Source organism: Blennius ocellaris (genome assembly GCF_963422515.1).
Source record: "Blennius ocellaris genome assembly, chromosome: 14".
NCBI lineage: Eukaryota > Metazoa > Chordata > Actinopteri > Blenniiformes > Blenniidae > Blennius > Blennius ocellaris.
Genome location: NC_137663.1, coordinates 22,236,210 through 22,307,582, shown reverse-complemented (window position 1 = coordinate 22,307,582; position 71,373 = coordinate 22,236,210). Strand labels below are relative to the sequence as shown.

General features: G+C 42.9%; 4 protein-coding genes across 4 annotated transcripts in view; 1 reads left to right on the top strand and 3 right to left on the bottom strand.

The window, feature by feature from the left end:
* Positions 1–4,997, bottom strand: part of adssl (adenylosuccinate synthase, like) — an 8,738-nt gene extending 3,741 nt beyond the window's left edge. Inside the window, exons 1-9 of the mRNA XM_080509509.1 lie at positions 4,721–4,997; positions 2,863–2,965; positions 2,225–2,293; positions 2,106–2,156; positions 1,960–2,026; positions 1,764–1,871; positions 1,355–1,436; positions 573–699; positions 345–499 (exon numbers count right to left, since the gene is read on the bottom strand). Of these exons, the coding sequence (XP_080365635.1) occupies positions 345–499; positions 573–699; positions 1,355–1,436; positions 1,764–1,871; positions 1,960–2,026; positions 2,106–2,156; positions 2,225–2,293; positions 2,863–2,965; positions 4,721–4,954 (996 nt within the window). The 5' untranslated portion in view covers positions 4,955–4,997. The remainder of the gene's footprint in view (positions 1–344; positions 500–572; positions 700–1,354; positions 1,437–1,763; positions 1,872–1,959; positions 2,027–2,105; positions 2,157–2,224; positions 2,294–2,862; positions 2,966–4,720) is intronic.
* A 9,813-nt stretch (positions 4,998–14,810) lies between these two features.
* On the bottom strand, positions 14,811–26,735 carry kif4 (kinesin family member 4; the record flags this gene model as incomplete). Its single annotated transcript, XM_080509037.1, has 30 exons — positions 14,811–15,133; positions 16,210–16,326; positions 16,470–16,595; positions 17,199–17,363; positions 17,533–17,637; positions 17,738–17,815; positions 17,921–18,037; positions 18,123–18,293; positions 18,390–18,519; positions 18,700–18,797; positions 18,917–19,072; positions 19,182–19,295; positions 19,394–19,477; positions 19,590–19,700; positions 21,028–21,172; positions 21,253–21,356; positions 21,486–21,659; positions 21,957–22,055; positions 22,211–22,316; positions 22,498–22,556; positions 22,717–22,849; positions 22,985–23,046; positions 23,207–23,382; positions 24,108–24,227; positions 24,366–24,460; positions 24,994–25,160; positions 25,246–25,335; positions 25,887–26,077; positions 26,244–26,358; positions 26,622–26,735. 30 exons carry the CDS (start codon positions 26,733–26,735, stop codon positions 14,921–14,923), a joined length of 3,735 nt encoding a protein of 1,244 aa, XP_080365163.1. The 3' UTR covers positions 14,811–14,920.
* Positions 26,736–33,735: 7,000 nt separating this feature from the next.
* Positions 33,736–45,656, top strand: ammecr1 (AMMECR nuclear protein 1). Its single transcript, XM_080509505.1, has 6 exons — positions 33,736–35,353; positions 38,869–38,979; positions 40,931–41,045; positions 41,325–41,415; positions 41,536–41,632; positions 42,771–45,656. Exons 1-6 carry the CDS (start codon positions 34,881–34,883, stop codon positions 42,883–42,885), a joined length of 1,002 nt encoding a protein of 333 aa, XP_080365631.1. The 5' UTR covers positions 33,736–34,880; the 3' UTR covers positions 42,886–45,656.
* Positions 45,657–50,631: 4,975 nt separating this feature from the next.
* Positions 50,632–70,774, bottom strand: tmem164 (transmembrane protein 164). Its single transcript, XM_080508256.1, has 6 exons — positions 70,049–70,774; positions 59,435–59,484; positions 56,952–57,018; positions 54,354–54,432; positions 53,277–53,377; positions 50,632–52,028 (listed from the first exon to the last, which is right to left on the bottom strand). Exons 1-6 carry the CDS (start codon positions 70,484–70,486, stop codon positions 51,822–51,824), a joined length of 942 nt encoding a protein of 313 aa, XP_080364382.1. The 5' UTR covers positions 70,487–70,774; the 3' UTR covers positions 50,632–51,821.
* Between the last annotated feature and the right edge of the window lie 599 nt (positions 70,775–71,373).

The following is a 71,373-nucleotide window of genomic DNA, read 5'->3' as shown; positions in this document are numbered from 1 at the left end:
CCACCGCAAATTGGCGCATTCCATTATTAAAATGTGATTATTTCATCAAATTGCACATCGGTTTGGTATTATCACAATGTTTCCAGGATGATACAGCCACAGAAGGCTGGTCGTTTTCCAGGAACACCCAGCAGCTCAGCGCCTTGATCGGCGCTGATCTCTAGTGAGGATTTCCCTGCAATCAGATCTAACCTGCAGCTCCACAACGACCGAGGAGGGGAGGGACTAGTACACGTTTGCATCACCATAAAAAGTACAAAACGAACATACATATGAAGGTGGGATGCCATTAGAAAAACAGTGATCCTTCTGAGGAGGAGCATTCGTCTTCAGGTTCTACTCACGTTGTTTTGCTCGGTGGGAAAGGCCCCCACCCCCACCCGGGTGGTGTACGCTTTAACCACGCCGTAGACGCGGCCCACGTAAGACGGCGGCACACCGAGCCCGGTGCACACGCCGCCCACGGTGCAGTTGGACGACGTCACGAAAGGATACGTCCCTGAGGACAGACACTCCGGTTAGAGCAGAGGCAGAAAACAAACAAACAAACAAAAAAAACCCCGGTGGCTCACCGAAGTCGATGTCCAGCAGGGCGGCGTTGGCTCCCTCCACCAGGATTTTCTTGCTGGGTCCAGTCAGAGCTTTGTGCATGAAGTACACACCATCGGTCACAAGAGGGCGCAGTCGCTCAGCGTATCCCTGAGGAAACGGGCAACAAATTCAAAATGTGTGTGGAAGTGTTGATAGTCATTAAGTTAACACTGTTAAAAGTTATGTGAAGATTTTTTTAAAACTCGAGTGGGCCAGACCGGTAAAATAGTGCTATAATTAGCTTTACATTTTTAATTTAAAGGTTTTCTTTCTTCTGGCACAGAGTATGGGTGATGAAAATGTCTTGCATTTTCACAAAAAAAGAAACAATAATTATGACTCAACCAATTATAATGAAACATTTGTACGTAAAACTGTGAAATTTATAATATATAATGAAACAACAAAATGTCTCCTACGACTGTAGGTATGCCTTTTTTTTAATGTTAAACAAGAAATGCATCCTAAAAAATAAAATCTGGGCTGGATTGGAGCCTCTTGCAGGCTAAATTTGGCCCACAAGCTTTATGTTTGACACCCCTGTCCTAAATGCGTCTCAGATTTACTTGAAGAATATGAAACATGAAGATGACCGAAGTCCCCAGGAAGAGGTTCAGTGTTTCAGAGCAAAAAGGGGAAAAAAGGCAAAGCAGCTTTTTGCTCCACAGCATTCTGATTCTTTGGAAGTATTTCGTTTAATAGGAAGTCCTGCGTTATACTCAAAAGGGGAAACTCTGTAGCTCCAAAATGCGACTGTTCCTACCTTCAGCTGCTCCAGCTCACTGTCGATGTCCACGTTGAGGTTGGGATACATCGTCAGGAAATGTTCGGCCAACATTCGAAACCTGCAGAGGCGGGAGAGGAAGAGTGAGAGCAGGTCTGGGCAAACAAAGCTCCACACAAGGCTGTGCTTTTCAGAGAGGTGGCGCCATCTGCTGGCAAGCTGAAGGCACAGACTGACCAATACAATGTTGACACTGACAAAGTCATACATTTGTAGAACCTTGATCTAATGTTGCACGAAATTACCACCTGGCTTAAACACTTAATCATAATAGAAAATGAGTACAGAAGATTACAGACTGTCAGAAACAAACGCACCCCGATCTAAAAACCCCGGCTGCTCTGCTCACATCACAGATGACCAGTCCACGTCAAAAGTACATTCTTACTTGTCCTCAAAAACCTTGAAATCTGAGACGAGGTCACAGACCCGCAGGCCGTTTCGAGCGGCTTTGGAGGAGTAGGCGGGCCCGATGCCTTTCTTGGTGGTTCCCAAACTGCACGAAAACAAAAAAAACCAAACTTAACAGCCAATCGAACGATAAACGAAGGCGCAGCTTCTAAAGACACATCGAGCGCGTTTACTTTTTTCCTTCTTGCTGCTGTCGCTGCTGCTCCTGGATTCCATCCACAGCCTGGTGGAAGTTGAAGACTGGGGGCGGACAAAAGGGGGGGTACGTCATTGGGGGGAGCACATATTTACAAACAACAACAGGGAGGAGCTTACTCACCGATGTGAGCGCGGTCGGAAATCTTTAATCTCTCCTCCCATCCTTGCAATCCTGCGTGAAACAACAATCAGCAACGTGGTGATGAAGCCTGTGGCGGCTTGTGTCGGGAGAGACCTCACCTTTCCCTTTGTGCAGGTTCTTTTCAGCCTCTTCGAACAGCCCTGGAAGGTGTATCACTACTCCATTTCCTGCAACGCAACACAAAACCGTTAAAAACACTGACCTAAGATTTGCCTTTATGCCTTTTTATGCCTGAAGAGGACAGGGCATCTTAAACCTCTTTCTCTAATCGAACAGAGCAAGAAAACTGTCCTGTGTGTGTTTGCAGCGTTTGTCTTCACTATTGTGTTTTAACGGCTCAGAGATTGGAGTCCAAACATGTAGAAATGACGTGTCTGGAGCATGATTTCCCAATTATTTATATAACATCTGAGTTTCCGCTCTGCTCACTTCCTGCTTCTTTACTGACAAAAAAGAGGAAATAGGAAGACGTGCACAATAGAAGGGATTTAAACAGAAATACAAGAGGAAAGTCACGGTTTTAAATTGCAACAAACTTCTGTCCTCACTGAAACCAGCCGGTGAATGGATCAACTGTTCTAACTAAACAATCAGGGTCACTTCCTCTACTGTACATAAAAAGCTGATAAGAACGTCTGTGGTAGTTCAGATGTTCAAACCCAGAGGTTTTATTACAGGATTTATCATCCCGCCATCTCTGAGCCGTTCCAGATGAAACCGCAGCTCCGCATCGTACCGATGAAAGAGACGGCCTTCTTATTGAGCACCCCGCTGGGCAGCAGGTGGAAGTCGTACTCCACCGAGTCCACCACCACCGTGTGACCGGCATTGTTTCCTCCCTGCGGACAGTAGACACAAGAGAAACGAGGCGGCTTAACTCAAGAAAAACTATGCAGGAAGCAAAGGGCACAAAGCATCTGCAGTGAGGACAGCGACAATGTGGTGCTCTTGTGTGCGCGGACAAAGAGCCAAATGATCCAGCAGCAACACAGCAACACAGCAAAACATCAAAGAGGAATGGAGTCAAATCAACGATTCATCCGACTTTCATACTGAAAGTCGCAAAGGTGAAGGGTCTCATCCCAGCGCACAAGCTGCCAGAGGGTTAATCGTCAAACACAAGCTCACAACTACAGGCATTTTAGACTGATCGATTGACCTTGTATGAAGTGTGTGAGGAAAGCAAAGCACTCCACACTGCCGCGTGCAATGAGGAGTTCAGTTCACTCAGTGTGATATTTCATTCATATTTACACATCTGTGGCACTGGACTAACAGTGAATGTGTTAAATGTTAGCAACAGAATTCAAGAAGGGGAGAGTTTCTATTAAACACACAGCGTACATGCCTTTGCTTGTACAACTAGACATTAAACAAATCAAAGAGAAAGAGTGGAAATTTGATACAAAAGCACCCCTTAAGATATGTAGTTCAGTTTCTGCATCAGTCACATTTAGTGCACTGGTGAGATAATGAACACAGACAGCCAAATGCTGGTGACGTGCCCAAAACAAGCGTCACCGCTCGGTTTGGAAAAGTAGGTCTCAGACCTTCCAAATGCAAATGCTAATGTGGCTTTACTGAGGGCTGAGTGCAGCACGAAACAAGAGGCTCTTAATGGACCCAACAGGTCGCAGCAGGCAACAGAAGCAGGATGATCTTTGTTGGTGCATCGGATGATTTTCCACAATTAAGCCGATTTCTAAGCTTTTGTTAAATGGGTATTACACCACTGTTATAATCCATATAATCACATTGTTAGATGACAACTTTAATATATTTATAACACCATGGATCATTGGGGCATTGTGAAACATAAAAGTTGCATAAAGGTAAATGCTTTATATGAGCAGACTCTCCGGGGTTGGATTGTGAGTTAAAGCTCTATTTTCTCTTCCTTGCTTACATTAGGAGACATAAACAAGACGTGTTATTAAAGCACAATCACACATTCACATTGGAATATCACATTGTTTACAGGAGCAGCCTCACAGGTACAAACAGCTGCTGGCTTCAGGTGTTATTTCTACAACTCTATTAAAATAACAAGTCCTCTGCTTGAAGCTCTTAATGTCTTATCTTTACAATCTCCGTGTGACGCAAGGACTAAACAAATGTAGTTTATGAATACCGATTAAACAAATAAATGCCAATATTTGTCTGCTGACGAGCAGGTGAGTTGGTGTGTGTAATCTGGATCGATTTAGAGGAGCCAAAGTCACATTTTGGACAAATGTGAGGAGCAACAGCTGCAGGCGGCGGGCGGTCCGGGTTATGTAACCCGGCATAGGCTGGCTGTGATCGGCTGGGAATCCACCCGGCTCTATTGGGGAGGGGGTTAAGGGGGCCCACCATCCCGGAATCCACAACAAACCAACCCCCCCAGTTAGCTCAGCGTGCTAGCACCGCTGTAACCGTCCAACATCCGGGAGGTCGCACAAGGTTGTTGACGCGCGCTCCGGGTCATGAATATTTAACGGCGGCTAATCTGCCACCATTTTCACCAAAACTGCCGCGTCTCGAGGGGGAAAAAAAGCTCGGTGCGGCTGTGTAAGGTGACACCCCCCCCTTTATTTTTCATTAATTATCATTACCTGGCACCTGCAGACGATATCTGCATCCATGGCGAGCAAGTCCACAACTTTCCCCTTCCCCTCGTCGCCCCACTGCGCCCCGAGCACCACGGTCACTTTGTTCTGCGGCTCCTTCGGGATGCGGAGCGACGTGTCCTGCGGGCCGCTCTCCCGCTGCCGCTTCACGACCGGCTCGCCGTTCAGGGACGCGGGCTCCTGGCCGTTAACGTGAGCCACGCCGCTATTCGATGCCATGCTGCTGCTTGCTTTCTGCTGGGTACCTACACCGGAACCTCGTTTTACCGCGTTCTCCGCCGCACGGAAGTGTTAATCCGCAGCACCGCCGCTCGGGGGCGGTGTGTCCGCTTGTCGCTTGTACTTCCTTTCAACGTAAAAATACACATAATGTTACGGGGTTTAAAAACCATTTTCTAAAAATAAAAAAAATCAATTTCCTTGTACACAATTAATCAAACTATATACACACAAAGTAAAGACGTAATTTTAAAAAAAAGCTAATCAAACTGAATTAACACGTTTCGAAGAGGTCACAAACAAAATAAATCCCTGCTCTGGACTTCCGGTTTCGCTTTAAATCTCGATAGACTTTAATACAGTTTTGTTGGTTTTTTTTAACAAAGGAAAGTATCAAAATGTAGTTTTTGTTTTGTTTCTTTACTTGACAGATTGTATTGCACTTCAAGCATTTGCATAGCATTTTTTCTTCATAACCACTGACTCTTGTGTTGCTGGAGGTTATTGTGGGTTATTGTTGGGGTTGGTGTTTGTGTTGATTGCGCTTATGCTGTGTTTTTGTTCCTCGGTTCAGGGAGTAATTATTTCATCTAGTTTATTTTGGTTTGTTAGACGTTAGTTTGCAACCATGAGTGCCGAAGGTTTTGTGTGGAGCGTCATCCGCTATGAAGTTCCGGTTGCGGTGTTCTTGTCAAAATAAAAGCCTCTGGTTGATCAGTTGGCAGAAAGAGAATCTCTAGTCAGTAATTCTTCCACGGCGTTCGCCACAATAATAACAATAATAAATGATTGTCAATCAGACTAAAGGTCAAAACTTGACTTCTGACTATTTGTACAATATAAAGGGCCATATATTGAGTAATTTCTTTCTGCATAGGCCAGGACTCCCAACTTGCAACTCTGCCATTGTGTCAGACATTTCACTGCATGATAGATGATTGATATAAATACACACATTTACTCTTTGTAATGTCCTTTATTAAAGATTTCAACAAGTCACAAATGGCCTTTTATTGTACTGCCTCAACATGTGACTGCCATGTGTCACTCTGTAGTGTAACAATAGAGTAAATCATCTGCTAGATGGCAGCAAAGACAGCTTTTTCAACCTGTGTGTGTCTATAATATAGCTGTTACTTCAGGTCATCCGCCATAAAATCCCCTGAGGATCACAGACTGTCGATTAACATGAGGCTAAAACAGTAATGTGACCAGACAATATGGCGATGATTGTTTATTTTCTGTGTGTCAGTCATGGTAACGGTGTCAAATCATATCAAAGTGCTGCATAATTGGGGACGCGGCGCCATTTATATTGGCTTTCAGCGTTGTTTTGGAGCCATCGAGGCAAAAGCACTGATAAATGTCAGCATACACACTTACTGGTAATATTTAGTCATCATCAAATCTCACTGACTTCAACAATTCCCAGAACATGTGACAATTGTAAAATGGAGAATTATTAATGAAACATAAAATAAAAAGTGAACGTTGAACCACAGTTATCAGTATATAACAGTAAATGGTGTTTAATGATCTCAGATCTTTTATTGGAATTTAAAATATTCTTATCTTTGTTATCAGACCGATTTGTTTGAACATAAATCTGATTTCTTATGAGAAGAGGCATGAGACAGTTTGCTTTGTTTTAGCAAAGCCAACAGACCTGTCTTTTCTGATGTACCGTCATGTTTTCCATGTCTTAATGATCCTCTAATATTCAGTGACTCATAACTATGTTTGCACAACATCATGGCGTCTCTGCCACTGATTTTACTCACACACTTCTAAAGGAAACTTATCAGAGTCCTTTTCTAGTTTGAAAAGAAAAATGCTTTAATTTGTACAAGAGGCATACAGTATACACACACACACGCACACATATTCAGGCTTTAATTGCTGCATAAAATACATTTTAATACACAAGACAAGAAATAGTCACAGTTGAGTCAGTAATGTCGCAGGTCTCAGCGGCCAAAAGCTTCCTGTGTGTATCTGCACTGGTTCAGAGGGACAAACGAAGCAGTGGCCTACAGAACTGACAGGCAGATGCAGGAAACGACTGGCTGTCAATTCATAGGTCATCACCTCGTGTCCCATCACAACGCCACACGTTCACAGCAGGGACACGTTAAACACGTCCATGTTCATACATTAAAGCTTTCAAAATGAAATGGGCAGAAGCGAAGCGTCGCGTCGGGGGTGTCTCTCTGCGAGTAACAGCACCTCCACTGGAACGGACACAACTTCCACATGGAGTTGCTGTTACATCCAGCGAGCACCTGAAGGCCGACCGATCGGGAACCAGCAGCTCGCCGCAGAACAAACCTATCGGATGAGACGCTTCCAGGAAGAGGTGAGCCCAGGATGTGGACTCAGACGCAGCCTGCTTCAGTCATATGAACAGTCCCCGTCTTGACTTTGACCTGGCAATGTCCTCCTCCCAGTTTTTATGGCCCCGGAGCAAACGGCATCATTGCTCGCGCTCCTCCAACAGCGCGGCCAAAGGGCCAAGGCCTGTAGAGATAACACAGATTTTATGGGAGCTGTCAACACGAGGGTGCTTTTCAATATGTGAGTATATGGGTGTGTCCGACCTCTGTACCTGCCAGCCCTTGTGTTTCCTGCTTACTCTGACATTCGTCTTCATTATTGCTAAAAGACTGTGGCCTCACGCTTGATTGATCTCTATCCTATTGGTTCACACACGATTGGCTTCTTCGCAAGTCCTGCAACAAGTTTCTCTCTTTTTAAAATTCTTGTCCTGTTTAAACTGAAACGCCTCAGTAGAGTTTGCCTTGCAATAAAACTGCATAGAGAGATAAAAAACAAACAACTGAATAATAAAGCCATTAAATGATTCGCTGGTCTCATTGGCTGCTGAGTGTTTTTTTTTTTATTGAATAAACCAACCAGATGAAATTCATTGCTTTGAAGATGATATTTCATTTGAAAAAAATTATATAACTATTTAATGGTTTATCACAATCGTGACAATAAAGATAAACTTAATGAAAAAGACAATAACGTTTGAAGATGCGCTACTTAAAACAGAAGGATGCTGATGAGTTTTACCCAACTATCATCTAATTTAGTCTTTTTCTTTTTCTTTCTCTTACAAGGCTCCACTTACCTTTATGCCCAACGAGGCCCGTTGGATTTCGAAGGAGAGGCCAAAGGTTGGAGGACCGGCAGTGCGCCGTGACACAGGAGGCAGGCGAGAGGAAGAACGGCGCCACGGAGAAGAAAGAGAACGAGACAGGTGAAGGCGCAGAGACGGAGAAACAGGCGCGGATCTCGGGACGAGTGCCGATCTCTTGATGCAAATGTCGGCAGTGACAGCGGAGCAATGGCAGCGGGGCAGAGCAGCCAGTTTAAGAGATCAGGGGTTGGTGGAAGTTAATTATTATACTTGCGGTCAATATTTAACAGCCCCGTGGCCCTGCCCCTCGGCCCTACATCCTGATTCCACAACGAATGACACCGAGGGTAGGGCCTGTGTCAAGTACATCTCTTTTGTCCCGTTGTTAAAGTTACGCGTTCTACCAATAACCCAATTCCGCGGGAAGGAAGAACGCAGCACACCCTCAGAAAAAGAGTGAAAAACAACCTTAAATCTTTATAAATGTACTCGTTGATTCACCGTTTATTTTGGCACTCTTCGTAATTGTTGTAAACAGTTTTAATCCCGAGATAATGTAAACATTTGTGTGCAAATATAATGTGTTGAGTAACCGGACGGAACAAAATCACCTCTATTTTACAAATTCAAGCTCAAACAACCCTTTGTTTTACTGGATTTTTCAAAAAGATGGTCGGCGTACTATTAAGCTGTATTACTGCATAAAATATTCTACACATGACTTCAAAGGTCATGCAGTCACTTCCTATCTCAGTCTCGAGTGTGACTTTATAATCGCACATTCTGATGACTTTCGTCAAGTTCAAATTTTGGAAGAAACAGGAAGTTACCAAATATGGTCATCTGCCTGATAAAAGGTGAAGATTTTTTTTATTTTTTATGATACTGATAAAAGATGCTAATTCCAGGAAAGCTGGTCTGATATATACTTGCTGCATCAAATTACTTGATCGCATATCAGCCCCACATACACACACACACACACACACACAAATACCCACGTAGCACAGCCACAGCTACCTGGTTTGATACTCATGAGGTGTGAGGCAATAACACACAAGGAAGCATAAGAACGAGGGCTGCCATAATGGAGCCAGACTGAACGGCAGCGCGATAAAAATAAAAAAGGTGGACTGAATAGCGTGTTAAAGATTGATAGAGAGGCATACACCTTAATAAAAATGTAGTCAATAGCGATCACAGCAACAAATTCTGACATTTATGTAGAAGAAATGAAGAAAACAGCATGACACAAGCCACAGCATGCATTTCCTTCTACTACTACTATCTACTTTTATTTTCAATCCATGTTTTTGTGCATGACGGTGCATTCATACATCTTCCACCATAAGACGGCGAAACTATTTATTTGAATTATTATGACACCGCGGAAAAGGCCGTCCGTCCTTTAACGTACTCAATATGCAAGAAAGTCCTTGAATGTTGTGAACGGCAGTGGAACAAAAAAAAGACATTTTTCCTTGAAGTAAAGGCATTTTACACCTCTTTTATTCATGCTCTTGGCCTATCTTATCTCAGCAGTTCAAGGGTTTGGTGCAAATGAGTGCAGAGTCCAGCGTCTCGGCGCGAGGGAGCCTATGTGCACAGCATTAATCCGACACGCAGATAAAGTCGCCTCTCCCTCCCTTTGAATTGACGTCGCCTGAGGTCGTAATCATTCCGGGCCGCAATTTAGGTCCGATAAGCAGCATCAATTTGGCGAACATAAAACGGTCCTGCGCGCAAGGTCACACGCGGCCCTCGAATCTTCGCTGAGGTCGACATTCGTCGCTCGGTGAGCTCATTTCAGAAATGATTGACTCCATCAGGGCCGTTGATGTCGAGTTCAAGGGGCCATTTTTCTGAAGCCGTGCCGCTAATTTGAGTAGAAAACAACTTTTAACGTCGACTCTGTGTGTGTACGTGTGCTCACTTCTGAACGTTTCCTCAGTTCTCCTCAAATATCTCTCTCTCTGGCTTCACTGGACTTTGGTCGACTTCAGCGGAATCTGAGTAGGAGTAGGTGAGATGTGAAAAGACACATTTGAAATGCACGCAGCAGCTTAATCTACTCCTCCATGCATGTGTGCAAACAGCTTCCCCTCAGAGAGGAAACATCAGCAGATGTCCTGCAGAGTAACTGAGATTTTCCACATTCAGACATATTCCTTCATGAACAATGTGGATGAATGGATGAATCATATCTCGTCTATAACTGGAGACTTGGCTTTAGAGGCTGATGTGTTTGGAGAGTATCATCCTGACTAAAGGCGGTATACCTCCATAGTTTTTGCTCTTTTTGTCTGCGTCCACCGCTTCCTGTTTGTAGTTGATGGAGTTTAGAAGGAAAAAGGTCAAACTTGTTCGTCTGCGTTTAAAACAACATTCGAATCCGAGGGATTATCACAGTCAATCTGAAACTGAAACCTAACAGATTATTATTATTTTTTTTTTTAGAAAAGAAAGCACTTGCTGGTATTTTCGTAATCTTTTTTTTGTTTGTTTGTTTGTTTTTTAACAATAAAAGTCCTGTTGCCGGGAGTTCATGATATCCAATATGAAGGTCCGAAAAAAGCAAAATCTAATAAAGTTACATCTGAATATTAACAACAAAAAATGCTTTTGTTGCTACATTCACAACAAACACAGGGCCCGTGTGTGGTCGTCATTGAGCTCTGGTTCTCCATGACCCTGTTACTGTTTGTTTTTTTCCTTCATTTGACCACTTTTGATACTGAGCAGACTGAGAAAACACTTCACAAGTGCTGCAGGTTGTAGATCGCTGTCACAATTCACGCATTTTAAACCCTCGACAATGACATCTGATTTGTCCTGCAAACTAACATTTTCCCAAATAAAGAGATGATCAGCATCATATGCTCCGTATGTCAGTGGTCATGATGTTATGGCTGATCCAGTTGTAAACTTTCATTTTCTTAAAATGACCAATTACCGTGGCAAGAATTGAATTTGAAAAAATTGGAATGAAATTGGATAAACATTGCAGAGCACATTTTGTTCTATTGTAATACCATTGTAATAAAAATACATTCAAGAATGAAGGCGACTGGGAAATTTTGAGGAAAACACAAAAGTTTGGGTAAAAAAAAGAAAGTAAGTTCCTATCTATAAGTGCAGTTGCAGTGCAACGTTGTTTCTGCTCTGTTAGCTTTTCCAATCAAAATCACGGGGCTCGTTGAAGAAACACATTACTGTTATTCATGGTATCGTAAAGGAAAGAATCTAAGAAAGAAACTTGTATGCTCACTTTCCTCCCGCTCTGACTGAGACGAGGAAAAAACAAGGACAAGTTAAGATCTATCAAACTACTGCTGCAGTGGAAACAGATACAGAACATAACGTCTCGCCTCCATACTTTGCTGCTGTCTTTATTATTACGACCACTAGAGGGTGCTATAAAAGCTTATTCTGCGAGTCCACGAAGACATGAACGATTTAAAATCTAAATGTGCATAATAAAAATCTTTATATTGAGTCACTGGACGTGTTAAATGTTGCTTGTTTTATTTAACTCACCTTGGTTAAAATCTCTCCAACCCCCGGCTGGTTTTGTCACATGTTGCACCTTCATTTATTTCCAGAGAGCCTCAATGTTGTTTGTGCTTCTCTGCTTTATATGTCTCCCACTTATTATCGCACACATTAGTATTCAAAGACAACTCTCCCTCTCTCTCATTCTCTCTCTCCGGAATCTTCAGACCCTTTCTCGCCTCTTCATGCAAAAGTAAATCCCTTTGAATACATTTTCTGCGGTCAAATGGAGTCATTTGCAGTCCAGGAGAGAATCAGATTAAATTATGAATTTGAAAACTATTTAAATAAAAACCTTGGAGCTCTTTCCTCTTCTTTACATGCAAATGAGTCTGTGTTTCTGCAGTGAAAATGTCTTCTGGTTGAATCCAGACATACAAACGCAATCAGAAGAGATTCAGATATATGATCGTTTCTTATTTCTGAGGAAGAGATGTTTTATACATACATGTTATTTAATTAAAAACCAGTTTTCGGTTTGTCAACACCCACTGACTGAGGTGAAACCGATTCGTCCAAATCCCTTGTTCAGCAACATCCCCACATTTAGCTCCCCCATGTGGTGAGCAGCGTGTACTGCAGGCACAGCCCAAATCAGAAAGTTATTTCGATAGAAACAAGTTTAATGAGAGCAAAGATCCTTCCGCATGAATAACACTGCGTGCTGAGCTGCTGTCTGGGAAACAATTTACATTTTCCTTAATCTGCTTCTCACTGTTCGAGTTTCTTTTTTTTTTTTCTCCACCCAAAAAACCCCCCACATTTCTGCAAACATCCTCGGCCCTCCTGTCTGACTGAAATATTCTCATTTCCTTTTCATCCCACAGTCTGAGATCTGATGCCGTTATCTTCACTCAACAAATTCAGTCTGTATTCACAAAGGGAGCCATCATAACACATCTCCCCCCCAAACACGTTCTGTTTGGTGAAAATAAGAATTGGAAGAAAAGTGGAAAGAAAAACTGGAAGAGAAGGCTTTTTAGGGTTTACAAATAATTTACTGATTGATTTTTTTTTTTTTTTTTTACTTTTAAAGCGCTGTAAAACCTCTGCAGCTTCCATTACGCAGCGCACATGTCAATGTTTCACACGATTATATTACTCAAGTAAAGCATTATATCTTATCAAGTTTTAATGTTTAACCCTTTAGCAGGCAAACACTAAAAATACTTGAACATGGAGGTGCTGAAGACTTTCTGAACAATGTTCCACAGGAAGGCTTGTTAAAGGGGGGGGGGGGGGGGGGTATGGGAATTGTGTAAAACTGACCAAAACTGCTCATACGCAATTTAAAAATGTGTGTAAATGGGATGCTTTTCTCACTTTGTTTGTTTTCGAGGTAATAAAATCTCATTCTGTGCCACTTTCTTACATTGCTCAACAGGGACACTGTCAGTAAATGCGTGTTCATAATTTTACAGATTCCATAAAAAAAAAAAAGGCATGAATCATGTGGCCTGGGGCACGAAAAGAGAGAAAGACGAGCTTTTCCAAGACACACGGGGCAAAATACATCGACGCTTATGTCAGGTTTAATGTCAGTGTGTCATGGCTTGACTTTATTTAAGTAAATTCTACAAACTCAACACACGTAGCTCAGGTTTGTTTCACAAGAAACAGGAAAAAATAAGGAAGTTGCCAAATGTGATTTATTTTTATTTTTTTACCAGATAAAAGAAAAAGGTTAAAGTTCTTGTTTGTTCTTTACTTTTATGACCTTTGCTGTTGTCTTGGATTGCCCTTCTTGGAAAAAAAAGACCTTTGACCTCAACAGGAAGTCTTTGAAAGTATGAAGATTTTTTTTTTTGACAAATATAAATTGTTTTATCCGAGTTGAGAAGTAGAAAATTACAGCTCGGCCAGGTTTTAATATCTTTAAAACAAGCTTCTAGTTTGACAAATTGACAAGTATAATCTGAGATTAATAGAGTTGTGTATCGTCGTGTAATAATTGTTATCCATCATTATGATTTAAAAAGGATCACGTTTTGTCGCCATAGTAACCCTGCAGTCCAAAAACACACCTCAGAGGTGAATTGATGACTGAATTACCCACTTGTGTGAAGTCTTGCTAGTTTTCCATGTTTTGCTAGTTTGATCATTATTAATTCATCTCAAATTAACTTTTTGGCTACATATTAAATGTACTTAAGTAGAATTACAGGTCAGAAGATATATTTGTAAACGTAGCTTCAGTTTCTCAGATGTGATTAGAGTACCGTGAGTATTTGTAATGAGCTACTTGACCGGCAGCGACGTCAAAATGCCAGGTTGCACAAACACACTCACTCAATGCGATCATACAGTGTCAGGCCATAATTTCATATTTTTAACTGCAAACAATACACATTAACATACAACAGGTCACAAGCAACTGACTGCCACTCGGGTAGTTTAAAGTTTATAAAAGAGATGCACAATATATCTGTGAGCATTTTGGTATCGGCCAATAGTAGTAATTAAAAAAAAATATATCAGTATTGGTCCGAGGAACAAAACCGTTGACGTTATATCAGCAAAATACTAAAACTAACGCTGGAAGTTTTATTTTTTTATGGTGGCTGTAAACAATTGAGCTTTTTCAGGATTTATGGGCTTAAATTATTAAAAAAATATAGAAAGACATTACTTTTGAAATACAGCATTCACATGTGATTTTCAGGAAGTACAAAGAATAGAACTTTGTGCAGATCATAATCGATATCGGCCATAACGGAGCCATTATCCGTTATCGATAATAGCCCAGTTTGCATCCATAGTTTATAAGTCAACTCTTTATTGAACACAGTGCATGTATAGTAGAAGTGAAGCCAAATTGCAAAAAAGATTTATGGCTGTATTTTATTTTCTGCCTTTTGTTAAATACACATAATAGGAAATCGGATAAAGGCTCGTTTTCCTAATTTCCAAACGAGAAACGAGCCGTCTCCAGTTTTTTGTCTACCGATATCAAATCGAAAACCAAAAATGGGGTTATTTCCCAACATCAAAAGTAAAATCTACCCTGAAGGACTCAAAGGCGTTACAAAGCATTCAGGTAAAAACAGAAACCCAATTTGTTGATTTAAGACTTTATTCTATTTTAATACTAAAAGCTCAGGTCGACCTGCCCAGACGTGTGCGAAAGGAAATTAAACTTTGATGCTATTCACAGTCCTGTTACCCACAACTAAAAAGTGTTTTAGAATCAACAACGACTTACAGTACACTTAAATCACATGGACAAAAAAAAATACACAAACACTAGACACCTAAGATAAAAGAGCTCTCCTTCAGTCTCCATTATCAGGTTCCTCTCTGACCGGAGTGCAGCCGGAGAAAAAACTGTTCTGGAAACTCGTCAGGATTCGTTTCTTCTTCTTGAGGAAGCTGACCGTCGTTTTGTCCTCCTCTTCTTCCCGTTCTTCGTCCTCGTCCAGGATGGGCGTCCTGACCAGGTTCAGTTCGGCGCCGGAGTGTCCCATGTCCCCGATCTCCTGCAACACCTGTCGTCACACGTGAGCAACGTGTCAAGTTCTCCCTCTTTAAGTTTCAACACTTTTGAGACGTGAATGAGAGAAACGGGATTCATGTTTCAGCTCCAAAAATACGAGAAAATTTTTTTTACCAATTAAATTCAACAAACTATAAAACCCATTTCTTTTGATGCTTTTTCACATTTTCACACTGACATTTTTGCTCAGGGATCAGTATTGGATCCAAAACACATTTTTCTAGATACCAATATATCATAAATTTGTTCTTTTCACTTGACATTAATATTTTCTGTTCAGGGGGTGATTTACAGACACTACGGAAATCAGCTCCACATTTTCTAATGTTAATCGGTGTTACCGTATCTAAACTACTGTGCAGAGGTTTGGGGAAACACTTAAATAAATGTGCACTACTAATAAGAATAATTCATAAAACTGGGTGTGGAGATCATACAAAATCACTCTTTAAAATCAAAAATACAAAAATTCACTGACCTGGTATATTTTTAAACACCACAAACGATGCATAAAGCAATAAACAACCAACTTCCTACAATTACTGAGAAGTTGTCTTTTTAAAAGAGCGAGTTCATATAACTGGAGAGAGGATTTGGAGCTAAAAACACAAGATTTCGCACAACTTTAAAGTCGTTTTGTTTGTGAGATGTTGGAACGGAGTGGAGGCGGAGCTTAGGCAGTGTCCATGAAGAACTCGGGTTAAAAAAAACAAAAACAATAGCGTTTACAAATTACAGGGAGGACGGTCTGTATAATGATGCATTATTTATATTATTTACTATTTATCTGGTATATATATTACATAACTACAGTGGTGTTGAGTGACTGGCGGTCAAGGTGGAGACGGAGTAGGAGCAAATAAGCTTCTTTTATATGTCGTTTCATTATTTACTCATTTGTTACTCTTATTTTTCTTGCTCCATTATGTTTGTTTTGTTGCGTTTTAATTTCTTGCTCCAGCGTGTCTGGAATAAACGTTTTCAACTCGATTAAAAAGAAATATTCGTAAATGATAAAAGGCTCTTTCTCATCCTTCTAAACAGCTCCAACTCCGGCGGGGGCTTCACCTTCGACGTGGGTGTGCAAGAAGGCGGCTTAAAGAAGGTGGAGTTCTCCGGGCTGACGACCGAGGGCTCCTGAGGGCCCATCGAGTCCAGGGAAGCGCCGTCTGCGCTCCTCACTTCCTGTAATGGAGAGGGAGAGAAAACGTTGAGAATTTGAACGCCCGGCAAAGCAAAATTAAAGACTCGACCCGACGGGAAAAGAAAACGTGGAACTGAAAATACAAAAACGGATCGGGTGAACGAGGACTTGCGGAGGATCTCACCTCGATGGTCGCCGTCGTGTCCAGGTTGCGACATTTGTCGTGGTCGCACTGGCAGTTCTCGCCACACGCCAGCCGGCCTTTGCGGCACCTGCAGTGCTTGTTGCTGCAGCGACCTTTACAGGAACACTGAGGACAGACGAGCCGCAACACATTAATAAATGAGCACACCGGGACGTCTGATCGACATTTACCGAACGCCGACGAACACGTGACGGTTGAGGGAAATGTGAGTGGTTTACGAAATCGCTCTCTCAATTTACAAATCATCATCCTCGTGCAAAAAATAGAACGTTATCACGGCGTCTGCTGGACATCAAGCTACGATGATTTACTCAAACGAGCTTAAACCACAACGACTTAGCCGTGAAGCAATTCTTTATTTATGGCCTCTTCATGTTAATCCACATTATAAATGATTAAAAGCTGCGAGGATCTATTTGAAAAACAGGAACTTCTCTTGTGGTAGTTATCTGCTTTTAATACAAATCTTCTGATTAAAATAGGCCGTCAAATCAGATACATTTCACTTGATTTAGTTGGTTTTTTTTAAGTTTCTGAAGTACTTTTAACAGCTAAATGTAGCCGAATTAGAAGATCAGAGCGGGATATGATGTAATCTCACCTTTAACCATTCTTATTAATTCACATCATAACCCGTTTCAATGTCACGTTTCCATCAGTGTTTCTATAAACGGGTTCAGGGGAGACATTTAAAAGTGAGCCGCTCACCCCCGTTGCTCTTGGTTTCTTGGACACCCGGCGTCCCTTCTCCAAGTTCCCGGGTTTCCAGTCTTCATCCATGTCCTCCTCGTCCTCACTGGGCGAGATCAGCTCTTCCACGTTGATGGTGGTGTTCAGCAGCACTTTGGCTGCGGTGGAACGCTTCAGCTTGGGCTTTTTATGAGACGAGATCACAAGGGGAGGACGGTCAATGCGCGTGGCTTCACATACCTTTTTTGCAAAAAAACACACGGATTCTTGTTTCACGCAGGTTTGTATAAACTGCATTTTGGTTCAAATAATCGTTCACTCTTTCTTTGGAGGCAAACACACACAAACTTACTTTTGGAGGAACATATTCAAATGAGTCATCAGGGCGGCTCTGTTCGTTGGTGCTTGGCGGCAAAGAGATTTTCTTCCCACTCGCCAGGTGGAGCAAAGACAGTTTCTAAAAAAAGGAATCATTAAAAAAAAATATTTAATTGACACGACCGGTTTCATCTGCTCTGAAGGGAAGCGCTCATCAAAGGGCACGAGAGGCAAGTCACCTGTCTGTACTGCTCATTCTGCTCCACCAGTGTCTTATTCTGCTCACTTAGCTTCCGCAGCTTTTCCAGTTCCTCCTCCTGTCATGTTAAAAAACATTTTTTTTTAAATAAATAAACCTATCGAACAATTCGCACTGAAAGAGGCAGGAAGGTGACGTTGTGTGGATGCGGCGGGAGACCAACTTGGGCTTCGAGACGCCGAAGAAGCTCCTCCCTGGAGCTCCTCTCGTCCCTCTGCGCGGCTTCACTGCTCTCGTCACACGTTGCTTTGCTGTTGAGCTGGTTCAGGAGGTAATGGACCTGAAGAACGGGCGCAGAGGAAGGTCAGAGGGGGCACAAACAAGAGGCGAGAATTCAGCGCAGCCCGTCGTTAGCGGCGACGTACATTCTCTTGGTGTCTCTGCTCGAGTTCCACCAGCTGCTGCTGGTGCTCCATGTCCATGGTCGACATGACGCTCCTTTCCTCCGTCAGCGTCTTGCGTAAATCTTGAACGTTGCCTCGCTCCTGTTTCACTTCGCTCTCCAGCTTGGAGCTCGCCGTTTTGGTCGACAGCAGCTGAAGAGATGAACAGAAAGCGTTTTGACGGGCTTTAGAAACGGGGATGGGGGGGGATTTATTGTACGAGACCCATAGTGGAAGTTCGCAGCTCACGTCGGACACGAGGAGCCTGATGGCGCACTTCGCTTCCACTATGCTTGTGAGGCCGTCGACGCGCTGCTTCAGACGGGACTCGCTGTCGGCAACGAGAACCTTCTGCTGGAGATCAGCGATCTGGGCGTTCCTGGAGAAGTTTGCATCATCAAAATGAAACACAGAAGCTTAGTGAGGGTGAGCTGGTGGGTATGAAATCACAGAGCGCAATCCTTTTTTAAAATTGAAACTCCCGGAATGCTGAAATCGGCTTCTTCCAAAAGAAGTACTGCGATTCGTTCCGGCACCGAGGAAGGAAAACACAACTCACCTGAGTCCCATCTCCGTCTCCAGGTTCTCCACCTGCTTGGTCAGAGGCGTCTCCAGCGCCCCCTGGCTCTCCAGCTCGGAGATGGTCATCGTCCGACGCTGCGTGGAGAGAGTCACCACAGACACAATGATTCGAAATCTTTCCTCTACCGGTGCCGCCGGACGTCTTCTCGGTTGATCAAGTGCGTGAGCTCGGCGTTGCCGATCGCTCGGCTCACCCGGATTTTTTGAGCAGGTTTCTCCCCGGCCTCCATCTGCTCTTTGAGGTGACTGATGTCTTGAGCCAAGACCTTTCTGTCCTCCAGCAGGTCGTTGAGGTGGCGCCGGGCCTCCTCGGTGCTGACCATCACCTCCACTTCATTGAGAAGCCAAGACTGAAGGAAAAAAAAAAAAAAAACATTTCAAGTTTGAGACTATTTAGTGACAAATGGCTGCCATCGCGCTCAAAACCAGATTTTCAAAATCTGCTAAATGCCTTAGTACCTTAACCCTCGCGGCAGTTCCCTCCATGCCTCTGCCATGGCCGTCTTTACGTTTATCCACCACCTCGCTTCTCTTCAGCAAGGCGTCCTTCAGCCTCTTGTTTGCAGCTGCAGCCTGCAAGATCAGTTCCCCGTCATCCGAGCCCCTCTGCCCCTTCACACAACGCCATCATGGATATCATTGTCAGGGACACAACATAGGAAACCTCCCACCTCCTCGGTCTTGCGGCGCAGGACGTTGGCCTGTTTCTGGAAATCCCTCTCAAGTTTGAGCATCTCGTACTGGCGTTTCCGATCCTGGAAGGCAAAAATAAATTTAAAAAAAGAATGGAAAAAACAATGGAGTTCAAAAAAGCCCCAAAACTCTGCTGTGGAGTGATTCTTAATTCCCCACCGAGTCTCCACATACCTTCTCCTTCAGCTGCAGCACCTCTCGGTCCTTCTTGCTTTTCCATTGTCTGAACTTCTCGGAGTCGTCCCTCATCTGCCGCATTAACTGTGTTCGCTGGGTTTTCATGGCCTGAGAAAGAACAGTAGGACTTGGATTCGGCCTCAATTGCCCACACATGAAGGGGCTTCCACTGAGGTTGGAAGGATCACTCTGTATACGTATATCTTTACACCGAATGAGAGTGGAATTTATTACAACAGCTAAAGTCTGCAGAAACTATCCTCATCATGCCAAATTGACAATATCTCCTGGAAACTAAAAGTGACGGCTACGACAAGCCTTCTCCACAGATTATGTTGTCAATTACTCAAACTAATGTGGTTTGGCAACTTTCTAAGTAACAAGAAAAATCAATATTACTTTTATTATTATTAAAATTTTTGTTTTTTGGAAAAGTGACTTCATTTTTTTAACTTCGACAACATATTGAAGGAAATATGAAATAAAAAATAAAAGAAAAAATTGTTGCACTATAATTAGGAAAATGCCATTTCTCTAGGAATCATTAGAATTGTATGAAGATTTTTGTGTTTGCCTACTTTGCTTCGGGGGAAGCATCCATTAGCCTCAGCCAATACAACTGAACAATACATTTTTCTTGAAAAAAGGAGAAAATTTGGAAAAATTGTCCTTGATAAAACAGAAAACTACGAAACGTTGCATTTTGTTGTGAGGCCAACATTTAATCTTTAAAGAAGAGGTAAAGTCTGTTGACTAAAACTAGAAAGGGTCATTTATTCCATATTCCAATTTCACCACTTTGCCAGAAATGTGACTGTATAATCGTCATGTCTCATTATTATCCTGACTTTCAAGTCCAAATGTCTATAAATATCTTTCAACAGCACCTTAAGTTTAAACGACTCAAAACAAATTAATCACCTGTAAAGATTTTAATTATTCATTTTACAAAGACAGCCACAAATCCTCTTTATTTTTTATTGGATTAAATTCATAAGATGGTATAAAATGTTGTCAAAATAGCAGAACGATTCAAGTAGCTCTTAAACCAGACAATAATAATAATATAATATATATATATATAAAATATAATAATAATAATCATATTTTTGTTCTACTATCAGCCAGTTAGTCCAATCAGCTGAAGGGAAGCCATGAGTGGCTTCAACAGGTTGTTTTTTTGTTTGTTTGTTTGTGGGGGAAATTCAGTTCATATAATTACAGGTTTCTGCCACAAGCCTTGATTTTTGTTCATGTGTGAAAGGAGATTCATCTCTTCACATGGTTTCCTCTTCTTTCATGAATCTCACGAGTGACGATCGGCAAATGTTTTCTGTCCATTTCTTTACCTTCCGTCGTGCTTTGTTTGTTTTTGCAGGCGGCACTGTCTCTACGTTGCACAACAAAGGTGAAGACGACGACGACGGTTGCTTACCTGTATCTCCTGCATGAGATGATTAACTTTCTGAACGGAGGTCTCCTTGAGCTTGAGCAGCTTGGACTGCTCCAGAAGCTTCTTCTTCATGTCTCCCAGCTGGCCCTCCAGCTCCTGCAGCCTCTTCCTCCGCTGCTCACTCAGCCTGGATAGAGCGATGCATCAGATGAGAACGGCAACGTGGGGAGGGAGTGTGAATTATTAACAGCCAAGTATTGTTCATACTTGGCCTGGTTGGAACCTTTCTTAGCAGACTGAAGAGCCAAGATGAGGTCCTCTTTCTCCTTCTGCAGCGAATCCAGCGAAGACTGAAGAGTTTGGACATTTTTCTGCAGGACGACACAAACCGAGGCGGAATAATCATCATCGATGTGATCGACCCAAGAGTTGCAAGACTCGTTACTCGCGCATGCAGAATAGTATTATGGTTCTGCCGACTTTAAAGCCAATCCTCTTACCTGATGCTCGGACTGCATCGGCTCCAGCTGGCTGTCATTCTGGCACATTTTCTTGACAAACGCCTCCTTCAGACTCAACACTTTGTTGAGCTCGATCAGCTCTTTCGAGAGCTGGGCCTGGCGTAGCGCGTGATGGGCCGTGAAGGCCTCCGGGGAGTCCTTGGCGGCGGCATCCTGCGAGGAGACGTGTTCAGAGATTGGAACATTTTGATCCATGTTCGATTTTGGAAAAAAAGAGAGAGAGATTTTTGTCCATCTCTGTGGGCGACGGATGGGAAGCATGCTGCTACTTTATATTTTGCAGTGATCATATTTGAAAACTTCGGGTTCTTCTTCCAAGAACGACGACACGGGAGTTGAAGTGTTGAATGTACAGAAGATGCTTGATTTTGGGAAACTATTCTAATGAGCCGCCCTGAAAGAGTTAAAGAGGTACGCGTGCTCATTAAAAGAAGAAAAGTGACGACATACCGATGGAGCTTCATTTGCACTGCCGTTTCCAGACGTCTCAGCGGCGTCACCCCCTGCAGCTATGGCGTCGATGGAGGCGGCGATGCCTGCACTCTCACTCTAAGGAAGCAAACGAATGTTAAAGCTAGCAAATTATATTCACAATATTCAGAGACAAATGTAAACCGCTGATCTGATAAATATTAAAATAAATTCAAACAATTAATTTGCATTATTGGACACGCTGGTTTTACAAATCCATTACGTTTACTCACCTTGAGCTCCAAGATGATCTCCTGCAGGTTCCTCATCACCTCAACATTCTCCTTCAACTCCTGGTCCTCCAGAGTCTCCAGCACTTTCTGTAGATTGACTGTACACCTGCAAATAAAACAAGTGCCCTTTTCAACACCTCCTTTCAAAAACATCCCATGCAAAGCCGTCGAAAGGCGCAGAAAAACCAATTAAGCACCCAACAAGAAGACCTGGTTTGTTCACCGCATTTAAAGCTCTGCGAGATCGGTTCTAAAGCCCCCGTGGATTTGTGCTTCGGCAAACTTACGCTGCATGATGCTGCAGCTGCTCCAGCTTGCTTTGCAGCTTCTCATTCGCTTGTTCCGTCTAGAAGATAAAGCAAACGCAACACGAGCGTGACGCAAAAGAATGACACATTAAAGAGGTGCAACGCCAGACTTGTCAAATAAGTGTTTTCCACCTGGGACTATTTTTTTTTTTTAATGATAGAGAGAGATTATTAAACGCTCACTGCGGTCCTCCTCACCATGATGATCTTTTCAAACATGAGCGCCGTCTGTCCAGCCGTCTCGCTCAGCTCCCTGCTCAGCTTGCTGTTCTCGTCCTGCAGAGCGCGGTTCCTTTCCACCAGCTTGGTCACTTTCTCTGCCGACTCTGGCCTGTAACAGAGCCACAGATTGACCGTCCCAACCTGCTCAGTTCTGCAGACACAATGAAAACCCTGTGTGTGTGTGTGTGTGTGTGCTTATCTGATGTCCCGGTGGGACCCTGGCTAACTGCAAAGTATATCTCACCCTGAGAGCACCGGCGCCACACCTCCACGCGCATGAAGCAGCATCACCTGCAGCTCTTGAACCTGCACAAGCATAGGAATCAGATCACGGGTGTTTAAATGCATTTTAAATGAAAGAAATGCAATTTCTTTGCATAACAAAGCAATTTTTATCTCCGAGATACAATAATGAGAGAATCCGCATAGATAAAGACAACCCCCCCCAACCCCCCCACGTCTGTACCTGCTTTTTCAGATGGTTCATTTCTGCCGCTATTGGATCAACGTTCACCACGGGTTTGTTTTTGATCTTCCGAGCTCTGTCTGCGTATCGCAGCGTGTTGATGGTTTCTTCCATGTTTGAGTCGGCAGGGCTCACGCAGGCGATCATCAGCGTGTGGCTGTTGCCTCCCAACGAATCTAAACCCCAACGGTACAATCGGGTTATTTACTCGGACGTGCCCGTTTGGCGACAAAGTTCCTGCATATTTGGACGAGCACAAACCAATAAAGCTCCTGTTACATCTGTCCAAAATCAAACCTTTGTCAGTAAATGGAGGGTATTCAGTTCGGCCCTGTTTCTTCCACACCCAACTACAATGAATTTACAGCAGCCAAATAAAATCTTATATGGTGAATCTATACATTGTGAGAGAGGCTGCTCATGTCCAGACTGTGCATCAGATAAAGTGGCAATATGAAAAAATATACAATTAGTCACACAAAAATAGATCCTATGCAGCATTCACAGATCTGTTGTGGGAAAATGTGTGTGTGTAATATATATATATATAATTATATAATATTTTTAAACATATTACTAATGTGTCCTTTAGTCATATTTGGGGAATATTTTAAGTTGTACATCGTGAATAAGTGTGGTTTGGACATTTTAACAAGTTCAGAATTATTCCATTGTATTTAATGTTGATGCATTAAAGTTAGCAAACTTTCAAAGTCTCCTTTACAGATTTGAACAAGTTAATATACGCTCTGTGATTAGATTATCAGGCCATAAACAATTTTAAAAAACCAACAACAACAAACAAACAAAACTATTTCCGATATAAGTTTTAAGATCTTCAAAGCGAGTGTGGTTTCTAATGACCACTGTGTGACTTTTGAACGTGTGAATCAAAGCCAACCTTGTAGCAGCCGGGTGACTTTGGAGTCTCTGTAAGGAACAAATGGGTTTTTCTTGCTCTCATCGCCCAAAGCGCTTATCACATTCCCCAAAGCTAACAGGCCTCGATTTATACTGATCCCTGTAGAAAAAAGAAGAAAAAAAGATCACTAAAGCCAGAAGGCCTGGTTATAAAGACACGTTTTCACAGCAAGATGGAGAATGATACATTTATAAACTTGTGACAGTTCAGCTTTAAATGAAGACCAACTCCGATTACCTTCCTTCAAGCGATCGCCCTCTGCTTTGGTTTTTTTTTGTCTTTCAGAACCAGCCAGGTCAACGAGGTGGAACTTTGAAACAACCAGGTCGACTCTGCAACAGGAGATTCCAGAAACACTCGGCACATGAAAACAGTGTTTTGAAAGTGAACAGAAGGTAAATCGGCACTCAATCAAATTTCAGAGAGCGATATTAGACGGTACATTTACAGAAGCAATTTCTTTCTAAATTAGTTCCCCCCCCCCCTTTTTTTTTTCTTTCTGGCCAAGCAAAAGCAAAGCTTCTTTTTACTGCAAGACGCACGTGACGGTACATCCACCTGGGATGACCTCAGAAAACCTGGAAGCCTTTTCTCTATGAAAATGAAGATGGTTAACATATTTCAAGGTAAGCGGCAGAAACTAAAATTTACATAACAACAGCCCGAGGCAGAAAACTATTCTTCCAGAACGAGAGTTGAATTTTGTCAAGAAAGCCACACACAAACACACAAACGATGAAACATTACGCAAGAATTAATAGAAACTCTTTTATGACAGATTCTATTGTCGCTTTATGGCCGGCTTGTCAACACTTCCGGTGCGTACAAGTCACGTAGAAAAGTGATGCTGAAAACAACAACTAACTTTTCTGGCCCTCTGCGTTGCTCCAGCGTGATGGTAAAGATGGCGTGAGAGCGCGACGACGCGGCGTTCATGGCTGTGGAGCCCACAGTGCGAGCAGAGTTTCCCAGCTCCAGACAACTGACCATCTCTTGGGCGGTAAAGACTTTCCTCTCGGTCAAGCCGACGATCTGAAACGTACAAGAAACATTTGAACAAAAGCCGAGAGGCTGAAAATGTAGGTTATTTTTCAAATGAGATAAGGCCGTCGCTCACCTTAATCCCTTCTTTTGGGTCTTCCCGAATACTGATGGCAGGTTTGTCTTTAGATGAAGACAACAAGTCCAAAATATCTTCATTATAGATCTGCAATCACAAGAATAATAATAAAAAAAAAAAAAAAAAAAATGTACAATGACATACAGTTGGAAAATGACTCAGCAAGTCAAGTTCAAGTCTCTTCATCACCCCTCAGTTTCAAATTCTCACCACAGAACATTACACAGACAATTAACATTTTATATATCCGAACTGACCAGCCTTATTCTTCTGCTCACCCTCTTATATCCAACAACAAATTTGCAATCAGCCCCACACATTTGCGCCAAGACCTGTGGTGATGAAGCGTTCGCATTTAAATTAATCTAATATTATAGACTCATTAAAAAAAATCACTTTTAGACTTGCAAGGGAAGCGGTGTTGGGGGACTTGTAGCTTATATTTCTAGTGCTTTTCGTTTACATTTACATGGCAGATTGTCTCTTTTTCATTGTATTTTGTTCCAATATGTTTTTAATTGTGTAAAGTGCTTTGTCACTCACGTCTATTAGAAGCACTACATACATCTTTCCTTTTCACTGCATCCCAGAGATCGCAATTTATACTGTAAAACAAAAATCAGCATTTGTCCACCAACCTCCAGGTAAGACACCGCCAGACGGAATTCACATTCTGTCCTCTTCTCTTTTTCACTGAAGATCCGTGCAATGACTCTGGGAATGACCCCAACCGACGGCTCATTCTCCTGGGATGATGTGTATGCCCCACCCATAGAGAACGTTTTTCCCGAGCCTGTCTGTCCATAAGCCAGCACAGTGGCATGGTAGCCTGAAAAAAATTAATAATGAAAAGACAAACCAGTTCATTCAGCCATGATATCAATTTCTAATTGTGTACAGCCATTAAACAGACTGATGTTGCAGCAAAATGCCAAGTGTCCACACAGAAAATGGCAAAATTACAAACAAAAGATCACACTGAAATAAAGGGCTACCTTTGAAAAGCCCTTTCAATAACGGGGCCACGGCCGTGGTGAAGACTTCCTCTTGTTCGGCCGTAGGGTCAAAGACATAATCGTAAGTGAAGGCCTTTTCTGTCCCTACAACCACCTGGAAACAAAAACAACTTTTACACATGTAACAGAAGTGCATAGGATGAATCTATAATTTCCCATCTGTTTAATGACTGCTTGCCTGTCAGTTTGATTGCTCCTCTCCTGTGTCTCACCTGACCTTTTTGTTTGCGTTTTCACTGTAAAGCACTTTGTGCAACATGTGTTCTGCAATTTGCTATGTAAATAAAGTCATTATTATTATTACTCCGACACAACGGGGAGCGCAGGGGAACATTCATAAACTGTGAGAAAGCAGACCTGTTGCTCTCCCGGAACAAAGGTGAGACAGCTCTGACATCCCTCATTGACTTCTTTGGTTACGAGCGGTCGACATCGCAAGGCAACCCGCACTGGGATCACCTTTGTGTCCATGATGCAAGACTCCAATAAATATCTGTTTAAAAAAAAAAATGTACATGAACAAAATGAGGTAAGATCATGAAACACATTAACACATATGTGAAATGGACATATGACATCTCTAATGACATGGTTGCAGCAGAGCATTTTATATGATTTTCTTTCTTTATCCATAACTAATTTCCTCACTTCAAAGCATCAGGCATATTCACAGAGGATGATAGTCAGACCAACTATTTTGTGTGGTTTAAAGATGGTAGCGTTGGCCAAAAGATATTAGAAATATGATCCAGAATGAGCATGAGAGAAGATGGTAAAGTTAAAGAAGCATTGTTAATACTATGAGACTTTGAGAGATTGTAGCTATGTAGGTGGTTAGGGTGTTAAGGATGGAGATGTCAGGTAACAGAACAGCAAGTCCTGTGGGAGGGCGTAAGGAATAAGGATACAGGAGACAGAGGATACTGGGATAAAAACGATCCCCTGTGTTGGACCACAACATTTGGTCGGAATAGCTTCAATGCTTCTTAAGACTAAAGTTTCTAGAAATCAACTGGATGGATAAAAGCCTCTCACATAAAAGATAGTCCATCTTTTTGTTTTATGATATTGGTGGGGAAAGACATCGACCACTGCACACAAGTCACAGAATTTCAAATTCACAATGATGACATTGTCTTCCTGGAGGAAACCACTCCCATTAGGATGAAAGTGTTTACAGAGAGGATAAAAGAGATACGTGTGGAAAAAAATGCACAGTGTAGCAGTGAATTCTTGCTGATAAGGAGATGAAAACTCACAGATCTCATGAATGAGTCAGATATTCAATGACCTTTAATGGTAAGATAATACTCCAGGTATTGACAACAACATTTTCGTGTTTAGATTATTACCATTGAATGACTTCTCCCAGTCATTAAGGTTCTGTTTTGTGTCATTAGTTGTAAATCAGAAAATCTCGTGCCTCAGTGAGGCCAGTAGGAATGTCGTCGTATTCTTATTTTGATATTACTCTGAGGAAATTATGGAAATTATCATCATTATGCCACAGAGCTTTCCATAACGATCAGCTGATGCGTCCACGCATCACAACTAGCAGCTAACCAATTCAATTCAGCGAAACAAAAGATCCATCCTTGTGTTTAAAGCTGTGCAGTATCTCCTCGATTCAAAAGCAACACGATAAACCACACTGGGCCTAGTTGACGAACAACTCGCTGCGATTGGCGTCACATTTTACAGTTTGTTAGCAGGACATGCACGTTACCTTTTCACATCCCCCGTCAGTTTTAGCGTCCAGCTGCCAACAAACCTGAATTCAGAAGATTTCAACCGGCGGACAAAGTGTACCGACACGAACTCCCGATAGTCATAATAACTGGAAATAGCCTTACTTGCTGTTTAATGATGCGCCTGATCGGTGTTGTGGATGCTTTCTCAGTGAGTTTACAGCCCGCCACTTTTGAACATTCAGCTCCGCCTCCGACCTCTTCTTCTACGCCGGTTACCTCTGCTCGGCGCCACTGTTGCCCTCATCAGGACAAAGAGGGAACTGCAGCATTTGATTAAAACCTCATACGTTTCCTTTGACCATAGAGCTGCAACTTTTTTAAGCACATAGACCATTTTTTGACACTATTACTATACTTTGTCACTCATAAACATGTGTAAAGATAGAGATGATTATATTGCATTGCTATTATATGCCAATTAATCAAATCACTTGGAAAGTGGTGTAGCATTCTCTATCCACATTTCAGCATTTTCAGTCCAAATTGTTTTCTCTATCCCCTTCCAGATACTACCGTTCTATAAAACAATGTGCCATTTGAAGAAAATATACACTGATGTTAGAGTGATCCCTATGATCTCCAGGTAACATCTTTCTCATAAAGTGGCATAACTGCATTCTAGTATTTCTTGCAATGGAAAAATCAATAAAAACAAAACATAAAATAACTTAATAGTTACCAAACAATTGTAAGATGCACTGTGAAAATAAACTGAAATCAATATTAAACTCATCTCATGGCACCAAACACAGTCAAGCTGAGATCTGATACTGTATCAGATCTGATACAGATGCTGTATCAGATCTCAGTTTGGTGTTTGGTGTCTTTTTGTATACTTTAGTATCAGTGATACTAAAGTAGAGTATACAAAAAGTATACAAAAATACATTTGGTGCACTGTAAGGTTTGTCTCGGTGTCTGCAACCTGTGGCACTGAAGTCACGTAAGGCTATTTTTCTTTGTGGCAGCTCCCTGTAGCTTCACAAAAGGACATGTCAGTGAGCTTATTATCTCTTTTGCTCAGCAGGTCATCTTTCAAGAGGACCCTCATCTTGTAGTTTGAGGTTACAAATAAAAGACCGCTGCGAGATGTCATCAACTAACACATTTTGCCACCTGTCTGAAGCCTTATGCTGTATTGGTTGATGTTGAGTTTCTCACCCCAGTTCCAGGTAAGCAATCCCTGTATGAATGTGAGAAAAACTATTAGAAGAAATGAAAGGGTTTAACATAATGTGGACAGACTCATTAGCTTTCAGTACACATGGTACTGGCTTACCTAAATATTTGGTGAGAATAGTAATATAACATGTGCTATTACTAGAGCTCATCCAGGTGTTTACGCCCTTAAGCTATTGTTATGGAAATCTTGTTTTTGCTCATAAACACTGTATGATTTTGGAAGTCTGCATTTCGAGGATAACCTGTGTCAGCGCTTTTGTAACCTTCAATGTCTGGCGTGCCAGGAAGCACGTGGATCTTTCTCAAATCAATTCAACCTTTAAGAATGTGATCTCCACCTTCATTGTCAGACAAACTCCTGGACAGCCACTAAAGGTTGTACTGTGACACTGTCTCTTCTTGCAAGAATAATGTAATAAAACTCTCTTAAACTTTTTAATCGCTTTCAGTCGAATTCCTTATGTATTGTGTCACCTGAAGGTTTACTCATAAATCCTCCTGACCCATATACTTAAAGTTTGACTAACTCATTGCTATAGTCTGTTGTGTTGTAGATAGGTGTGTCAATCCTGCACGTGGAAAGCAAAATGTTGTCAGACAAAGGCATGTGGTACTTCACGTCTAACTTTAGACTGTGCAAAAGAAACATTGTTGACAGAAATTAATCCTAAAACCATTTCCATACATTCATCACGTTTCAGTCTCTGTCATAAAATGTTATGATCAATAGTTCCTCCAGATCTTAGCACTGACATCTAACAAAACCAGTTCGTTCATGAGTGATATTAAATATTTTTTCTTGGAGGTAATGTTAGTGTCCTATTGTTTGTGAAGTTCCCAAGACTTTTCCCACAGAAGTGGACGACAGGGTGGAGGGAAAGCTGAGTTTGTGACATGACATCCTTCTCGATGAGATGAGATTTTACCCCACAATGTAAAACAGGGAGTGACTCCTCTCTTCTGTTCTGGCTGGAGGAGAAAGGTCATTGCACTGGCAGCCAGATGGGAAAAACTGCTGAGTCCAGAGAAAGTTCTGACAAGGTTTCTACAGAGAAGAGAGAACTCAGCAGGTAATAATACAGTGACATGAAATCAGATTATTTGTGTATGTTTGACAAGAGTTTCATATTCTCTAAACTTTCATATTCATGCAAAATGACTTACCTGAGGCCGTGTTTTGCAATCATAAATGCATCATTGCAAATGAGCATACAGAGCCCAGTTTAATTGGGTCCAATGAGATCCCTGACCTTTAACAACCTTAAGATCCCTGAGAAACATAATAAAGCTGCCAGAGCTTATCCTCCCAACCCAGTTCAGAAGTCTGGCTCTGCCTGTTTAACATCTTGACATGAGGAAATAAGCAAAAATCTGAATATTTGGATAGAAGGACTCACCGGGGCTGTTTTGAAAGGAATAATAAATAATCACAAAATCACCATAAATACTTCTACTGACTTGCACATTATCCCAAGCTTTCAGTTTCGTTGAATCATCACCGTCACCATGACTCCCTGTCTTCATTCGGCCGTTGTCTCAGAGGTGAGTTACTCCTTACTGCTGTGGGAAATTCCACCTCAAGGCCCAATAACAACATGCCAGATTGTCTCTGTCCCCAGGAATAGAACAGACAGTTAATGAATGGAACAAGCCCATCATATTCTCTCCATGTACACTCACTGAATTATCATTATAGATGGTAGGATATGTCTTTTTAAGGAGAAAATGGCTCTGCTACAGATAAATGCTCTCAGCTGAGTGGACTGATTCAAAGTTATCTTGACCTTGACCACATGCACACACACACACACACACACACACACACACACACACACACACACACACACACACACACCTGCATAAACACACACTGCAGCTGGAAACAGTAGGAAATTCAGCCTTCCTTCAAACTTTCCCATTGTAGCATCTCACAATAATAACAATAATCTGGATGTGCTGGATTGCATTGCAGTGACATCACCCTAAAATTCGACGGTTGCATGAATGGGGTTTGGAGACAAATAGCCTCTGCTCAGCCATGCAAAGCCCCGTGTACATACCAGCTCCATGCTCTGCTAAGCTCAGGGCGTTATACATGTAACTGGCCACTAAGTGTGAAAGGTTTAAAATGTGATTAAAACTCTTTCAGTATATGAAGGGGGAGGAATTGAAAGAGTATTCTATGGCACGTGAAGTCACTTGAAACAAACCTGATCAATACTGTCATTGAAAATCAAATTTCATCCATCATAAATACTATCGAAAAGGAAATTTTCCACAATATTCCTATTCATACAGCAGAATAGAATAAAATCCATTGTAGTTTATGTTCTCACAACTTTTAATTATTAAATATTGTATCAATAATGTTTTTGTTAAAGGTTCAGATTTTGTCTCAATCAATTCATCCATCTTTTTTTCTGCTTTATATCCCAGTGGACATTGGCAGCCCATCTCGTCATCAAGTATCCTAAATGCATATAAGTACATCCATGCACAGTGAAGACAGTCAAACCCGCAGAAAGGTCTCTAAACATGCAGTACATCGAGAGTGCGAATCAATTGATAGTACCTAGAAATATTGTTCATTTCATTTATATAGTTTTTTTTTTTTTTCGAATGAAAGACATGCATGTTGAGCAGAAAACAATCCAAAAGAAGTAAGACATGAGTCATGTGGGAGAATTGTGACCACCTTGGTCTGTAATGCTTGTTACCAGGCAAACACAAGCAAAACGACAGCCAACAGTAATTAGTTGTCCATTTTAAAACACACTGGAAGCCTTTTGCTGAGTCAGCGGTGAGGCACCTTTTGGGAGGAGAAGTCTGTGGCTTGCTGTTCTCCTCTGGAACTGATGATAAACTCATGTGTCTGAATCTGACAGCGAGCGGTTGTGAAGACAAAGCAGGCGAACACTGATCGCACATCCATCTTCAGAGAAATTTAAATGCCCAGCGCTTTTGGGCAGTGCAACATTTCAGACGATTTATCGGCTTCTGTCCTGTTATGAAGATCAAAACGATACATTAGGAAAACAGAACAGAGGATATTTCTGGGCATTCTTGACTTTATCACTCTGATCTCGAATGGCAGCAGCACGGGGAGAACACACAAGTGTGAGGCTCTGATGGTCTGCATGGAGAAGGTATATCATCAAATATCAAATGATAAAATATATTTCAATTCAACACAAAAGTAAATGAAAAGTACAAATCATGAGTTTTTAAATAAGAGAGGATGAACTTCCATTTGTGCTTTCTGGATTCATGAATAGTTTGCAAATGATAAGATTTTTTAAAATACTGTTGGAATTCATAATTAATAAAGGGCATACTGTACCTCTACAGATTTGTTGCATCTTTATATATAATCTGTAACTGTCGGAACTGTTACACTTCAATTACGCATCATTTTCACAAGTGTCTGTCACCCTTTTACAATTAATTCAATTTCTGTGCATTAAGAGTGAATGTCTTTTTCTGCACGTTTCCTTTTTATGACACTTTTTTTTTCAAAAGAATTCAATGAAAAACATCAAGCTTTGTAAAAATTATTTTCCTGACTCTCAAATTGTCCACAATCTCCCACTTCCGAGATATTTCTTCTTTTTTTAAATGTACGGTATGATAAATGATCAGAGAGACTTCACTGTCTATGAACTGATACTCTGCATACCGTTGGGACGTTTCCCTGGTTATTTCTGATTTTGCAAGGCCTCCACTGGTGAGGAACACTACAGGATTATCATATGACTATCCACCCGAATGCCTGGCCAGGAACTGTGTCCCCGTTTGACCCTGGGAGCGTTTCTGTAGCTGTGGAGCTGCTGTGTTATAAATGCACGAGAGCGAAGGAAAACACACCCTTAAATAAATATGACTATTTCAGTGCCTTGATGTTTTATTCAGAGATCAAGATCTAAAACTGCCGTGCCAACCACCTGAGCAACGCTTCTCTCAGTGTTTCTCATTTCCCAGCACAGTCAACCTCATGAGTCAGGCGGGTATCATGTACACATCAGCTGATCCTGCAAAGTATTAATCACTGAAATTCAAGCTATTATGTTCACGTGGCCGATTTAAGCTCTGTAAGACTCAGGGTATAAAATCAGTAGTACATTTTCATCACATTTACTGTGCGTCCTCCCAAAGAAAAACTTTAAAACCTGAACACAGCCATGCTTGACATACCCCGATTTATAGGTTAAGAGAAGGGGAAAGTGTTTTTTTGTTGTTGTTGTTGCCAGAATTCAGATATTCGAGTGGCTCTCTTGTAGAGGACTGATTTATTACTCAGTCCTAATAAGGATCGGAGTTGCCCATCCCCTGTCCTGGATCCTGACATGGTGACATAATAATATCTATGTCGCCTTTTGTCTTGGAAAATCACTGGAAAAACGCACTCTGGTTTTAACTGAGGTGGGGGGGGGGGGGGGGGGGGTTAACATCGATACCTTTTCATGCGCGCACGGGCGTCATGAGCGCACGCTCCTCCTGGATTGTACGTGATACCCCGAGAAGCTACGCAGTCTGTGCAAGCGACCGGGCGCAACGCCGCTTTCTGAATCCGGTTCCGGCGTGCCGACGACACCGATGCCCGTGCCCACAGAGCGATCACAGGGCTTTTTACCCGAACAGCACTGAACTGTAGCAGCCGAGAGACGGATGCGGAACCGAGCCCGGAGGATTACGACAATGCGCCTCTGTATGTCTCCTCATGAGCGGATGACAACCTCCGAGCAGAGCTCCACTGAAAACTTTGAGCTCTCCGTTTGACGCGGGGGTGTTATTGAGATATTTTGGGGATTTTTTTTTTTTTTTAGGTGCGCGAGAGAGAGAGAGGAGGGGGGGTTTTCCAACAACAGACATGATGCAGGTGCAAACTGTGTGCCAACGTTTACTGAAATGACTCGCTCGGCGCTGACGCGTTTCACTGTGCCATGCCAGCCCCGCATTGTCAGATGCCATTTTACTCTGCGTTCATCCCAGCGCGTGGAATTCCAGCATACCGGGCCTGTTGTGTAATTAGAAGTTCGTGAAGAGGCAGTAGCAAAAAAAAAAAAAAAAAAAAGAAGAAGAAGAAGAAGAAGAAAAAAAAGAAAAGAAACCCAGCTGGTTTGCAATGACAGGCTACGCTGCCCAAGACACTGTGCGCAATTCGTGCTGAATCTTTATGGGTCCTGCGTACTCGGGCTCCCGGCTTCTTCCACTCGGAGAGCTGCGCTCGCTGCGCTGCGGGGCTGAGGGCTTCACATCTGGACCTGCCTGCGGTCCTCTGCTGCGGCCTGTTCGGACCGGACACTCTGGACCTGTGTGTCTGAGCTCGCGTTAGGGACAGCGGGGGGGAAGCAGCTTATTAGGCCTGGACTTATTGGTGATCCACGGGAACACCAAAAGCTAAGACTACTTAAGGAGTTAAGAAAAACCGCTGATCCAGAAATGCTTTTTGCGTAGCGAAGTCACGCATTTCTAAAGGCAGCGCGAGGGTGACATTGCAGTCTTCCCTCCCCTACACACACACACACACACATACATTGGTTATTTCGTCGTCTGAGGAAAAAAATAAATAAATACAAAAAAAAAAAGCGTGAAAGTGGAGTATCGTCCGTCGTACGTCGTCTCAGCGCAGTGGGATTTCTACGTCTGGCCGGCGTTCCCCCCCACCCTTCCCGCGGTGACGGTTATGGGTCGGAAGCGGTGTGTCGGTGCAGATTGTTCCAAGATGGCGGCCGGGTGCTGCGGGGTGAAGAAGCAGAAACTGTCGGGATCACCCGGGTCGGGGGGTCCCGGCGGGGTGGGGGCGGGAAGCGGGGTGGCAGGAACCGGACATTGTGGCTCGGAGTTGGGGATTGGCTCCTCCGCGACGGTTGCGGCGGCGGCGAACGTGAGCAGAGCCAACGGCCTGGGGGGACCCGGGGGTAACGTTAGCGGCGGTAGTAGTAGCGGTAGCAGCGGCACGAACGCTCTGTCCCCAGCCCCGGCCGGGTACTCCACATCCGGCCTCTCCCCGAATCTCAGCCCGGGACCTGGTTCGGGAAGTGGAGGCAGAAAAATGGTCGTCTCAGCGGAGATGTGCTGCTTCTGTTTTGACGTGCTTTATTGCCATCTGTACGGATACCAACCTCCGAGAACACCCAGGTTTACAAACGATCCCTAGTGAGTATTTTTTTTCTTCTTCCTCGCCTTTCTTTTGTTGTTCTGCTGCATGTCAAAGCTCACTGTTGTAACCACTCATTTTGATGCTCACGGCTGTGGCTCCGGTTCCCGCTTAAGTGTCCGAATCACAAACTGTCACGTCGAAACGATTTTTAGTTCTTTGCGAATTTTAACCCGAAAAGTGGTCGATCTCGGCTTTAAATTGGCCAAGTTGGAATCCGGGCCTTGCTCAGAGAGACTGGCCCGCAAGCTAAACTAGCCGACCACTGAACGTGACAGTGAATTTAATGAGCTGTCAATCGACTCGTGTTGTATATGAATGAATGATATGCCTTGTCACTTTTGGATTCCCGGTTTGTAGTTGGAGAAAAAAACATTTTTACGATCCTGCGGGTTCGTTTCGAGCAGCACTGGCGAGCGTAAGCTGAGGGTGCTCGCTGCTAGCGGCTGCTATTATCAGCTAGCCTCCAACAGTAGAAAAAGAAAGGGTGTAACGGAGATAACATCGGTTGTTTTTTCCATTTAACAGCACCACATCCACCGGTGATGAGCGGCACTTAAAACCCGCTGCGTTTGAAATCATTAAAAGTTTGTGTTGGCATTTAAATTTATTCAAGATATCATCAATGAGCTCCGGACAGACAAGGGCTAGCTTTGTTAGCTTCGAGCTACATTAGCCTAGTATTAACGAGGCATTAACGAGCTTTTGGTAAATTAATTAAAAAGGGAAATTTGTCCAAACTCTGTGTAACACCATAAAATTAACCCTGGAGAAACTGTTCATGTATTTCACTGCATGTTTTCTTTCACATGGATGGCTTTACTGTCGAATTGGGGGGGGGGGGGGGGGGGATGTTTAGCTTCAGCCAACAAAGAAAAAAAAAAGGTGGTTCTTGCTAAGTACTTAACAGAACTAAGCTTTTGCTAATTCAGCTGGCTGGATATAAAGTGACACCTTTGGTCGAGTTGGAACAAAACAACGTTTAAAAAACATGAGTTTTTTTATGTGATCTGGGAGACTCGAACAATGAGATGTATGTTTCCTGTCCGTCCTGCTCTCCACAGAAACATTCTGTTCCCACCTTACATGATCCCTGTAACGGGATCCATGTGACTTCACGGCCGTTTTACACGCATGTTCAGGCTGTTAAAGGATTTGCAAACGTTGCTGTCGGGTCCTGTGTTGACCTGGAACAGGTTGAGGTACTTAGAGCTGAGGTTCATGGGTTGTTTAAGGAAATATAAACACTCTCAGGACTTTGTGTGTTGTGTTTTTGTTTGCTGCAGCCATGTGACTCATTAAAGCGACAGACGGTCTCCTCCATAAAGTACAAATGCTGTGTATGTCAAATGCATATGGCTTCGTTTTAAGTGGTCAGTATTTATAGAAGCAGCTCCAGCAATTCCTAAGGCCTTTGATGGGAAGCGGCTTTTTATACAGAGTCCATATGTAAAACTGCACTCTGGCATCAAAGAGCTCTTTTGCATTCAGGCCATGGACTTATCTAATGTCTGCTTTTGGCAGGTTGACCTTTTACAAAGGAAATCAAGCACTTTAGAGTGTTGATTTACATGTGTATCCTCAAAATCTATATCAAAACCACAGTAACATTTTCATCTAAAGTCTTGGCTTCACCTTCCCTCAGGAAACTCCAGTGAAAAGGCGTCAAATACACAAACACAGCAGCTGATCAGAAGTCACTGTGATGAACGGCAAATTGATTGATGTGTCCTTGACAGGGTGGATACTGCTCATCATGCTGTGCCCTTACTTATCTAGGCTAACTTAATACTTTCGAGATATCGGAGTCCTACATTTTTCAGTGTATAATCTAAGCAAATATTTATTTTACTGCCTTGAGATTCCCTAACTCCGCATGTTCATAAATCCTGAAATGCATTCTCCTGATGTTGTGCTGTATAAAACTCTTACAAAGCAAATCGGGGTTTCCCAGTGACGAGACACACAAATGCAGTGTCTGTTTACAGAAGACAAATCGAGTGTGTCCCAATCGGCGCGTTCATTTAAAAATGCCCCATCTGACCCGTCCAAGGCCCAGTCCCAGCGTCCGCGCTGAACACTAAACCCTCATAAACATTAACCAACATTGTCTGGGTAATCAGGATAAGTGCTTGGTTGCAAGAGTGTGCAGGGACTTAAAATGCTTTATCAGCAGCGGGAGCAGGGATTTCGTCAAATCCTACCTGGGTGTTTTTTTTTTTTTAATTTATGAGCGTTGTAGTTTGGATGTAGTTTTAATAAAAGCAAGTGTTTGCTGCTGACTTTCTGAATTATGCAGTGAGTTTATATTTTCCACGGCTGGACAAATTTAGTGATGCGAGCATGCAATATTTAAACTTCCCAGGCGCCCCCTTCCCGAGAGATGCAAATCAAATCCGAATTTAGCTTAAGGCTGTCAAAATTAAAGGGCAAACGGCCAAACTTTCACCGCGTGAAGCCGTGGTGCAAAACCGACCAATGGCGAGATGCGAGGAACATGGAGAGCGAATGCCCGGTGAATATGAAAACTCCCACAGGTTTGAGAAAGTCATACTTGTGGTCTGCGGTGTCCTCGACATGTCCTTCACTTGAGGGCATTGTCAGATTGAATCATTGAAATGCTCTGTACAACTGCAGCATCTGACACAGATGGCGCTCGACAAAGATCATCAGTAAACAACACAAGACATCAGATCATGATGGACTGTCTCCAAAAGTAGCTCCATTTCTCCATTCTGAACAATCATGGCCAATATTGCCTTTACAAATTAGAATTTCCTCCATTATGTCTGTTTTAAGATTAAATGAATATTGTGTTCTCGATGAAATCCCTATTTTGTTCCATTTTTTGATACTCGACAATCCATCCCAGTGACCAACTATAAAAATCTACAAATGTTGAAATGCCAAATGGCAACAGAAATTCAGTTATAGTGCATCCCCACATACAACATATTCACTATTGTGCTCATCATTGTACTCAATTGATTGAACAACTGTCATTATTGTGTACTCCACATAGCCACTGCTGGCTCCAGTTATTCAGCATTTAATTTGCTCATTCACACCCTTCTTTATGAATCAGATGAGTGATAAAAGGCCGAATGCGAGGACACTCTTTGTGTGCTTGATTTCTTTCTGAAGCTCATGGTTTTTTTGGGGTTTGTTTTTTTTTTTTTTTTTTTTACTGGAAGCTATTTTGCTATAAAAGGGAATGGATATCCCATAAAGACATAAAAGGGGAGAGAATGTTTAAGGAAAAAAAAAAAAAGGATTTGGTTCGGCTGTCACGAGTGGACAGATGGCCCAGCGCTTTGAACAAAAGTCTGCAGTCTTTGATGGAAACTGATCCATCATGATGTGACACTTCCACCCAGTGTGAAGAACAACTCTGGCAAACTGTCCGATGTAACTCAGCAGTGTGCGCTGGGAGCCGACTTTTACTCACTACAGAAATGTACATCTGCAGTGCGCCTCACTAAAAGATACTCTCCTGATCTCTCCTGTTTTTCAGCCCGCTGTTTGTCACATGGAAAATAGGCAGAGACAAGCGGTTGAGGGGTTGTATAGGTACATTTTCTGCCATGAATCTGCACTCAGGACTCAGGGAGTACACCCTTACCAGGTAAGCAGCTACAGCCATTTGTCTTTGTCTCCGAGTTGTGGACCGAGTGCAGTGATAGAGCAAGGTCGTAGAGGGAACAGCAGAAAAGTTTTAGAGGAGAAAGTGAACAGAGCAAATTGGAATCAAGAGCATCCACACGGGCAGATTAGCACAAACAGCAGGTCAATGGCGGCGATAAATCACCCCGCGGAGTCATTTGTGCACGACGACAAAATGTTCAATTTGTGTGGCTTTCTGTAATGCTGTATGTTTCTTTGATCCCAGGTCCCGAGGGATTCAAAACATATTCAAAGTGTTATTGTTCATGTCCCTAAGTCCGTTTTCCATGAATGTTTTTAGCCGGCAACACTTATAAAAGAGAAAATATGAAGTCCGTGTCGTTGAAGTACCTTCAAAGAGAATTCATGCAGCCCTGCAGCAGATGTGATGGCCCACATAGAGCCCCGATGTTACCATGTGGGCTACCTGATCAGACAGAAACAGCCCGAATCTACAGCAGACACGGGCAACTGTCGGCCCCATCCCCAATCTTTGCGACCTCCGGGCCAAGAATCAATAAATTATTGGTTTCACTGGTGATGGTAAGGGTATTTTAGCCTCATTTGAACAGATCTTAAACTTATTTAAAATGTCATGACTATACTATAGTGTATTTCAAGTAGGAAACTTTATCAAATGTATATGTGTCGATTTTAATAAATCTAAATTTACGACTTTAAAGTAGCAGCCTTAAGTGTCTTCTAGGGCAAATAATTGTAACTTCCATTATACGTACAGAACCAAGCAGATTAATGAAGATGTAGCCATCATTCTCTTTTCCCTGTGGACATGTAATCAGTCCCATGCTGGACTCTTGGTGGGGAGAATGTCAGTCGTTTTGCATATGCGCCTCGTATTGATGAAAATATCCCTTCCCTGATCTACAATTGAGAGTCTGTGTGAAGTCGATCAGAAAGACAACTGTTGGTGCAATTGGTTTATTTCGGCCTTCTCACTTCAGAGCAGCACAGAACCTGTGTGGAGTACAGTAGCAGACTTCACTGTCCAAACCGCTTACAAATGTCCAGATCTGCACCAAAGAATAAGAGAACTGTTTAGTGACCAAGTTAAGACCTCCAACATTTGATCCTCCCAATAAAACTGTAAATCTTGAACCAAAGCAAATTTTGAGGTCAAAGGTCACAAGTGTAAAGTTAGAAATTGCTCCGATATGAGCTACTTTGGATGGATAAGAGGTAAAAAGTGCAAACTTTCCGTTTGTGATTTGCTTTCAATGGATAAGAATGACATGTGTTTTTAAAGCGCCTGCATGCAAGGACACTCCGACATCTTAGTGTTTCACATGAATTGTTTTGAAATTTGAAGGCCAGAGGATTAAAATGTGAAAAAGGTATTTCTCCTGCGGGGACAGTACTGGTTTCCTACTTGGGCATTTCACAGAAAAATATTATCATTTCATGTTTTTTTTTTTCCTGAATTAAGCCTGTTTATTGTAATTTTATTCACATCACACGTAATAATCAGTCATGTTTGGCCTCAATAATTAAATGGCCGAAAGACCCCAATTTCCTCAAACTTGCCCTTATTAGACTTACTATGCCAGAGTTCTTTGAAAAACTGTTTGTCAAGGATCTTCTTTATTGTCGTTTTGTCCATTTCTTGACTGTAAGCAGCCACACGGCTGTACGAGTGATATTATGTGCGCATGCATTGTTTGTCATGCTGCGAACCCGCTGACCTCTACGTGTCCGTGGGTCTTCTCCATCCGATTACAGGACGTCACATGTTGGAAACTGCAGTGCAGTTCAAGCCCCATTCAAGAGCCGGGCATTTAACAAAAAAAAGAAAAGCTCCACACATAATAATCAGACCTTAACAACAACTGTATTGTGCTGCCGGGCTGACTGAATCACCTTGTGTAACTTTGCTCTCTGTGCTTTGGTGTCTGCAGTGCCCTTAAAGACAGCCGCTTCCCCCCTATGACAAGGGATGAGCTGCCTCGCCTCTTCTGCTCAGTGTCTCTTCTTACCAACTTTGAAGACGTCGGTGATTACCTTGACTGGGAGGTGAGAGACTTGCTTTCAGTGACCCGAGTGCTCCGGCACGTCTCACGAGAAAAAGTCTTGGCGTGGCCCTGCAGCTCATTTCGGTGCACAACCGGTGTGTCCACCTTTCCGACGGTTTCCTTCCTAAAGCAAAACTAGCAAACATCTGAGTCGCTGGGACTTTTCTGAGAAAAAAAAAAAAAAAAATCACAATTGTACATAGTAAAGCCAGCAGTATCAAAACCGCGCTGTCGTGCTACTTCGAGGAATTAATGACCGTTTCTTTGTCTTGGTGTATAGGTGGGTGTTCACGGTATTAGGATAGAGTTTTTCAATGAAAAAGGATCAAAACGCACCGCCACCTACCTACCAGAGGTTGCAAAGGAGCAAGGTGAGCTTTAACTGTGCTCTTCAACAAGCCAGCTTTATCAGCTTTTATTAGAAACAAAAAAAACCAACAACTGCTTATTGAACTGTGTGGATGTATTTATAAATGCTTTCTTCAATCCAGGTTGGGACCACATTCAAACCATAGATTCCTTACTACGAAAGGGAGGTTACAAAGCTCCCATCACAAACGACTTCAGGAAGACCATTAAGTTAACCAGGTAATACGACTTGTGTTTGATTCCTTTATCTCTGTCAATACATGCATGTCTTGATGTTGATGTCTGTTTGATGAGCTGAAACAACTCTGAGCCTTCCCAATACTCTCACACTGGATTTATGTTTTCCATATTATAAAATACCAATAACAGCTTTAAAGTTCAATAGCCAATAATTACAATAGCTCTTCTTAGTTCATATGTGTGTTCAACTCTTTTAACATTTAAAACTGTTATCAAATAGTAAGCTCACGCTGATGAAAAAAGGTATTTGGCCCCCCGAGTCTTCGAAACAACTGGTTTCAACATTTTTCCTTAATGCGAGCACATAGCAGTGATTGAATAGAAAAACCAACATGACCTTTCAACAGTGCAGCCAGATATAATCATCCCCTTGTGATGAAAGTCGAGACTCGCCAGACTCGCTTCCAAGTCCAAAAGTCAGTTTACGCTATTACAAAACATTTTGGGATTATGTTTGACACAAACGCACCCAAGAACAACTTAAGCTGATTGGTCAACTCGCCTCCTCAGGAGATCACACTGTCGCAGCACTGAACAGAAAAGTAAACATTGTGTATTTCTGTGTTTCCAATCGACATGATTCTTTGTCAACATTCCACGTTTTGTGATGGAATTAATAATTTGCTGTGGAAAACTGTGATCTGGACAAAAGTGATTATCAAACCTTTATAAGGTGTTTGTATTAATCGCTATCCTTGAAGTAGTTTGGAAAAAGTTGATGATCCCTGCTGTATTATTTGCATCTCGATGCTCAGTGATGGCTATTAAATGGTTGAAGACAAATTGTTTATCCGTGTCTGCATGTGACACAAATTTGTGACATGAAATGAGAAAAACTTTTGTGAAACATTTTTTTTTTTCCAATTATCTTTTGATCTGCATCAAAATAGTAGTAGTTTTTTAATGGTTTTCTCTTTGTGTGAAAGACTTGCATGTCTCATCACCTGGAATTCAGCCCAACTGGCTCTTACGTCTGTCAATCAAATGTAGAATATTTTCGAAACGCATCGACGTGTGAAAGCCTGTCCGGTTAACCTCCCATCACAATGACTCCCAATGTATTTCGTGTGACTGCGAGCAATGGCCGCTTCACCCCGACCTCCCCTCTCGCCCGCAGGTACCGTAGCGAAAAGATGACGATGGGTTATGCAGAGTACATCGCCCACCGCCAGCACCATCACTACCAGAACGGCATCGGGCACCCTCTACCACCCTACAACCATTATTCCTGACAGCGAGCCGCATGACCAATCATTGGACCTCTCCGCGGACCTTTTCCCAGGAGAGCCCGCCCCCTCCTGGTCTAGCTATTTCTACTACTGTACCATTTTATGATGATAGTTTCCGTTGCCATGCTGGCCGTCTCCTAGACGTTGACATGGCAACGGGTGGCAACGAAGCATCATTTGATTACGGCAAGAAATCCACGTTTCTCGCTTTTCTTTTTCTTTCCTCCTTTGCCTGTGGTTAAGTTTTTGCAGCATATATATTCCTATATCTAAACCCCCCCCTTCATTCATACGTTCAAAAAGAAAAAGAATCCCATATTGGTTTATTAACCCTGCGTCTTTTCAGCAAACCTAATCAGGCGTTTGATTCTGTGGATGGAAGGAAATCTCTTTTGTCGGATTTATCCGCCGCCATCGTTTAGGCTTTGCTACACTTTAACATTTATTACTAAAAACTCTTATTTTTCCTACTTTGATCCTTAATCTTACTATCCTGACATGTAATACCATGTAGCAAGGCAACTGCAGTTCTCAAAGGCTGTGTCGTCTCTCCTCTGATTCCTCTCAAAAAAAAAAAAAAAAGGACTGTTGAGGTTATTTTCGCCTTGTTGAACTCTTGTAGTGTTGTAGTTGGAACTATGTAATGGGTTATGTATACTCCAAAGTATAGATAGTTAGGATTGTGATGCCCTTTGACTGGCTTTGGGGACGGTGTTTATTGACCGAGCTCACAATCGCGTGTATTCTGTGTGTGGGAAAAGACGCAGTTCTGCCGAATGATTTAAAAAAAAAACAACAACAAAAAACCAACAAAAAAAACAAAACACTCGTGCATCAGAAATTTGAGTTGTACTTAAAGGATCTCCTTCAGAGAGCTTTGAAAATCCCCCTCCGCCCTCCCCTTTCTTGAGTATCTGTCGTGTTTTGTGGTGGAACCCGAACCTGTGTTTTTGTCTTGTTTAGTTTGATTTTGCTTGAGCTTACAGACGCGTTCCCTCTTGTATTTTTCTTTTCAAGTTTAAAGGCAATTTGCGGAGGAAGCCATTCAGCCTGAGGATAATCACCAGGTGATTTGTTGATTATCTGTAGGAAAAGAAAGAAAATGACGGGTGGGTCTCATTTCCTGCAAGCGACAGGGAAGGAAAAAGAAAAGAAGAAAGGTCTTTTTGAATCTAAAGTTGTTGGTTTACTGGCAGGGAGTCGCTTGAATCGGGATGCGGTGTAACGACCTAAAGCCATACTCTTCCTTTTCGGTCCATGTCTGGTTGAACGTCCCGGGCCCTCAGCCACCCGGACGTCAAGCCACTCGCTCATTTGTCCGGCGTCTTCGCACGTTGTCAGAGAAACCTCGTCTTGCCTTTTTCAGATTAGAGCTAAACCATTGTCACTCGTCCACAGAGTACGGAGTATTGAGAAGGGGTGGGGGGGTTTAAAAAAAAAAAAAAAAAAGATGAAGAAAAAAGTCATTTAAGAACGCGCCCGACGCTCGGAAGAGGTGACGGTGTCGTGTTGAGGTGCATGTCGAGTGCTGAAGCCGTCACAGGAATGCAGCTTAGTCCATGTAGTTGTTGAACCCGCACTACCACTGTCCCGATCGTGTGTGTGCGTGTGTGTGTGTGTGCGTGTGTGTGTGTGTGTGTGTCAGCACGGGGAATGTTTAGTCAGCTGTCCTGCAGTAGGTCGCAGCCAGCGCCGTCGACTTAACCAGAGCGACGGTGTGTGTGTGTGGGGGGGGGGTTGTTCTCGTCTACGTTTCAAAAGCCAGGGCTTTGTAAGGACTGAAGAAGCCATTTTTCCCATCCAAATATTTACTTGTCGTGAGTCACATCCACACACAAACAAACACGCACGCACTAGGGTAGCTGAGTTTCACCTATCAGAATGTTCAACTGTCGAGGATCGCACGGCCGATCCTGCTCGTTTTGTTCCGTTAACTGGAATTTTTTTGAGAGGTTCTTGTTACTTGATAAACATCTTTCTTCGTAACAGCCTTTACTAACTGACAGGTTCTATACATATATATATATATATATACAGATATATATATATATATATATACACACATATTTATTTATTTTTTCTTTTTTCTTTTATGCAAACTGTCAAGGGCTTTTGGCACTCCATCCACAGTAAACCCCAAATGACCCAGTTTTCAGTTGTGTTGCCTTAAATGAATGAGTTAATAAACAAATGGGCCGGTAGAAGATGTTTCCGACTGCTCTTCCGATCCCCCCCCCCCCCACCCCAACCCCCCCACCACCCCCCCATGGTTTTTCCAGCTCCACACCACAGTGCATTAAAGAGACGCTGGATGCTTCTCCAGGAAGTGTCTGCAGTCTCCCGTGTGGCTCCGATCTCACCCCGTCGAGCCCCGGGAGTCTCCAGAAACCATGGGACAAACCGCTTTATGCATCTCTGAGAGAGAGAGAAAAAAAAAATGTCTGTAAAGAGTTAGACCTGGCGACACCGGAGCAGCAGTCGGCCGCTTTTGTCTCCCGGCCCATTTCAATACAGCACAACCTGAATTTTTCTGCTGCAAAACCAAATTGACCATGCTCTTTTACATATATGTCTTTGTATACACATGCAATGTATTTAGTTGCATGTACGTACGAGTATGAGACCTATGGTTTTCTTCATGATATGCTTGATCTATGGCTTACACACTCTTAATAACCGTTTAAAAGACAAATATGGTGCTATCAGACCTCATATTGGGGCGGTCACAGCTTGTGACTGGTCATGCGGACTCATCGATCATATCATACTTAAAAGATGCTCCATGTAAGATTTTCTCCGTGGCGTGTCGCTGCGAAACTAATTTTGACGGCGCATTAAAAAACAAAAACAAAAAACAAAACCTGAAGGATGACTGTCACCGATACAAGCAGTAGCCCCATGAAAACCTCAAAGGCCAGTGTGCGTTGTGTGATTTTTGGGATCAATTCCCTATGGGAAACCGATTATTACACGAGGAAAGGAGACGTCCCAGCAGCAGCAGCAGCAGCTTATCAGAGGGGCTACAGAATGTACTGTCAATGGTCCGTCATGGCGACTTTTAACAGCGGCGCGTCTGGAGGAAATCCTACATGTGTTTACCTTTACTATCCTTGATATATGCAGATCTGTTCAACAGGTGTTTTATTTTCTTGTTTTGTTCCAACCAGTGCAAGTCGACACCCCTGCAGGTTTGAAAGGACAAGAAGTCACACGTTAACCCCGCCCATCCCCCTCCCCCCCCCCATTACTTCCCTACACTGTGGCCCAAACCTCATGGCCTCGTTTGTGAAGGTGTGATGTGCGTCGTCGTCCGGTATACGGTGGCAGTCGTAGTCGTAGTGGCCGTTACCTCTCCTCAAAGATTGGATGCTGGGTTTTTTTGTTTGTTTGTTTTTTTCCTTTCTTTTAAATAGAGCACATTCTGAGATTTCTTTCAAGCTGCTGAATCGTTTGACCTGGTCTGAAAAAGTAGTCGACTTAGCAAGCGGTTCGAAGCGTCGGCGGGTCAAACGGGAGAGGAGGCGCGCGTTCTCAACGTAGAACTCTGGAGATCGCCGCCTCGCCTCGCCTCTCTGCGCCGGCGGACAGTTCTTGAAGCATCGATACCTCACGGGATCCTCTGGAAAACGGCGTCGGGAGTTAGTTGTAGCAGATGGGAGTGTTTTGGTTCCATACCAGGGTTAGAGTTTAGCCTCGGCGTTCTCCCGCGCGCTCACTCTCATGTTTCGCGGGAATGCTCGAGCTCGCGTTCCCTTCGTATGTCCGGCTGAACCAAAGATGCCAGCGGCCATGCCCAAATGCTGCTCTTCAGGCCTGGCTTCCTGTCCTTCCAAAAGACACTCCTGCAAATGACAAAAAAAAAAATGTTTCGTTTCTTTCTTCTTTTTTTTTTCCTTTCTTTCTTCTGTGCGATTTCTCAACTGTCTTGAATTAACAAGCAACCCAATTTTTCAATGGATTTTCATTGAGTCTATCTGAAGCCGTACAAGGCATCACGGATGGTAAAAATGGTTGCACATTGTTGTTACTTGTTTTGTTATTATTATTATTATTATTGCTATATAATTTAAAAAAAAAAAAAAAAAAAAAAGAAAATCCCATGGTGTGCCTCCTAGCTTTATGGGATTATAAATGTTTTTTTTCCCTAAAGACCAGCAGTTATACTTTGTATAAAAGATGGATTTTTCCTTATTTTTTATGCCATTAAAGATGAAAAAGCCTGTTTTCTTTACTCTGGACCCAGTAGCTGCACTGGTTATACAATCGCACTGATAGATGAATTTAAAAAAAAAAAGAAAAAAAAAAGTGAATCAATAATAATAATAATGACAAATGAAATAAGAACTACAATAAACTTGTGTTGGAAACTTTTTATTATATAAAAAAATTTAAAAAAATAAATAAATAAAAAAGGAAAATGACTGTTTTTGTACATCAAAATAAATTCTTTTCAAAAGAATATTTTGGATCTAGTTTCAGAATTATTTTAGTGGTTTTCTATGTTCAGAATTTTTGAGACACAGACTTTCAAAGACGTGTCGCTGTACAAAATGTTTCTGTTGCAGTGGCCCGACTGGCTGGGAGGGTTGCCTGGTGTAACTCCTCAAACCAACTTTTAGTTCTTTTCCTTTCCATTTTGGACTTTTTCTCTTGCTGCTTTAGTAACTTGAAGAAAAAAAAAAAAAATTGATGGAATAATATGAACTGGGAATTTCACCCCCCCCCCCCCCCCCCCCTAGAGCTAGACCCCCCTCCCCCCCCCACAACCTTCTTTCCTATTGAATTGCTGTTCGTGTGACGAGACTTGAAAGGGGCATTTATTATGACAGTATGACTCCAAAAGAAGAAGAAAAAAAAAACAAAACAAAAAAAAAACAATGTACACGCACAAAAAAAAAGATAAAACAATTGCAAAACAAACGTGTTGGGAGGGCTGACAGAATATATATAGATGGGTTATCCGAGTATGTAAGCAATGGCTGTGAAGATAATGTAGTTTTAAACATTGTTATTACCTTTTAAAATCATTTATTCAATAAAAAAAAAATGATAAAACCAAGAGAGAAGAGTGTGTGTGTGTCCGTCTGTTGCAACATTTTCCCTCGTTCCTTCTTCCATCTGCAGCTTTTATCCCTGTCCCATCACTCAGTCTTCCTCCATTCCTTTCTTTTCATCTATTTTCCATGTTCCTCATATGCATCTATTGCTTTCAAGTCACATGGTCTTTGCATTTTCCTGTATTTGGAGCGTCATCTTAAAAATGTATATTTTATTGTCCTGCTGCAACTGCTTCTTTTGATGACGGTCATATATTGACCGTCTACAAAATATATCACGATACGCCATTACAGGCTAATTTTGCACACAACTACCTCCATATTTCCACACTAATGGACTTTATTATTCCCTTACGAGTTCATGTACAAAATTGACTACAATGCAAAGTGGTATTTTGTCTCACCCTGCTTTCTGTGGACACTGCTGACGTTCAAGCACAGCTGTACGCGTTTCTTTCACATTAAGATAAATACATCACCAAGGTGCATGAACCGAGAAATGCAGTCAGGTGGACGGCCACATCTCGGATCGTCACTTTCAGTAATTGGTTGCATCCAATGGCAGCAGGACATTTTAAACCCACGGGTTTTTGTACTTTTTCGCCAGTTTTGTCTTCAGAAAGTACATTTTTCGATCCAAATTAAGCTTCAGGTCAGTTGACTAACTTGACTATTGTGGAATCATCTAATTCTTTCCTTTCCACAAACAATGTATATAGAAATATCATTTGGTCATATGGAAGAGAATGACCACTAGTGACTTCTCATCACTGCCATTTTACCGTCTCATTCGTTCAGTGCGATTTATATTCGTGTCTCTGTAGGAGTGACTAAAATACAGTTATAAATGAAAATAGGTCGCCACCAGGAGCTTATTATTAGCGACACTGAACAAAAATATAAACGCGACCCTCGGGGCCTCGGCCTGTGGTCCAGCCGACTCCTCCGGCAGCGGCGCCGTGGGAACGTTTAGCAGAAAACACTCCTGCTGTCTGCGACGTGCCACTCAGACATTCCGAGCGAAGTGTTCCAGACGCAGCCGGGCGGATCAGTACGCAGCCTGCGTGAAACCACGCATGAACCCAAAACCCCGGACAGAGATCAAATCCGACCGGCTCTTTGCTCTCTCTCTCTCTCTCTCCCGAGGCCGCCTCCGGGCTTTCCATCTGTCTGAATAAACGGCGCTGATGAGCGAGCTTAAAAGTGCCCGTTATAAAAGCAGTTTAGCCCCACCACTTTCAATTCCCGCTGGTTTTTCACCAGAGGATTTCAACACCTCGCGTGCTACAAATGCAACAAATTGCATCTGATCCACAGAATGGCAACAGTTTTCTCTTGTCACTGCGTGTTACTGTAGATTTTTTTTTACCACGTGTCCCGTGCTCGCTTAGTTACACTGAGGTCTGCTGCCGTTGCTTTTTAACGGTCTGCAAAAAGGCCTGCGAAAGCTCCCCCGCAGATCACTTGAGTCGATATGCTGCACTTAAAGCTCTTCACCCCGTCTGCCCTCGCGGAGACCGGCGGGCCGTGACATGCTGCTCGCGAGTCCGCCGTCTTAGCAAACGGGCGAGTTTGGCCGCGCGCTTCAATTGCAGGTCATCTCTGGGAAATACATTTCATTGCTCTCCCACATTGATGAGAAGATTAATTCTTTATCCGTCAGTTAAATGTGAAGCTGGAGCCAAAAGCTGGGAGGGAAAAATTATATTCAGAAGTAGCAAAGGGGTGGTTTGGTTATTATCTCGAGTTTGCATGTTCTTTCTGGTTGCCTGTTCAGGGAGTAACCTGAACCCGAGGCAGCGAGGATTGACCCCGTGACCACGAGCGAGGAGAAAACTGTTCTGGAGGATGGACGGTCATTAAAGACAAGAGGCTTTGTACAGATGTAAAGAGCGAAGGAACGGTTCCACACGAAGCCTCTCAGGCCGCTTCATCCTGGCTTTATTCATTTTGCACCACAAAGCCGACTCACCACATTTTACATTCCAACAGAAGATGGAGAAGAATCCAACAAATCCAGACGAGCGAGCGGAAAGAAGCAAGTCAATTTAAACAGGAAGAAAGGCAGCGGCTTCAGAGGTGGAGGCTTTCTGCACGAGATGGACTGCAGGAGAAAGAGCCGGGAATTTGGAGTCAAATGGATGAGAAAGCTCCAGAGCAATCGATGTGTCCTGGCAGTCCATTTAAAATGTAGGGAATCTCCAATAAGCAGAAATCTGAGAAGTGTTCTGATGGATTTGGGTTTGGGTGTATTTCACCAACAGCTCTTTAAAAGATGGAAGTAAACACCAATCCAACACATTTAATCAGTTATTTTAAGGGAACAACTGTCTGGAGAACACAGGTTGTTTTGTGGGATTGTGGTAAATACTTTAAGGGAACTGGTCTATCAAGTGATGCTACAGAACGCGTTTTTAAAAAACACGTTTATTCATTTGAACCACACAGTTGATGGGGGGGGGGGGGGGGGGGGTAATGATAGAGGGAACAGGGTTATTCTGTTAAATACTTTAAAATATAAACTTGTACACACTGCCACTTGTTCCCTTACCTATAGGGAACGAAATACATACGTACAAAATAAAAGTCCTTATTTTTGTGAGAACAAAAATACATGAAACGAATGAGGACGGCCGTCACAGAGACTCAAACAGAAACCTTAAGATCACAGACGAGAGACGTTTGGTCAACTGAAATCACTTTTATTGTCAATACAGCACAAACTGAGAAAAATACAAAAGTCTCTTTTATCCCTTCTTTACAGTGAATTATAGAATATGCTACAGGGACGCATACAGCTCTCAAACTTGAAATGAAATATACCATGACTGACAGTTTGTTAATACTTCCTTCCCACTGGGCAATCTACAAAATACCCATTTCAAGTTCATGCAGATCTACGAAGCGTTTAGTTTCTGTACAGAACTGAGAGTGTGACTGGGTTACAGCCGTGGTTTAGAGAATTCCCAACATTCTGCAAATCAACTCTCGTCGAGCGACGCGACTCCAGCGCAGGGGGCATCTTCTGCATGATTCCCTTCCGTCTTGGCAAAAACAACATTTGTATCCCGACGACAAACTCGAGGCTGAACCTCGTTGAATGTGGTCCAACAATGCAAAGAACATAACAGGGAAAATAAAAGCACCCTCCCAGTCAGAGGTTATAAAAATAACATTAATAACATCCCGCCGTCGATCCAGAACAGATTCATTCCGCCGCAGCGTCGGGGGGGGGGAAAAAAAATAAAAAAATCCCTGTGACGTTTGATTATCACAGCTGGAGTGATCTGAACAGGTCGGCGACAGAAAGGCATAGAAAGCAATTTACAATAGGCTGCTTCGAGAAGCTGCACGGGCACGCTGGGAGAGCTCGGCTTTCATTTGTGACGACACTTAAGAAGGCGGTCGGCACGCGTTCTCGCACCACGACAAACAAGCAACAACATTTGCAACCTGCGTCGAAACGCCGACAAAGAAATAGCAGCTTTACCCACCAACATAAACCGTAAGAGAAATCAAAAGTGTAAAGGCGACTCCTTACTCCCCGTCCTGGAAACACGACATTTAGAAAAAAAGGCAGCTTGAGAAAAAATCTCCCTCGTATTCACTTACGCGGGTTTTCCCCTCTGAACCCAGTCGGCCCGGCTCCGCCGCCGGCCTGGAGACACGCCAACGGCACCACGGAAAAGAATGACACGACTTCACTGGCCCTGAAATGCTTGTTTGAGTAAAAACGGGTGGCGAATCTTAAAAAAAGACCCGTTAAAAAGGTTCATTTAAAAAATAAAATCTCCACAAATAAGAGCAGGCGTTCCGAGAGATAGAAGGCGGCGGCCGGTGGAGGGGGGGGTGGGGGTGGGGGGCACGCCGACTGCCGTCTCCTCAGTCGACTTTCTTGCCGCGCAGTCGGAGCGTGTCCAGCGCGACTCTGCAGACGGAGCCGCCGTGCTGCGACAGCAGCGTGAGGAGCTTCCCGTGGATGAGCGTCAGCAGCGTCTGGTGGCCCGTCGCCCAAACCCGGTACCAGGGCCCGTAGAACGGGTCGGACACGGCCGGACACAGCATGTTGTTCAAGTTGACCTCCGTCACCTGGACGGAAACACAAACGCCGCCTCGTTACCACTACATTCATGTTTCCACAACGGTTTATTCTTTGTGGATTATCGTGATGGGGAAAAAAAACGAACGAATTAACAGCCTCTCATTTGAATCTGATCAATACGAGTCGCGTCGCCTTCGTCTTGTTATCGTTTCACCAGACGATGTGAGCGCAGGAACAAGTTGTAACATCCCACAGAAAAACACAGTGAGCCTCTCGGGATCAAACTGTATCTAATGAGCTCAGGATCAGACAAGAAGAGCCTCGGGGAGAAGAAAAAAAAAAAAATATCTAGAAATTTATTTCTCAATAACAATTTCAAAAAAACTTTGCAGAATGTAGGATTTAAGCGTATTCTGTGTCACAGCAAATGAATTGAACTTCGGCAGTTCGGTAACACGTTTGACAAAATGTACGAAGGCAGATTTGTATCAACTATCATTTTCTTTGTTGCGTCTCAGAACATCATGATCCTCTGGGCTCGGAGCTTTTCTACAGAGCAGATAAATAGCGGCTCAGAAGTGTCCTTGAACGCCTCGCTGCTGCTGCTAACATGGTGCTGTAGTAACCTGCGGGGTGAAACTGGAAGATGGGAAATCCACAGGTAATTCTGCACAGTGGAGGAAAAACAAACAACAACAACCATGTTTTATCTGCAAATATGGTGGCAGATGAGAAGCTGATTTTAGTGATATAAAGGTCTTTAAAATGTGTACCGTCATATCCTGTGATCAACAAATTGGGATATCGTCGTAACTGTGGCATCACTTCAACATGTCAATACTTGAGAGAAGGATAATTAGTCTTATATCTTAACTTATTTCAACCAAAGTAGCATCAAGGTCAGAATCAGAGAACTTGGAAGATGGCGGTTGTTGGCCTCTCTTTTGATAGCGGCGACGAAGCAGCGCTACGAGAGGCGGCCATGTTGATCGTTTCTTTTCATCATCTAAATGCTGTCAAGGTGGATATAGGAACTTCACGACTGGCGACTGTACCAGTGCCCTGCTCTTCTGGACGCTTCGCGTCATGTTCAAGTCTGTGAAATTGACAACGACTGGATTTATTTCTATCGTACTTGCCCAAGTTTGATATTTCTGTGAACTAAAACTATTTAAAAGACATGACTCGTTCTCTGGAGAGTTAAAATAAGTATTTTTGTCGTTCCACCCAGCAATGCACTGTGCGTGCACTACGATGCACTACGCCACAATGGCCACCAGGGGGCTCCATCTTACCAGGCCAAGAAGCTGCAAGAAGAGGAAGTGGTAGAGGAAGAGGAGGCCAGTGGAGAGCAGCGCCCACCACATGTCCCCCAGAGGCTCAGGCTTGTACACACCTGCAAAACAATCGCACATAAACACATTAAAAAACAAACACGAGACGAAAAAAAAAAAAAAAAAATAGAACGTTCACCTGAAACACGTCAGCTGAGCCGATCTGGGGCTGCGGCAGGATGTGGTGTCAAACAGGCTTTTCCTGTTTCCTCACTGAAGGCAGTGAACCCAGAGGAAAGACTCACATTTCACTCCCAGAGTGTTTCTCTCAAGGAAAAGCGAGAGCTTCCTTTTGAGCGTCTGCAGTGTAACGTTACTGTTCAACAAGGACAGTCAACTCGACGCTTGCAGGGGTTTTCCTCATCGACTCAAACGGCTTTTAAAGAAAAACAAAACTGAATGGAAACCGATGTCATCTATTTTTGAACTCCTTGGGTTGTCAGGATCTGTTTTTTTTTCTCCTGGTTTAACGCAAACATTTTTGTTTTCATCTTGTCATAAGTCAGTAAATCCACAGAGAAGATCTTTGACGGCATCATAATACAGGTTTCCCGTCAAGCAGGTTTATTATTATAATCGCCCGTTTTTAGAGGTTTTGAACAAAAAGCAGCCGAGTCGACTCAAACGTTTGTATTTTTGTAGTCAAATGAAGAATTCATGTTCTTCGGACGCATCTGCTTCACAGTAATTACGACTGAGGAGGTGAAACACAGCAATGTGACAGCAGCTCTGCTGGGGAAGCAGACTGTTTTGTTTTAACAACTGGAGAAGCAGTTCTGGTGTTTGCATGGCAGATTGTGGGATTTATAGTTTGTGCAGCACGGCCTCCCGATCCACAGAGATCTACTCTTTGGATGATGTTTGTTTACACAACAGAACAACAACAGCCAGGACAAAGAAAGAAACCCCCTCCCCAAACCAAACAGTTAAATCCACCAGGTCTGACATTGCACACTAAAAAGGAAGTCGTCCGTGAAGACTAACACCTCACGGTGGCAATGATACAGGAGGTGAATGGTGGGAACAGGAAACGCTCACCTCCTTTCCTGAACAGGTAAAGAGGAACCAGGTACAGCATGGAGTGCTGGATGTAGTAGATCTCCTTCTCGAATGGGAGCTGGAGAACAAATGAGAGAATGACGCACTTTAAGTCTTTACAACACGCAGTAATGAAAGCAGAGCTCACAGAGACTTTCTTCGGGCCTCCGACACAAATCTCATTTGCTTCTTCGGCTGTGCCGCTCGGGTCCCGAGACTTTAAGTGGATCTCTGTCCTCACGTTACACAATTTACTCTGCAGCCGGCGAGCAAAGAGCCACGAGGAGCAGGGACATCACGTGGGCGATCTTCATTCACAACCTGTGTGGACAACTCGGTATCGTTTTCCGTAAAGAAAAAGTGTTCAACTCTTCTCTGCAATCGGGGTCCAATTCCTTTTGTGTACATATCATCTGGAAGCGAGTTTGTAAGGATCTGATGTGCCTTTAAAAACCTAGACTTTCTTATTCCCATCCACAGGCCACCGAGGAGCACGTCCTGAGTTCAGCTGCTGCAAGTTTAGGCTGAATGAGCTTTCATACACACTGAACTCTTTTAAGCCATCATTGCAACTCTTCCTGCAGGATCTCCGACCGTGGAGCTCAAGTTTGGAATCGAGTTTCCCACCTTGATTAACTTTCTATTCTTGCTTCTCGACATTTACCCTCCCCAACAAAAGTTGGCAGAGAAGGTTATGTTTTCGTCTTTTACTTCTTGGTTTTTATGTACATATTTGACCAACTTTTCCCAGAAACCACCCACCCGAATTGCATGAAACCTTCGGGGATGGCTGGTCATCCTCCAATGACCAATTGATTCGAGGTTGGGACGTTAAAGGCTCACCGTTTCCCTATAAACCCCCCCCAAAAACTGCAAAAAAAGTTTTTCCCATACAAAGCGGATGGGAGTGGCACTTCATGGCGATCAAAGGGTGATCAGCGTTTGTTGCTATGGAGACGCCCCCTGCTCGGTGCTTCATGCGAGCGACAAAAGTGGCGTCGGCGAAGGTCTGCGCGCTCTGCCGCGTGCCCGTTTGTCATTTAGCATATAAGAACTACTTGACGCTGCATAAATAAACGGAATTAAACAGGTTGAGTCCTCAACCTTCTGGTCTATAAAAGAGAAGTCTAACCAGCAACACAAAGTCCATTCAAGTTGAAAAATGCAAAGCACTTCTCATCAAGCAGACTCCCCCCTGTTACAGAGAAACCAGTTTTCTATTGAAACAGGAAAGCGTCTCTCTGTGGCTACGCACTCTTTCTTTCCGCGCTGCTCTGTGTGCGGCGGCCCCCCGATCTTCGTGGTAAATCACCAGAGCTTCGTTTCAAGGTTCAAACTGTCCAGTCCTGAGTCATTCAGGCAATGAAATTTGAAATCTATGCATCATCAACTGCATCCGCTCCTCATCTTCAGCCTTCGCTGAGAGCCGTTCAAACGGAGGGGAAAAACCCCACTGGAACAGCAGCTTTCTGCTTTCACACTTCTAAAATCCATCAGCTGCACTTTGAGGTCTTGACAATCTGACGACTTATAAAAGTTCTCTGGATTCAATACAGTAATGGTGTCATACTTTCCTGTAATGTACAAATGTCAGCTTTCTTTTAGACGGATGTTTCAAGACCAGTGTCTGGTGAAAGGCAGTGGGTTTTTTTTTTGGCAACACGTGTGGAAACGGGTAGTCATGTTGCGTCCAGTAATAAAGGGGGAAGTTGGTGAAAAACAGTGACGTACCACAATCGGAGCACTTTAAAACGGCCAGAGCCATTTCACACGCAAGACAGTCGCTCATCACTAAACGTTTACATACCGGAGCTGAGGGAGAATACTTAAGTTGATGATATTTTTGTTTTGCAAGTCAAAATCTATGTTTTTCTTTGGGATCAGTGTTCGTTTCTAAAAGCTTCTGGAGTTGTTTGTCAATAGCTTTAGTGTGGATTTTGCCTCCTCAGGTGAAATGCTGAGCAGGATCCTTAATCTTCCCACAAACATCCTGAAATACGTGTGGAACGTTTTCCATCTGGGTGCCACAGGCATCGGCTTCTGTGCGAGGCTGTGAAAACCTTCCGTGTTTGCTCTTTCGCTACTCAAAATCTCCCCGTTATTATTCCACTGACTCATCATCATCACTCGATTTCATTAATCTTTTTTTTTTAATAGAATGAACACAAATAAAGAATAAATACGCTTTCTTTGCTGCCTATATTCATCATATTTTGCATTACTACCAGTTACTAGTTTACTAAACTCCTGTTTGTTGGTAGAAACGCATTATTACGCCTTTCCCAAACCTTCAGATTGTTCTAATTTCTGATTACTTCATAATGTGGTCTCTTTTAAAACAGCATCTTCCTCCCAGCTAGCAGATGTGACTTCAGCTGAACCTGCTGAGTAAATCAGTCATCAGACGCTACAACAAAACAATGACAAACAGACCTCATCGGGGGAGTAAAAGTTCACTTTCTCAAGTCACAGGAGTTTAAAGAGTCATTTATTTGTCTGTGCCTTGCACAACACAGACTACTTGAAACAGACCAGGACCTAAACGATGGTTCAAAAGGAACAAAAACCCACAGAATGAGAAGACTCCCGGTCACTCACCAGTCTGGTGTTGACTACCGGGAACATTAAAGCCAGCAAGGCTCCGTTCAGCATGTGGACCTGCAGTCTGAAAAGGAAAAGACGCGGACATTAAAAACATCAGAACGTTCGATAACTCCCCCGTGCTGCTTCACGTCTGCCTGAGACTACTGCCAGGACGGTTTTAACAATCATTCCCACGTTTCATAAATCAATGTGTTGCGGCCATATTAGCCCAAATCAATTAGTGCGGAGGAGCAGGTGCAGGACGGGGTTGATTACGTTCCACGGAGCCGGAAAGCCGTCAGCAGTCGGCCCTGATGCTGTTCGCAGCAGCTGTCTCTGATCCTCTGGCAGGGCCGGTTCCTTGCGGGGGTGCCGATTGTCAAAAGTCAAGTCAGTGATGCTTCAGGCAATTAGAAGCTCTCACTTTACATTCTACGGCAGTCGCATTTCTACCGACTGCGGGGAGGCCTGGCGGAGTTGCTGTCAGGATTCCGACGAGTCAGCAGAAGTGACTCCTTCATAATTAGTAGGTTTTTGGACTTCGGGATTTGAGTTGGCACTTATTTTCTTTGTCCACCTGTTTCCATCGCCCTACTCCTGCCGACAGGAAGAGTGAGATTCTCCTTCAGTGACACGCCCAGAACTGCCTCCCATAGCCAAGGCTGCTCTCTGAAGACGCCACATACTGTACATTCTACCAGCCCGAGAGCTTCTGTGTCAAAGTGGGGCCGAACATCCATTTCCTCCGACTGTTCTTTTTGTCAGGCGAGCCAAAATAACTGTTGTGACAGCCAAGGTCAGTGGGAAAACAGCCGTGCTGTAGGAATGTCAGTTTAAATGAGCCTGGCTGTCACTCCAGGGGGCGTTCGGACATTTTCCTAAAACAAACCAACAACAACAAAAACAGAAGAAGCTTCTTTCACATACTCCACATTTATTGATCATTATCCGACTCTGCCAACTGTTGACTCACTTTCTTTTTACCGGGAATGAATTACAAATCAACTTTCATGATATAAAGTGCAGCACCGAGTCAGAATCGATACTTGAATCTGCTCTTGGTGTGAATTTACTTTTAAACTATTTTTCCCCCCAAGTTATCGCCGTCAATATTTGTATCGAGTTTGAGCTCGGAGGCAGCTTTATTTCAGAGCTTAAAAGTGGCAAATTTCAGAAGTTCTTTGCTTTCGCGAGTTAGCGGCGTTTGTCTCGCTCCTCCTGAACGGCCTGCAGCTGTTTGGCTTAACGGACAGGCGCAGCTCACGCGGAGCAGGAGGCAGGCGGCAGCTCGCGCCTTCAGATGGAGGTGCTCGTCCGTTTTCCGAACGCAGACGCCGCTCCCGTGCCTCTTCTACGCGGGCCGCCGATTTCCACCATCCACTGATGTGAGAGCGTGGGGAAGGAAGCGGACTGTGAACTTCAAAACGGCCACAATAAAAGCTGTTGTCTGTGGGTTATAATAAGATTTGTTGAGTCGGAGGAAGAAAAGAAAAAAAAAAAAGGTTTGGGAACAAAAATAAAAGAAATGAAAGTATCCTGATCAGGATCATGCTGGGATTTTTATAAAAAAAAGAAATCCAATTAAGTATTCATATCTTGTTTATGTGACATGTCATAAACTGACATTTGTGGGAAAGACGCATGCCAAATCCTGTCAGTGGCCACAATAGAGGACTTCAGAGGCGAAGTTGAGACAAAGCAGGCTTTTAGAGTAAACTTTATTTTGTACAGCCATGAAACATCCTCAGCTGATCAATTACACTGCTGACATATCCAAGTTCATAATTCACATTTGGTTTGTTGGCCATTTAAATGGTTTTTCCGCAAACCGTATTGTGGATTTGTCTTCTTATTACTCCATAAAGCAGAAAGCGCAGCCAGCAGCGACGGAAAAATCAATTTTTGGCATGTTTTTAAGTATACAATGAACAGGTTGGGAATGATGTATGGCCGAACCGTTCAGAATATAAAGAGAAAGGAGACTGGAGGATCTGGCTCACAGAAGGAAGCACGGACTTCTGGCTCAGGGGAACGCCCTTTAAAAGATGCATTATCAAGGTGAGGGCTTCTTCACTCATAGTTTGAGCGGGAATGTTTCCCTTCTGCAGCAATCCTGTGCAGGACACGTCCATGTAACATTTCATGGCCTGATTGATAGAAAACTTTCCATGCGCCAACTGTTGGGAGAATCTAGGATTGGATTGAGGATCTATTTCAGACTGAACCGCTCAGTTCTGGAAATACCACACCATGTTCCCAAAATCTATGCGCGAGGAAGCATAAAGTTCATCCTGCATCTGGATCCGCTTTCATGTCAAGGGAACGCAGGCCGACGACGAGGCTCATTTAACAGCTCACACACCCGTGTGTTCCACCAAAAACACTGGGTTTCATACAAGTGAGCAGAATCAGAGTTTATCTTCCATCAGGTACAAAGAGGAATTAAGTAACTAAGTAATCATGATGAAACAGACTTTGAAAGGGGAAACTCCACTCACCTGAAAACAACCATGGCTGTTTTACATGGCGGGCAGGCCAGCAGGAAGATCTGAGGGAGAAATAAAAAAACAAAAAACTGCATTATTATTCACATCAGACATAGGCCACATTCTGCCCCCTTCAGGCCTGTAACCCTGGAAGTTATTCATGTGCTCAGCATGAATAGGAGTGCTGCATGTTATCATGCAAACAAGTGATGCTCAATAACGTTTTTTGCTGAAATGACTTTGTTGAGGTTTCTGTTTCTTCAGGATGGTTCTTCTATATAACTACACTTTGTCTTGCGCCCAATATGAACACCAACGGTAAAAAAGGCCTCGTTTTAAAGAAATAATTGGTTGACTTTATTCTAATTTGTCATTTTTCCTTGATTTGAGAGCTGCGGTCACCATGTATGGACTAATTAGGGCCGTCAATTACACCATTTTTAGTAAATTGTTGCGTTTAATTTCCCTTTCTTTTGATAATAGTCAATTTGTGATATATTGTGCAGCTCTATTGAATACACTATTGTACTTGTGCTTTCTGTACATTGCCCTGATTGTAATTTCTGTTTAGACAACATATATCACATCACTACATGGCTATTTATAAAAAATTGACTTTTTACCTTCTTCATGCCATTACTCTCACACATTCTTGGGGGATAAGTGCTCAGTCAGAATTAGTCCCACTGGTAGTGAGGTGGAAATTATCGTGGCTTTCGCAAAAATGTGATCGGTTTGACGGCTCCACAGCTTCCAGTGCTGCGAAACGTCTCGACTGCCTTAACGAGTCTGTTTGAATACAATAGGAGCACAAGTGCCAGAGAGAGCATCCCGCCGGACCCGCCACAAACTGCTTCTCGCTTCAAATCAAGACCAAGTGAAGTCAGAAGATAGACAAGTAGCGTAGATTTAAAAAGGCTGTCCAGATGTTGGCGTCCATGTATTACAATGTTTGATTTAAAAAAAAAAAAAAAAGACTGCCGCAACATACAGCCAAGTACTCCAGAGAGAAGACCAGATGGAGAAAAAACAAGCTGGAGTGCAATTTAATTTCAAAAACCCTTTGTGTTCTCAGCTTAAACTGCAAGCTTCTGATGTATTGCTTAAAACCCACATGGATTCATTAGAAAACAAAAGGAGGAACTTATTTTTCTAATACCTTTCCCTTGTCAAAAGCTACTTATATCAAAAAGTTTGTCTTGTTGTGGAATGAAAATCCAGGCTACAAGGTGGGCTCGCAATCTGTGCACCGTGACGGGGGCCTGGAGGATACTGCAGACATGGATTGGTTCAAAAACACCATCTGACACAAGGAAAAGTTGCTTTGCCCGAAGGCTGGAAACAGAATTACAAGAAAGCAATTGACCTGAGATTTGTTGTACAACTACCCACTGGCCACGGGCTCTTACAGGCATGTCTCGGGGAGCGATCTGCTGTACACTCCATCGCTCTGTATTAATCTGCAGTGTGAACACAACTCACACAAACTTTATCTTGGAGAGACGGTTTGCAGAGGCCACCCAAGAAAACTGTGAAAAATAATTAAACATAATACACTTTCGTACAAGTGGAATTTGCTGGTGTGGTCCTTTGGTGTTTGGTGACTGAATGCTGTGTGTCAAATTATGTTCCTGTCAGTTAAATATTGTCACTATAATCCTAATTGTTTGAACAGTACCCCTAATTTGAATTGCGTACAATTAAAAAGCCATTGCAGTGATTGTACTGGATCAACGGTAACCCCTCCACCTCAACTCGTTCTCAGAAAAAGGAAAGACCATTTGGTTTGGAACTTAAAACTTTGTTGACACACAGTGACACAGAAACAACAAAGCTTGCGTTGTTTGTTGACATTGCGTCAAGAAAAGCCGATCAGATCATTTGGGACCATGTTAAAACTCGACCCAATACAAAAAAAATGTCAGGGAGGGTTAGGGCGAGTTAAAACTCGGAAAAGAAAACACATCTGCATTAAATTAATGTTACAATATCCCAACTCGGGGATGACAGTTTCCATTTGCCTCTGAAATTCGCAATTCCTGCCGAAGAATTACACAACTCAGAAAAATCCATGTTGTCACGTTTGAGACTCAGAGAACAGCTGTTCCTGCACTTGCTCTTGCGGAGTATAAACGCAAACATCATGCTGCATTTCCCAAAACCAGTGTAACAAGACAACACATCTGCTCGTACGAGTCACTGGAACAGGTAAATAAAAACCTCGAGGTTTTGTAAACACAGCATGAAAAACCTGCTTAAGCCGTCGTTCCTTCTGCTCCACAACTCTGAAACAGGTTCAGAATTACAAGCCCTGAAGCAACTGAAAAGCAGCGTTACAACATGAAAAACCAGTGTGACGATAATACAGCTTTCGTACACCTGGTTTTGCATAACGTGCGACTCCTCCCTCATAGTTACATCACATAACTCGCCCCCCCCTTTAATAAGCAGGATGCCTGCAAGGCACAGGACTCAGTCTTTTTGTTTGGAATGTGAATGCCTGCGTGAGTCCAAAACTATTTCATTGTAAATGCATGTGGGTAATATTAAACTTAACTCCTGTAGTTGCTGATGTGTTGGTAGGACTTCATGTGCCCTTTTGGTTGTTTCACTGACTTTTGCTTTTCTTTTATGCAACAAACCATGCTCCCAACAAACTAAGGCCCTGTTTACGTGACAACGTTTCAAGTGAAAACACATTGTTGTCACATTTTCATTTAAAAAAAGTTTTAATATAAACAGTGGAATTTGAAACCAATATCCGTTTATGCAAAAACACTGAATACATGAAGAATAAACGGTTATACGAGATGCTGGCCATTTGTTTCTGATTCCAGTGTTTTTCCAACAGACTTGCATATACAACTTACAATGATTTAGTTTAAATGTGCTCATGCCTTCACATCTCTTTGACATGTAATCAATTGCTGATCATGACCAGCAATTTCATGTACATTAAGCGTTAATTTCCCGTTTCATGAGTAATGTCAGTCCAGAGAGGACACCGTCATCTCCTTGAAGTGTCAAGAGGCGAATCAGCTGAGATTGAGAAACTTCCTGACTTTTGAGAAGTGTTGCCCGGTGGAAGGACAGACGGAGGTGAAAACATGCACATTTGGAGGCCTGCTGTTCACCGTGAACCTCGCAGGGTGCTTGTTCAGACTGACAAAGAGACCCACATTGGTATGCAAGCAGGCGTTCCCCTCCGCAGGAGACGCAGGACCAACTGAGCTAGTAAACTATTTAGGGTGTTTCTGGAATTTTTGTAAAGAGAGGTTTCCATAATTAATAGGAAAGTCTGCCTTTCTTATGACTGGGGCAGCTGAATCAATGTGCGGTGTGTGTGTGTGTGCGTGTGTGTGAGGCAGACAGCGGCTCGATTCCTCGAGACGTCTGACTCTCTTGACAGTGCTCTGCAAAAACTTTTAATTTGCTTTCCTGTCGGGTTGTGAAGCTGCTCTGCAGTGCTCTCAGCCCCGACTGCCGTGGTGTATCGCACTTTAAATGCCTGTGGGACTCCTGGTACATTGACACCATGAAGTATTTGCTGTTATGGTAATGTAAACACAAGGACCTGTAGTTTTTATTAAGTTTGTTTTTGTTTGTTTTTCTGCATGTGTATCAGTGCATGTTAACCTGCACAAGCAAAGGGGCAAAGGTGTGAATATGCACTCTGGTAAAAAAAAAAAAAGAAGCATGTATGCTAACTTTATCTGTGAGGCTAAATGAGGTGTGCAGGTGTGACTGTTGGTTTCTCTGTGATCGCCTTGTAACCTGCTCCTCGGTCAAAATTAGCTGGGACAAGTGCCAGCGGTCTGATCTACTCTAGATGCAGAATATTACAACCTAACTCACAAAACTATGCAGGGGAATGAAAGAGTAGTGCCTCGTCACTCACCAGCACTTTGATAAAAAAAAAAAAAAAAGTTATGAGCAGAGGACAAAGTCTGAAGTGTTCTGCAGACAAAGCTGCGGTTCAACATCGTCACCATTACGTTCAGGATCAAAACCTTTCATTGCATGAAGTCGGAGTTACGAAAACGGGCTGAAAATGTAACTTACCGAGTTATAGAATGAAATTTTAAAAGTGATGCATGTGATCCCTTCCCTACATATACTTTTGTGTGATCACCCATCATTGGTTTTTTTTTACAAATTGACAGACAAAAAAAAATGCTCAAATAGTTTTAGATCATGAGTAACATCTGTTGTGTTATATAACATCCCATTCATTTTCCGCAAGGGTGTGAGCAGAACTAAAAGTACAGGCTGTATGTATGACATACGTACCGTCAAGGTTACATAACGAACAAACGGGCAAACAGTGGGAGGAAAACCCCAAAGAGTCTGCGATCATCTCAAAGGTCAACGCCACCTGCCTCCTTCACTGTGCACCAGCCACCGTCGCTCCAACGAATCAATCCAGCTCATAAAGCTCACACGAAAGCATGATCACAGTTACGAGGCTCAAACCAGGCTTGACGTTGTTGTTGTTGTTGCAGCATAATAGACGCAATTAATTGCGATGGTCGTTTCCGCCGATTAACTTTAACTACCCAGGTAGAATTTGGTTTGAAGCATAATGCCAACATCTTTTCTGTTGCCGTTATGCTCATGATGGAAGGACAGAGCGTTCCAGAAACTCTAAAAGAACGGGGAACAAAAAGCAGTGTCATAAGCACGTCTGCAATTTGTGATCTTATAAGCAGTGGCAGTCTGGAGAGCAGTCACTCAAGGTGACACTAATCACAGTGGAATGAACTCCTCCAGGATGACGGAGGAGTAGAGACTGCTGCAGCCGTGAACGTATATTCACAGCTGGAGGCGACTTGGGACAGATAAAGTGGGTGAATTTGGGTTTATTTAATTTTGTAAAGGTAGAGTAAGTAAGATTCCATTTTATTTCCAGCACAACTTTTATTATATACCTAATTTTCTTGAAAAAAGTTTCCTCAAAACCATCATCTCGCAATGTAGTCATGATTAATGGTGGTTGCATGACAGTAAAGCAGCCTCTTACACACATTTATAACCAGTCCAATGACATTCCTGGTACCAACAAGCGAAACTAACATGATCTTATACATACCATCCAATTCAGACAGCAACTTTAACTGACCATTAAAGTTGATATTATCTTGGAAAATATGGCAGAAGTGGTCACTCTTTGCCCTTTTATCACAATTGTATAACAATAATTCCAATTAATGCAAAAGTAAATGAGTTCATATGAGAAAGTAGTGTGACAGTAGAAGAGTGACTCACTACACCATCTTATGGTATGATGTGGTACTACAAGACTGACTCGTCTGTGGACAGCTTGGTTTTTGGACAAAGATATTACATCCTGTAAATCGAAGATCACTTTCACTGTATTAACTTGTGAGCGTCCAATATATCAATTTTGATCAGTTTTCAAACGGAGGTGAAAGTACAGCTCAAATTTTTTTTACAAGAAAAGAGTAATGGCCTTTTCATATAGTGACGCACCTCATTATTTATATGTCAAGTTTCTTTTTTTTTTTTTACAAGTGGAGTCATAAATGTGATAAGAGTTCAGTGCCCTCAGTGTAATCTGAATGACCGAGGCAACAATCTGCTCATCTGGAGCTTACTGCTGCAGTAGATACAGTAAATGTGGCTGCATTTAAAATAAAATGATGCTCACTCTCATGAAGATATTGAGTATTGCTGGCGCACAGCTTGTTAACAGCGTGGTACTTCATTTAATAAGTGAGCTCTCATCCTGTGTGCGATTCATGCAAAGCTGCAGCAGAAATGCCAGGAGGCACACGTTTGAATGAGTTAATATTTCCTGCGGCAGCATTTGTCCTCAAATGACCGGTGAACTGCTCGACAGTTATTTAAATAATAAGGAAGTTCAATTTTACAGGAAACATAGGCAACCAGCTCAAGGGAAGAAATTTCACTTGATCAGAGGCGGGTGTGCGTCTGTCACACCCGAGGACACACCCACCAACACACAACCCCGCATCTGATAATGACCTGTTCAGACATATAAACAAAGACCCACGTAAAACGGCCTAAATCCCTGAACAGCTACAGAGAAGAGGAGTCCAGACCCATCAATATATTGCTGTATATGAAGATCTTGAAGTTCTTCAGCAGAGAGAAGCACCTATATTTGGTCTTGCATTTTTCATACTGATAGAGATCTACCACAAATAGGCCGTTTTGCCATGTCTTCAAACTAAACAGATATCAACTCCTCCTTCGATTGGTGGTGAAGCAACAACTTCAACCATAGTGTTACCTGAATGGTGGGCTTACTTTCTGAGTGGTTGCGTTTTATGCAGGGTTGAAAAAGTGAGCTATGCTGAGGATGGATGTGTGTCAAATGACTTGAAAAGCACTTCTTGATTATGAGCCGGCAGCTTTATTTTGCAGTATTAGGATTTCGATTATTTCACAGCCACACCAGCCCCACGCTCTTCTGGCTTTTGAGGGATAATAAAAAGTAAGGTAAACCAGTCAAAATGATCAATCTACATTTAATTATACAACACAATGCCTTGGAATGGGGACCCACAGTTATTAAAAAAACAAACAAACTGCAGAGCACTTGATCAGTTATCTCAGTCAGATCATCACCCATGATAAACCAGAAAGTTACATGAACTCAAGTGACATGTCATTTTCCAGCCTATTGGAAGAAAAGCACAACTAACTTGGCATCACCAGGGCACAGCGGGGGGTCCGATATTGGATTTGTTGACGCGGCTCCAGCCACAACCACAGGACTCAAAAAGGAAATCCATGACGTGGAGCTGATCGGTCACGGTGCAGCAGCGCAACTGCTCTCGTACCACGTCGGGGAAGATACAGCAGACATCTGCTCTGTCAGATGTGAGGCATCCGCTCATCAGTCATTACCCCGGTGGGGACTCTCACCTTGAGCCGAGTGATCTGTGCTCACCTGGTGTTTCGGATACGGGTGGGAACGTCGCGAGTGGCACAGCTGCTCTGCGCATGGCAAAGCATCGTCTTTTTCACTGTCTCTCCCGAGTTACTGCCACGCTTTCCTGGAATCTGAATACAATGCAACACAACAGAAAATAATAGCAAACGGAAAATATTCTGCTGCGGCAGCACGGGAACACGGTCTTTTTTTTAACAGCTCAGCTCGCAGGTGAAGCGCGCACCTTTGCTGATTACTCAGGAGCTGCGCTGCCTTCGGCACCAGAAACACTTGACTCGGCACATTTCACTCGGCATCATGAGAACTTTGGAGAAACTCATTTATTTCAACTTTTGAAAAGTCTCAATTTATTCCGAACTCACTACTGTTACTAGATCTATTCCTTAGCAGGTGCAGAGGAGACAGAGAAACTGGCCTCCTGGATCTTATTGACAGTTTTTTTTTTTTTTTTTTTGCACAGTTCAGATTTCCATCAAGCCCAAAAGAGATTACAGAGCGCCGACACCACCCTTATGTCGTAGAAGCAACACCAGTGACTCGCGAGCAGGAAATGAGTCAGAACGACGTGTAACGCAAGAAAATGATCCTCGACTAAATAGTGAAGTCACGAAGGCATTAAAATCGCATTCCATTCAGAACCAAGTATGCAAAACGAGTCAAGCTCCAGCAGGCCTCGGCTTTTATCGTCTGCAGGAGCTGGAAGGTTTAGACAACTGCTTTGGAACTGAACAACTTGCAGCGCCTTACTTAGTAACTGGAAAGTGCTGAAAGTTTAACATCATGAAACTGGGAAATCTCTTCCTTCTAGACAAGCGGGAAGGTTGAGAGACCTTCAAGAAGCCGATGAGACGACAGCGTCTGCTTGTCGACATGACGCGTCTCTCCACAAACCTTATTGTATTCAAAGCAACTTCAGACCACGATCTCGTGTCAACACCACCTTTATTAGTAATATTAACTTTACAGACATAAATGTACATTTTTATTGGCTCACAAGCCAACAAACTATTCATATTGCATGGGAATCTGCAGATAAGTTTTTTTGTTGCTACAGGTGGAAAAAGCACAAAAAAAAAATCTCTAAGAAGTAGAGATACTAGTTTTTAAAACTGATTTAAGTCATTCACTTGAGTAAAAGTAAGAAATTGTGTAGAAAATATACATGACAAGCAATGTCAAATTCAAAGCTGTGATCATTTCCAGCACTTGGTCGTCATCATAAAGGTTATAAACATTGAACTTTGGAGTCTATAAATAAAAGTCAGTCTTTAAGGACTTGACATACTCTATTCATGTAATGAAAAGCCAAATATAAACAAAAATGTATTGTTTTCACTTAAAAATATTGTTTTCTCAGCATGACTGACTTGTGCACATAAAAAAACAATATAATGTACTGGTACTTTCTCAACAGAATGACATGTATGATACTTCAGAAACAGATACGGCGAATATCTAATGGGGAAAACATAAACCTTGATCTCACACAACGAGGACATTTTGCAACCATCATCAATTTTTAACCGCAGTCAGCATTTTCATCTGCCCCTCATAGCACCTCCGCGCTACATGAAATGGTCAGAACACATCAGTGTCACGCCGTCGCGACATTGCATCCGTGTGACGAAGCAACACGCTGCCGTTGACGGTGACCTGTTGCTATGACAGGTATGTCACGCAATCAGGGACCATAAAGATCTGGTGACCAACGAGCGGAGAAAGAAAAGACATGCTCATAACCTTCTCCTCCATGTGGAAGCATTTCTCATAGAAATTCAAAGTCAACAGGTACAATTAAAGTTGACTTCCGTCCTCAGTTGTGTTTGTGATTGCAGTCATAAAAAAAAAAAAAGAGCTCACACCCAGATCCTGCTGCACGCAAGAATGAACTTGAGATAATCATATCATCTTTTCTGGACCGACTCCATGACGCAGATGACAGATATCTAATGAAGTCTTTATAACAAAAGACAAGGCGGCATTTCATGCCGTGTCAACAGTTTATCCTTATTTAAACTTGCTCCGCGGATTGGAAACATTTATAATCATTGCAGCCATCATAGCCACACTTTGTCTGAGATGGCAGAGAAGATGAAAGTTGACATGTACAAACTAAACAGTACAGAATTGATAGTCTAGAATCCAGGACATGCGCCAACTTTTGTAAAACTGCTGCTTCAGACACAATGATCGCTTCTTCGCCACTGCATTTACAATTGGACCATTAAAGACCACCATGTTCATATAGGTAGAACTATATTGTAATTTAGATTGTTTTATAATGAGAAAAGTTCCAATGTTTTGAATCATCTACAGGAGGAGGAGTCGGCCACTAACTTTCCTAAGGCCACGTTTACGCGGACTTGTGTGTTTACAAAAAGTGACTGGGAGCTGCGATAAGCATACCAAACCTTTAGGGGGCAGTGTAGCGAGAAGCATAGAAGCCATGATAACCAATGAGAATCCTGGAAAAAAACACCACTTCACGAACTGTGACATAAATATCCACCTATCCCCCTTTAGATGCAAACAGAGAAACGGAATTTATCCAGATCTCCACTGTGGCCGGAGTTTTCACGAATCACTGTTTGTGGTGGGTTGTAGCCGCTTTTATGTGTAAATGCATGGTACAAAAACGCAGAGAAATATCACCATTTTTTCATACCCAAGTACATGTAAATGTGGCTTAAGAGGGCCACAGGAAAACATCGTGCGACTATGGATGTGACAAGACATTTGTTGACTTCAGTATTACTCAAAAGGATAAGTGTCTTGATAAAAAAGCAGTTTGTCACTATTTTTACTAGCTCCTCTTGCTCTGCTTCACTTTTTCCTCGATCGCCTTTCCCAGTCTTCCATCATGTAATCACATTTCAATTTTTCTAAATTAAACGTTCAGTTAACAAGTAAATATAAACTATTTTTCCACTGTGAATCGCCAAGTTTGTGAGGTAACAGTTGTTTGTTCAGCGAGCAAGGGAGGGAGACCAGAGAGCTGCCAATAATGTAGAAAAACAAAATAACCATTCGATGCCCAGGTCTGATCTACAGTGCACCTCTCATGCTGTGTTGCATTGGTTCATACCCTCTTTAAACTGTGCAAATAGAATAACTGACATTATACATCAAGAAAACAACTGACTTCTTCTCATATTTGCAAACCACAGTACTCCCAATCACATATCCATGGTGACTGAGTGCTATTTTATGGTATAAACATGAATTAGATGTCCTGGGAGTAATGATGTGCCCCACCCATTGAGGCCACAGCTCAACAACCAGAATATGAACCGGCTTACAGCCAAAGCAGATGTGTGTTTAGTTTCTGCTCGGCTTTCCTGCAGAATGTCTTGAAAAAACAAAACCAAAACAAGTTTACTGGGAAGGATAAATGCTGCCGGTTTTTGGGGTGTGAAGGGTGGACTGAATACTGATTTTCTCCAATGATCATTCACTTTGCACTGTGTTAAGTGGCAAAACATTAACATCAGCCCTTCTATTTTGAGAGTGGTGCTTTCCAATCCGTTGTCTGAAACTTTACTTGACACAACTGTACAATCTTTGAGACGATTGTGGTGACGGGGCATGACACAAATGCCGCTTTATGAAGTGTAAACAAGCCACACCTTGCAGAAACCACGCGATTTGAGTGTGCATGACGGTGGTCTCAAGCTGTGCACGCTCACCTGGACCATGGTCATGACATGGCACGGGTTCAGCAAGTAGATCACCGTCTTTGTGGCGAACTTGAAGCCAACCTCCACCCCGAAAGTCATGCAAAGAGCGACCAGCAACAAGTTCTTCCCCAGGCTGTCCTCCTTCGCCCGCGCGCAGTCCTTGCCCACCAGCCGGAGCTCTTTGGAGAGGTTGATCTTCTTCAGCGCCACGCCGATCTCCAGCAGGGACAGGAGGACGATGACCAGGCTCTCGCTGACGCGCTGCTGGGGCGCCAGGAAGGCGGCACACTCGGGGCCCCCGTTGCCCTCAAACTTCGGGTCCACGCCGCCGTAGACCCAGTCCAGCAGGCTGTATATGTTATATCTGGACATATTCCTCTTCTCGCGTTGGAAAAGATACGAACAAGATGGAATAAAAGACGTCACACTGACTTCTTGGCGAAACATGAACTGCGAGGTCCCCCCGTCGTCGCTCGCCTCGTGGTTGAGAGGTAGACATGTATCCACCGCCTGTGGGCTACCTCATCCGCACACGGAGGAGGAAGTTTACCGGGCGACCGGAGCCAGCGGTAGTCAGGACTACACGTAAACTGCCGCCGCTGTTGCTGCTGGTTGTGGTGATGGTGGTGGTGGGCAGGAACAAACCTCCTCCTCCTCCCTCACACTCGGCGGCCAGGCTAGCTAACGTGGACGGTCGGCATCATATGAGGCGAGCAGTCGTTTTTTTTGTTTTGTTTGTTTGTTTGTTTGTTTCACGTGAAGCCGCGGAGCCGTTAACTCAACACACACCGGGGAAGAGGCTAGCTTTAGCCGCTAAGCTCACGTCAAAATCGTAGCCCAGGACGTTCAGTGGGCGTGCTTCACCCCGTAGCATAACCTTGCAGGTACAAATCAACGCAAGGAGTTTTGAAACCTGTCAGCTCACAAACACGCCCAAAAAAACAAGAAACAATAACGAGACAAGATTGTAAAGTTATTTGGAATAATTTCAAGAGTAAAAAATATATATATATATATTGAGATAAACGTAATTATGCATTACAGTTTATCAAAGAGAGACGAAAAACATATTGGTGAAACTTGTTGATTTGCATCTTTACATCTGTATTGTATCTTAACTATTCATCTTGTCGTTGGGCTGGGGTGAGATCGATTAATTTCTTGTCGCCCTCTTAGCCTGAGAGGTAATACTGAGGGCAAAATTTACCCATGAAAGCAGCCAGAGACTCAACACACGTGATGGTCGGCGATGATGCGTTCAAATAATCAGGAAATCTCACAATCCATTTCAGTTGGGTATGAAGCGCTCCGGAAACTGTGGGATCCTGTGATTG

Coding starts and splice junctions, on each gene's coding strand:
- ammecr1 (XM_080509505.1), top strand. CDS start 34,881: ATGGGTCGGAAGCGGTGTGTCGGTGCAGATTGTTCCAAGATGGCGGCC. Junction 41,416..41,535: donor AGAGGTTGCAAAGGAGCAAG/GTGAGCTTTAAC, acceptor TCTTCAATCCAG/GTTGGGACCACATTCAAACC. Junction 41,633..42,770: donor AAGACCATTAAGTTAACCAG/GTAATACGACTT, acceptor TCTCGCCCGCAG/GTACCGTAGCGAAAAGATGA.
- tmem164 (XM_080508256.1), bottom strand. CDS start 70,486: ATGTTTCGCCAAGAAGTCAGTGTGACGTCTTTTATTCCATCTTGTTCG. Junction 57,019..59,434: donor ACAGCCATGGTTGTTTTCAG/GTGAGTGGAGTT, acceptor TTTCCTTTTCAG/ACTGCAGGTCCACATGCTGA. Junction 53,378..54,353: donor TTACCTGTTCAGGAAAGGAG/GTGAGCGTTTCC, acceptor ATTGTTTTGCAG/GTGTGTACAAGCCTGAGCCT.